Below are 72,089 nucleotides of genomic sequence, written 5' to 3' on the forward strand. Positions count from 1 at the left end.
GAATTTTACAAGTTTAAAATCCAAGCCTATACTAATATAATATTACAAGATTGATATACATATATACATATATATATATATATATATATATATATATATATATATATATATATATATATATATATATATATATATATAAAATTAAAATGCTAGTCTTACCGTTAGTAGGCCTCATTCACGAAGCCGGTCTATAAGGTGGGTATAAGGTTGTTGCCTATAAAATGGCGCTTAATGGGTGTACACTCACACCCACTGCTTGCTTGATCGTGGAGGGTCGTTAGCCGAACGGGTAGGGTAGGGCAACCTCATCTCTTCATTAAAAGTATAATATGAAATACAAAGTAACTACACGTTTTTCAAATTTCCCAATCTTAGTTACTTTAGAAAAAGTGAATTGATGCAATCCCATGAAATTACACTTTGCACCCTTGCTAAGAAGTTAGTGGAGCGTGTGTGGTTTACCGGAACACTAATTGGTTCTAAGCAAAGGTGGCAAAGGGTGATTCATTGTTTATCATAGTTCGATGGAGCATGTATGGTTTACCCGCACATCGAATAGGTGATCGTTACAATGAAGGCACCATGTGAATTTGCATGGTAATTCACACCCACTTTGTGATCCTCGGTATCCCAGTCACAAACGAGAGGGGCATATCGAGATTTAAACATGTCATTGAAAAGTTTCAATGAATCTCATCTAAACCTAGGAATTCTCAATACATTTAGAACTTAAAGTTATGTTTTTGTGGTGGAGAATTAGTGAATCGTCATTCACTTACCTTCAAATTGTTTGCATGTTAGATTACGACATCCCTTTTCTAATATGTAAATATTGTTGTTGGATCCTAGCCCTAATTTTTCTTATTGGGTGATAATTAGAGATTCATATTCTAATCTATCTTTGTCCTTTCTATTTGTAGATGTCGAACGCAAACAATGTTGCTGCTAGTTCATTCACATTGATGAGCCTTTGTGAAAAGGTGACTTTCGATGGGAAGAAATTTAACGAATGGATAAGATACATTCGCACAATTGCTCGCTATGAGGACAAGGAGTATGTCCTCGATGAGAAGCTCGAGAAAATCAACCCAAAAATCGCTACTCCGGCTGAAATGACCGCTTTTGAAACTCATGAGCGTGATGCAACGAAGGTACATTGCATCATGATAGCCACCATGAATTCCGAATTCCAAAAGTCCTATGATGACATGTATCTGTACGAAATGCACCAAGACTTGTTGGAGAGATACCACCAGAACGCGAGGCAAGAGCGTTACGATATTTTCACTAACATGATTTCCGCTAAAATGGGTCATGGAGAATCTCTTACCGTCCACCTGCAAAAGATGCAAAGGTATGTCGACCATCTTCGCAAGTTGAATGTTTACTTTGGGGAAGACTTGGCGATCGACATGGTGCTTCACTCTTTGCCTCCGTGCTACAATCAATTTAGGATGACCTACCACATGAACAAGGAAGAGGTCACCCTAAGCAAGCTCCAATGTCTCCTTAGGGTTGCTGAAAGCAACCTAAAGGACAAGTCTGTTGCACCCATTCCCAATCCACCCGCTGCTCCTGTTTTGGCAATTGGGCAAGGAAGAGGCAAAAAGAGGAAGGCTCCGTCTAAGAGCCACCGCAAAGGAAAGTCCCGAGATGGTTCCTCTTCTAGTGGGACAAAAAGTTGATCCTGCTAAACCCTGTCATAACCCTAAGGAGGCAGAGTGCCATCATTGCCATAAAATAGGGCATTGGAAGTGAAGCTGTCCAGACTACCTGCAAGCCATAAGGGAAGGAAAGATCAAGCCATCTTTCGCATGTATTTATACAATTAAATCTAATGATTCATCTCATGCTATTTCTTGGGTCCTTGATACCGGTTGTGGTTACCATATTTGTTCTGATTTGCAGGGACTAAGAAGAAATAGGGATGTGGAGCATGGAAGAATAAATCTAATCATGGGGAATAGAAGATCGTCGCCTGTGACCAAGATTGGAGTGTATTCTTTAATGCTTAGGAATGGTTTATCTTTAGATTTGAACAATTGTTGCTATTCGCCAGAAATGGCTAGAAACATCATTTGATTTCATGGTTTGTTTAAACAAGGTTTTAGATTTTCTTTTAATAATGAGAATGGTTCTATTCTTGCTTATCTAAATGGTGTCTTATATTTTGAAGCTATACCATATAATGGAATTTATGAAACAGTTATGATTGTAGATAACTTAGGAAATGATGTTTTATGCATGGATTCTTCCAATGGTATGGATAGAGCATCCTTGTGGCATTGTCGTCTTGGACATGTCAACAAGTAGCGCATAGCCCAACTCCAAAAGGATGGAGTGTTGGAGTCATTCGAACTTAGGGAAGATGACACATGCGAGTCTTGTTTGCTTGGAAAGATGAATAAGTCACCCTTCACAAGTACATGTGAAAGGGGTGAGGGTCTATTGGACCTAATACATACCGATGTATGTGGACCGTTTAGATCAACCACGAAGGATGGAAACCGCTTCTATGTGACTTTTACCGATGACTATAGTAGATATGGGTATATCTACTTAATCAAGCAAAAGTCAGAAACATTTGAAAAGTTCAAAGAGTTCAAGAATGAAGTGGAGAATCAATTGGGCAGGAAAATCAAGATGCTTCGATCCGATCAAGGAGGAGAGTACCTAAGTCTTGAATTCCACGACTATCTCAAGGAGTGTGGAATAATTTCACAATTGATGCCACCTAGGACACCGTAGTTGAATGGTGTGGCAGAAAGGCGTAATCGAACCTTGTTAGACATGGTTCGCTCTATGATGAGTCGTGCTTCACTACCTATCTCTTTTTGGGGATATGCCTTAGATATTGCTGCCCATATCCTTAACTGAGTCCCTACTAAGAAGGTTGCCAAAACACCTCACGAGATGTGGACAGGGAAAGCTCCCTCGTTGGCACATATCAAGGTTTGGGGTTGCAAGGCTTTCGTAAGACGAGATACTCACGACAAGCTCGAACCTCGTAGTGAGCGATGTATTTTCATCGGCTACCCACAGAAATCCTTTGGATATATCTTCTATAGACCGAAGGACAATGTTGTCTTTGTTGCGAGGCGAGGAGTTTTTAGAGAGCGAGAAGTCATAAGCCAAGGAGACAGTGGGAGGCAAATCGAGCTTGAAGAGATTCAAGAGTCGATAGATGAAGGAACCTCTACCGCTGGCACTCAACCCGAGGAGAAACTCTGGTTGAACCAATTGACGAGTCCTTACCTCTTATACGTTCCGAAAGAGTTAAAGTTCAACCCCAGTTTTATGGTTTTCATATTACTACCGAAGGGGACACGTATATTAGTGATGGTACACTAATAAATCTAGATGAACCTAATAGCTATAAGGAATCCATGGCAGGCCCGGAGTTTGCGAAATGGAAAGAGGCAATGGACAGCGAGATCCAGTCCATGTATGACAACCAAGTATGGAATTTGGTTGATAATGTACTGGGACGTAAGACCGTTGGGTGCAAATGGATCTTCAAGAAGAAGACCGACGTGGATGGAAACGTACACACATATAAGGCGCGGTTGGTTGCGAAGGGCTTTACTCAAACTCCCGGAGTTGACTATGATGAGACCTTCTCACCAGTTGCGAAGATTAAGTCTATTAGAGTGATGCTAGCTATTGCCGCATTTCATGATTATGAGATTTGGCAAATGGATGTCAAAACTGCTTTCCTTAATGGGAAGTTGGGTGAGGATGTTTACATGGCTTAGCCAGAGGGTTTTGTCGATCCAAAGCATCCGAATAGAATGTGTAAGCTTGAGAAGTCCATTTATGGACTTAAGCAAGCGTCTCGCAGATGGAATCTTTGCTTTGATGAGAAAGTCAAAGAGTTTGGATTTGTACGAAGCGAAGATGAATCATGTGTATATGTCAAAGCCAGTGGGAGTATAGTAAGCTTCCTCGTTCTGTATGTCGATGACATACTACTCATAGGAAAGGACGTCCTGACTCTACAGGAAGTTAAGTCCTGGCTCGGGAAATGTTTCGCTATGAAGGACCTCGGAGAGGCTTCCTATATTTTAGGAATAAGGATAGTGAGAGAAAGAAGTAAGAGACTAATAGGACTTAGTCAGAACACTTACTTAGATAAGGTACTAAATCGTTTTAGTATGGAAAACTCGAAGAAGGGAGAATTACCGATATAAAGTAATGCCAAGTTGAGTAAGACTCAAAGTCCGAGTACCGAAGCTGAAATAGCAGAAATGAGCCGAGTACCATACGCTTCCACAGTTGGCTCAATCATGTATGCTATGACTTGTACTCGCCCTGATGTAGCCTTTGCTTTGAGCATTGTTAGTAGATATCAAGGAAACCCTGGCAGAGCCCATTGGATTGCAGTTAAGAATATCCTTAAGTACCTTTGGAGGATGAAGGAATGGTTCTTAGTCCTCGGAGAGAGTGATGACTTGAAGGTGTGAGGGTATAGTGACGCCAGCTTTCAAACCGACAGAGACAACTACCGTTCGCAGTCGGGCTGGGTCTTTACCCTGAATGGAGGAGCAGTGACTTGGAAAAGTTCCAAGTAGGAAACCATAGCTGATTCAACGTGCGAATTAGAGTACATTGCAGCGAGCGAAGCGTCGAAGGAGGCAATATGGTTAAAGAACTTCATCGGTGATCTTGGAGTTGTACCTGCCATAAAGGAGCCCATGGAGATTTTCTGTGATAATGAAGGTGCGGTTTCCTTAACTAAGGAACCAAGGTAGATCTCGACATATCGACAGGAAATATCACTTTAGTAGACATCGTGTAGAAGAAGGACAACTTGTAGTGAAGAGGATATCATCAGAAGATAACCCAGCAAATCCGCTTACGAATGGACTGAGTAGGGTTAAGCACTTGCAGCATGCTAGGAATATTGGGCTGAAGGATGATATTAGTATAGATTAGATAGTAGTAGAAACGTGTAATAGATAAATGTAATTAACATTTGATGATTAAATAAAAAATATTATTTATGAGTAATGTTACTATCTTATGTTAATTGTTTAACTATTGTTTCATTTTGCATGTTTTGACTTCCAGAATAATTGAGTTTATTAAGAATAATCGAATTATTCAAATTATCCACAATCGTTCATATATTGGAAGTAGGTATGAATGAAGATTGTCATGAATTGGTGTGTAGATTGTCTAAATGGTATTAGACATAGCAAAAGTTTGCTGCAACGTTCATGAGTACTTATGAACTAGTTTTGAGTATTGGAACAAACCCGCACTTGCTGGAATCACCTTATGGAATATGATAAAAAAAAAGGTGATCGCAAGACGATAATATCATATGGTCTTAAAACCTAGATATGTGGTTTGTTATTTTTTAATTGGTTGTACATTGATAATGCGAAACCGCATCAGTAACCTGATGTTATAAAACGCATTATTGTGTATAGTTGATTAATGAATAAGTAAATGCAGATAAGTCGATGTTTATCTAATACTTTTATCCTAAGAGGGTAAAAGCGATATCTCGGCCGCTCGATGATTTGATTTGACTTATGTGTCGGGCCCGGTCAGAACTGAATTGATGTATTCGATTGAGTTCTATGTTGAATAAATTGGAGATCGAGAAACCAAATGCTAGACAAATTAATTCCATAGAATTGTCAGCATGATATCTAAACAGAGGACTATACGATACCTTATCTAAAGGACAAGATTGATTAGATCAGAGTTTGACAGCGTCTTTGAGAGCTACGATTGCTAATCGGAATATACTTGTATATATAGTTACTAGACTTATCCAAGTGAGAGACTGTTGGAATAGTGTCTAAGGCTACAACTATATTTGGTAAGCATTTGACCTGGTTGTGCATGGTCCTTTTGGGTTGCCTTCACCATAGCAACTTGACAGGATGATTTGTAATGAGAGAAGAAATATTATTAATATATTATGAGAATAATATAAGGAATAATAATATTGTTATTTGATTAATATAAGTCATAAATTAATTTGGAATTAATTTGGTGACTTAAAGAGATTAATTGAATAAAGGGGTATAAACTGTCAATTGTATGATAGTTTGACTTTGGGCTACAAATCCCTTAAGGATAGGGGGGGGGGGGGGACGGATTCTAAGGCTTTGGATAGGCTTAGATTTTGTCCAAGGGCTTATCTATTAGGGTATTGGATTGTTTAGGGCCTAAGTTATCCAATTAGGGTTTAAGGGTGAAACCCTAGGAGCCTTACAAGTATAAATAGACCCCAAGGGCTAAGGAGTTTCGTGACTTATGCTTTGAGAAGAATCCCTGGCTGATTTGATCCCCTCTCCTCTCTCCTAAATCATCTTCTTGCTAGTTGGTGTTTGTAAGCCATTAGAGGAGTGACAATTATGACTCTAAAGCCTCAAGGACAAGAAGATCAAGCAAGTGATTCAAGGTAAACTTCTATTCTCTGATTTCATATTGTTATTATAGTCTATTAGCCATTAGAAGTCTTGGATTCAATGTATGTTCAATTAGAGAAACCTAGATCGAAGCATTAGGGTTGCATGTGCATATAGGAATGTTCATATGGCTAAAACCCATCAAGTTTAATAAAGAAAAGTTTAATATAAAGTTGTATTTTGTGAAGTAATTGTTTGGAAAGATAATAGGGAATACAATAGATCCATGTAAAAATTGGGGAAGTGAATGAAATTTTCCAAGATGCTTTGGTTCAAGAGCACAGAGCTATTATTGGTAAGAAAGCTTTCTCATTTTACTTGTTAAATTTTCATATTTTTATACATTTATGGTGTATAACACGCCAATGATTAGTTTTTAGATGATATTGGGTCCAACATTGAGAATTCTCATCATGCCACTGAACAAGCAAAATCCCATCTTGCAAAAGCATAAAAGACTTAAAGTTCAAACTCTTCCATGGTAAAATTATATTATGTTATTACTTAATTTTTTTTTCATGTTCTTACAATGCTTATTAATTTTCATTCTTTCATGCAGACTTGGTTGCTTCTGGTGATTCTTGGAATTGTGTTTCTGATAGTGATCATAGTCAGAGGCGAATTTAAGTAGAAGGTTTGAAGATTAGTTAAAAAATTTATAGATATATTTTTGGGAACTACCTTGGAGATTTTTCAGGAACTACCTTGTGTTTGTGTTGAACACGTGAATAGAAATTATTAAAGGCTAATAAACAAAGAAAATATTATAAAGTAACAGAAAACAAATACCAATCATCAATTAATTAGTCAACAAAAAATCTATAAGTAAATTAGTTAAATATTCTTAAAAACAACCACTCTACTGAATAATCCGAAAACAACTACTCACTAGAAAAAATCATCATCACCAAGAGAAAATATTGGCACCGCCTTCGGAGTCTTCACCTATCACCACACTTCTTCCTCTCCTTCTTCGCTTGTTGTCTCTCTTCTGCCATTCGCTAAACTCAGTCTGCAACTCCAACAACCAAGTAGCAACCTCCCTTGTGGTCGGTGTGCTCCTCCCTCCTCCGTGCCAGGAGTCGTCGATCTATAAGTTATATTTGCCTTCTCTCGCTCTTTATGTATCGCTTTCTTTCTCTTGGTTGGACAATAGAAATGGGTTAATGGGTTTTGATAGATAAATTGAAATGTTGGAACTGTAGTCTAGCCTGTATTGAAATATAAAATCTATGGCCATGAAATACTAAAAGGCTGCAAAAGCTAAAATGAGTACTAATGAATTATGTTTGTTAGTAAGAAGTTCTAATAATTTTACATGAGTTATTAAGTATAGTATTTCCCTTTTCATATATTTTCAATTCTTAAGCCTCCGGTTCATAAAAACAAATTGTAGATTTTAATGTCATATATTTAAAAGAAAGTTGTTTCAGGAATTACTATTAATGATACAATAATTCAAAGATTTTAATGTATAAGACCGTGGGAATGATTGTAATAATTTTAATAAAACTATTAGATATCAATGATACATGTTTAAATATTTTATGATATAGAACCCGACTCGACCCAAGTATTATTGACTGTTTATTTTTATTGGTTGCATTAATTAGGAACCATGTGGTTTTCTATTCTAGACTCATGACTGGTCATAGTTCTTGCAGGTTGATCGTCAACATTTAACCATATAAATAAAAATCAAATTTTTTTAAGTGATCAATAACAGCCATCAAGAAACCTTTTTTTGAGCATGTGCGTTTCTGTAAGGACAAGTGGTTGATTCTTCTTGTTTCCTCATGTCATGCATGAATAGTGTTTGTTTGCTTTTGTAAACTTGGTTTTCTGTTTCTTTATGAAGTATATTCTAATCTTTGGCTTTGTGTTACTTTTAATTACTTTTGTTGCAAGTGTGAAATATTACAATAAAAAAATCAAATACATTGTTCATCACAGTAAAAAGACCATTATGTCCTTTTACACCTTCATTGCTACCATTTTTCATACCATTCAAATTCCTAAAAAAAGACCAAAATACCCTTTTATATTTTTTCTACACATATATTTACTAGATGGAACCAATTACTTTTTCACCATATCCTTAACTTTACTAGATGGAACCAATTACTTTTTCACCATATCCTTAGCTGAGCAGGCATGAATAAGCATTTATACCTTAAGCAAAGGGGCAAAATCTCCTTGTATGCTGATGAGATCTATCACAAGAAAGTGAAGGTTTGTGTCGATTGGATACACTTCAAGTATAAATAACAAAAGAAACAAATACGAAATAGAAAATAAATAACACTAGGGGCACGTTTGTTTCACATAATGTTTTTGGAAGGAATGGAATCTGTCAAAGGAATTGGAATCTGGAGGAATTTGAATCTGAATGTACTAGAAACTTAAATGTGTTTGGTTGACATGAAATGGAACCTGTTTTCTGTTTGGTTTGTTGATTCCCCAACGGCATTGGAAAACAAATTATGTATTATAACAAAAATACCCTTTAATGTTTTTTTGTAGCTTATCATATTTTTAATAAACATGAAGAATTTCTATATAATTAAAAAAATGAAATAAAACCATTAAACATATAAATATAAATCAACAAATGTCATTCATTATTCTCAATCTCAAATTTAAAAAAAAAAAAACAAAAAAAAAAAAAAAAAAACAAAGGTAACCACACACTATCTAAAATAATGTCTAAATACCTAGTTCATAATCATATCACTCTTCCAACATAAACCTCACAAAGTTCTCCCAATCTTCTCCTTCCAAATTCCAAAAACTTAACACGGTTTCAGGGTCACGCATTATTTTCCTACTTGCTTTGAACCTATCAAAGGCACTTAATGACTGCATTTTTGAAATTTCTGGAATCACCATTGAAGCTTTTTTTTTGTACTTCTGTTTCTCCTAGTATTGCTTGGTTCATGCTATTTGCTACTTTTTCAAGTTTTTCTCCAAGGACGTTAGCTGCAATAGTTATTCTCTTAATAACAGCATCAACTCTTTTCCTCTTCTTTGGGCATGTGTTTGGAGATTCTTCATTTTCTGTGGTTTGTTCTTCAAAAACATCTTCTATTTGTTTTGATTGTTCTTCATTGTTTGCATCTTCTTCCATTTGGGCAAAATCCTTGACTTTATTCCCTTGAGCTCTATCCTTTCCAAAAATGATACATAAATCCTCGTAATGAGGAAATATCTTATTTCTCCATTTTCCTGCCTGTTTATGAACCTATTTTGTATCATAAAACGTTAGCACATAAAAATATAATATAAATAGTTGAGAAGTAACAAAATATATAAAAGTTCTAATATTGTACCTGTATGTAAGAATCCCAAACCGATGGTTCAGCTGTTACAGAATGAGTGGAGCTGTCATAACCAAAACCACTTGTGTTCGTACCATTTACCATATCATAAACAACTTGCCAATCTTTTTTCATGGTTTTGATCCTTGACTCAATGTGGGGTTTACCTAATATATATATATATATATATATATATATATATATATATATATATATATATATATATATATATATATATATATAACAAATATAACCAGTAAAAGTAAATTAAAGCTCATTATTGAAAATAAAAAATGTAGCACAAATTCATAGTAATTGATAAACATAACAAAAATAGAAATGATCATTGTGTAGTATTCCAAGAATCAAAAATATTTTGCGCTAAGTTGTTTGTGAATGTGGTCCACTCGGTTGATACACCAATAGAAGTGATATTATCATAATCTCCACCACTGACATCTCCGGTTCCCTCGTCTAGTTCAAAGTGGTTCTCAAATGGATCAGTTGTCATTTCCTGCCTTATATAATTATGAAGAAGACAACATGCCATTATGATCTTATTTTTTAGATCAATAGGATAATATGAGTTGTCCCTTAAAATTCCCCATCTTGCCTTTAAAATACCAAAACATCTTTCTATAACATTTCTTGCAGATGAATGCCTCATGTTGAATAATTCTTTAGGTGTAGTTGGTTGGTGTCCTGCACGCCAATCATTCAAATGATATCATTGACCTCTATATGGGTCTAAGAAACCTTCACCATTTGTATAACCAACATCTACCAAATAATAACCTATATATGTAGTATAGTTAGCAGAATTAATAACTAATACATATCTAAAATAGCAATTATTATACGTACACGGCCTTGGGACCTTCAATCCATGTGGCCTAAGTAAGGCATCTTGAAGCACTCTACCATCCGTAGCTGAGCCCTCCCATCCCGGAAAAACATAGATAAATTGCATATCTTGTGAACACACCCCTAGGACATTTGTGGCAATATCATTTTTTCTTGTCCTGTACTTAGGCTTATCTTTAAGTGGCACTAAGCACTTTATGTGTGTTCCATCTAAAGCTCCTAAACAGTTCTACATAATATAAGAAAAGAAATGGTCATATGTCATATCAAGCAATTTATGCAGTACTCAAGATTTTTTATGAGTCTAATATATACCTTGAACCACTTCCATCTTTGATCTGTAGAGTTTTCTGTAACAGGTTCGGGTTTCTTAAGCAAATGTGGATGCAACCTTATCTCCGCATTGCAAACTCGTGAAACAATTATGCTAATTGTTTCTCCAGAATGCTGGAAACGACCTATCATGACTCGATTCTTCACATTATGTGCAATAATGTGAAGAAATATGGCCACTTGTTCATCAATATCCATACGTCTACTTGTTCTTAACCCACCTAATGTATGAAGCATGTCACACAACTTTGTGAAACATCTTCGGGTCATCCTGAGATTTGATATGCACGTAGTGTCACTTTTGTAAGTGTATTTGTGCATTATTGATTGCCGATCCACATCCGACGATATGTTTTTTATACATGGTTTACCTCCTCTGTATATTTGTAGTAGCTTGCACACCGTGATAAAAAAACCATGCAATACTAGTCATAACTACATTCCAAAATGTAACGACTAATTGACTTATCTTTTTTCTATGTTTGCTTCTAGTTAGACTAAGCCGTGCCATTTCCTGCTCATCTCCCAAAAAAGGAAAATTTTACGATTTAAAGACATAATAGCTGACATTGTTGTGGATTTTAATCGTCAACAAATTTGAGTTTTAGTAGAAATTTTTTTGGATTTTTGTCTCATATTTTCCAAGAAAACAAACATAATGGAAAAAGGATTGTAAACAAAAAATGATACAGGAAAAAAACACCACACAAGCAAAAACACAAACACTTGGTGTGCATACTTCTACCATCAACTAGTACATATTACCAACAGTAAATTTCAACCACAAAATTAACAATAGATTTACTTGCAGGATTAATTGCAGTTACAACACATAAAAGAACACATAGTTGAATTGTAGTAGGATGTCAACAATATAATCAAAGCATTTTTATTGATGTGGCACAACAAATACCCAAAGAAAAAAAAAACAGCCAATGCGTTTACCAAACTATCACAAATTGAATAATATATATATATATATATATATATATATATATATATATATATATATATATAAGTTATTATGACAAAGAGTAGAATGTAACAGAGTCAAAGTCTCACCATAATTCATTAGCTAATTAAGAAATTAATTATTTTATGTTAACCAAAGATGAAGCAAAAACGTGGTGAAGCGCTATTATTTGAAGAACGGTAGATGATGAATTCAGCATTTTTGCTTTACAATGAAAAGGATGAAACAAAGAATAGAAAGAACAACTAACTAACCTAAGCCAACAAAGGTATCAGAGGCGCACAACAAAAACGATCGGCAATGGAATTGTATTGTAGAAACGATCGAGGTATGTAGATATATTGAAATACGATAATCAAGGAAAAGATAATGACAATCGGTTGTTTTTTTTATTTCGCAAGCGTATAAATAATAGGAGGATATAGAATTGAATATAGATTCTTTATATGTTGGGAAAGAATTAGAAATCAATCAACTTCAGAATTAAAATATGATTATGAAAATCCAATTCCATTCAATTGGTAAGCCAAACACGATGACTACGAGATTCTAGTTTCCATTTCCTTCACTTTCCTTAGGAATCCCACAAAACAAATGCGCCCTAGAAGTTCTCTAAATTGTCTTTCACCAAGAAAGACAGTTTTTTGTATTCACCGAGAAAACAAAGGGCTGTCACAAAGATGGTCACCAAGATGAACTTCACCACACTAGGGTTTTTTCCTAATGTTGTGTATATACTAAACTAAGCTAGTATATCCCATGATACAAGGGATTGTATCTAATCTATTCTAAGATCATATCCTTATCACTAAGATTACGAATCTGAGATCTATTATATGTATATTTGTACAATTACCTAATATACAAAGTATTATCCTAATATACAAAAGATTACAATAACCGACTAATGATACGCTGATGCTAACGAACACTAGTCGTTCGCGCTGATGTTGATGTAGGCGCTGGCGCTGGTTGATCTGCGTATAGAGAGTCTGATTCATTTTGACTAATCAGATCATAAAGTGTGGCCTTATAATCTCCCCCTATCTGATGATGTCAAAACTATTCTTCAATCAGAATCTTCAGCTCAAGTTCTTCAACTTGTACTCCCCCTCAACTTGAAAATCTTCACAACATCTTGTATATGACTCATTCTCTTGAAAACCGATCTCAATCATTGAGGAATCCTTTACTTGAATCAGTTTGACTCACTATAAATGAAATAGAAAGTTAAGAACAGGTGAAATTAACTTCCTTTTATGAAATTCTCCCCCCTTTTGACCTCAATAGCTTGTAAATAGACTTAAGGAGAGTCATCAACTACTTCAGTAGAATCTTCAATAACAACCAGTCTTTTGATTGTATTAACATCATCTTCAATTTTATCAAGTCGTTGCCCCAATGATTCAATCAGATTGAGTAGAGTTTCAAGCTGGGATAGTACTTGTGCTTTAAAGTTTGAACTGGACTCCCCCTAAGATGTAGCGACATTTTGGGGAATGAAGACGTCATCTTGTTGGGGAGTTTGAGGTTATGCTACATATCCCAGGTGGATAGCTCTACATCTAGATTATGCTAGGACGGATTATAGCAATAAATGTGGAAAATCTATCTCATGAATCATAACTTTGATTGACGGTTAAGTGCTGATACACTTTCCAATAACACCTATGAAATACTTCCAACCAGCAAGAAATTGTTGACGAAGAGTGAATTTGGCAGGATCACGTTTTCCTTCATGAAGGAAGTCATACTTGAGATGAGGTAAAACTGATTTGCATTTGACTTCAGAGGGAGTTCTTTCATAGCTTTCCAAGAGAGGAAGACGTAGAAACTAACGAATGGTGTTTGCTAAAATGTGAACCCTTGATTTACCATTTTTTGATAGTTCCTGATATAGTTTGAGAATTGTTATCAAAAGTGCATGAGTAGTAAAACTCACAAATTTGCTTTGGGAAGAAACATTCCGGAACATCGCTAAGAGCGTATCAAAGTGGACAAATCTTTAGGTATAACACAAATTTTTCAATGCCGGAATTTTGATGTTGAGTAGGAATGGCATCATCAAAGGCAACATTGTTTGCTTGAATCACAATGTGAGTGTCTGATGAGTTTGGAGCTTTGATGACTTGAGATGATGGGATGTATGTGAACTGGACCGGAGCTATTTCTTTTGAAGAACAAGAATTTTGATAAAGATTGAAGCTTCTTAGGATGATCTAGAAAAATTCTTTGATTGCTAACGAGTAAGCCATGATCCATAGATAAGTATTTCACAACGACTACATTTTTTGAAGATGACCGTTGTAAAGCTACCATTACGAGTAAAGTGTTTCAGTGTCAAATCATGTTATTGCATCAGTAAGGCAAGTCATCAGCAGTATAGAGTATCAGCGGAAGAAATAAATCAGCATCAGTATGAGTATAAGCAAGACAGAGTAACAAGTGGGATGATGTCTCCTGATAGCATGGGATTAAAATACCATTCATTGACATAGTATTGTGAGATTTCATCAACATGTGGTCTCATACACTAACTAATTAACCACTTTTATTAGAAGAAGAAGCGCAAGAGTGGTATGATGCGTGTAATACATTCTGGTATGAAATGTACACATCGACAAAGAGGTTCGAAGTTTTATCAGTGTTTGTTTGATAAGATGAATCATTAACTTCTTAATAGAAGAGTTGTTGGGAAAGAATGAGTAGGTATGTGTAGTATATCACGGACAATGATATATCCATCGACACAGAGTTTTTGAATTCTCATCAACGTCTGGCTTCATACGCCGAATCATAAAATTCTAAAGAAGAATATGGTAAGAATGATTTGATGCGTGTGATAAGATGTGGTATTTTAGCTTAACCATCAACATAGTTTTTTCAAGCTCTCGTCAGCGTATGGTACATTACGCTAAATCATAAACTTTATAGAAGAATATTAGGGTGATAAGGGGTTGGTGTGTGTGATAATCTACAGTACATAGACTAACCATCAGCACAGAGTTTCAAACTTTTATCAGTGTGTGGCTTCTTACAGTGAATATTTAAGTTCTTTAAAGAAGAAAATAAGGGAAGAATAGATTATTTCAGTCACGCTAAGGTGAATCAGCATGAATCATAAATGGAGTTACCCATCAACAGGAAGTGTGTTAACTTCTACATCATAGGGTTGAGTTGCAGTCTAGAATCAGAAAAGATTCTCCATCAATTCCTTACAATAAAGAAATAAGAGAGAAGAGAATAAAACAAACAAGTTAGTCAAACAATGAACTATTTTTTAGACGATATCTTTGCAACTTTATTAGGAAACGAGATAAAGGCTTGATCCATCAAATATTTTGGATTAAATGGTCATAAAAGCTTTTCCTTTCTATGAGATATCTGTCCATCAACATTTGCTATAAAAAATACATAGGACCAAATCATATTAAACAAGAACCACAATTCATAGTAAACAAAGAGTGAGAATGCCTTTAACCGTTGAGATATTGCAGATGGATTCCAAGCTTCATGTTCACCAAGAAAAAGAGAAGATCAAGAACCAATCTTTGTAACCAATGAGTTAGAAGGATCCAATCTTTATAACCTTCGAGTTACAATGGTCAACAAGATAGTACTCAAAGGTTTCATTGTTTGAAATCCATGAGAGAAACAAAGAGGGACACTGTTTTGCTGAGAAGGCCTTTAAGTTTCATTCAAATCATTCATCCAATTTAATCATCAAGGGTGGTTCTTTTGGATGCTGTTTGACATCACAGTTGATGGGACTAAGTTTTCTTCACGGAGAGAAACAATGAATATTATGATTAATGAAGATCAGCGCCAAGCAAGGATGGTCAACGTCAAGCAGAAGATGGAAGTTCCTGAGTTTAGCAAACAAGTAGAGAAGAAAATCTTTCAAATAGAAGATGTTAGAAGAAAAATATCAGATGTAAATTCCTTTGGTAGAGAACCCAAAAGAAGTTATTCAAGAATTTTATACCCAAAAAAATAGAAAAATATGTTTAAAAGCACAGAAATAAGGTAGATAGATGCATATTGTAGAATTGTTGAACATAAATAAAATTAAAGCATGTAAGTGATAGTTTTTTTGAAAACAGTAAGCCTAATTGATGAACTTGATTCCATGATTTTTCCTTTATCACCATCGGAGAAAGCCTTGAACCGCACTTTCATTGTCACTTCCAAAATCGACATGTTTTTCTTTCTTTATGAAGTTATCAAGAAGACTTTTATGGTACGTCATTAGTCCAACATACTCGTTGTCAACACACCCAACATGCCCTTGAAACTAAAGTACTTGGTTAATATGCACGGACCTATCTTGCAATGGGTTCTTTTAAGAAGAAATGTTACAACAAAAATCAGGGAGACAATTTAATGAATTCTCCCTTTTAATCCACTTATTATTGCGAATCACAATGTTATTAGCACGAACATAATCCTTATCAAAAGTGCACTCACTAACTTTATGAGATATAACATCACAATGACAATAAGCTTTGATTCCAAGATTCTTTCTTTTAACATTTGACTTTTGCTTCTTATCATAAGCATCAGAAAAACTTTGATAATTAGATTTGAGAGTTTTTGATTTTGAACTGGAACTAGGAGTGTCATCGATGATGTGCTCGGATAAAGTTTTGTCATGAGGCTTGGACGAGATGTTACAAGGAATAGACTGCTTTGAGGGATCATTATACTCAATATTGCTAACGGAGCATTAAGAAAACATGCTAAGAATCTCATGCACAGAATGAACTTCACCATTAGATATAGGAAATTTTAGCAAAATGTCAGTGGAAGGAGAAACGTACTTACGATGAGCCGGTTGATGAGAAGGATATCAGTGTTAGAAAATTTTTGGAGACAATTTAGAGGGTGCTATCTCTTCAATAAAAAGAAATGAGACTAAACAAACTTTCTATTACATTGATTGTCTTAAGAAAGATTTTAAGAGTAGATTTGTAAGTACCTGATTTATAAATAAAACGTTAATACTTTAATCAATACTCATTGTATCACTGACGCTAACAGTATCACTAAATGTGTCTCTAAACTATCTGCTCAAATAATAACAATTATGTAATTGAAAATGTGAGAACAAATCTTAATCACATATCTCATTTGATCTGAATACTTCAAAATAAAATGGCATAATTACAAACACTTTTATTTTAAAAATTTTGTTTTAAAACCAGATAAACTAATAAGCAACTTTTAGAGAAAAGTAGAGCAAGCAATCTAAAGACCCACTAATATTAAAGCATCGTCCATCAAGCATTCCACTCCACATTGTTTTCAAAACAATCCACCAGACTTGTAAGCATCATCCATCTAGCATTCCACTCCATATTATAGGACCCGGTAAAAGGAAAACAAACAAATGACCATAACTTTAATTATAATTAACTTGCTGAAAGTAACATCATGATATTAGAAATTGTTGTCATCAGCCTTTAATAAAATCTGCACTTCACTCTCAAAAAACTAGGATTCTGTCAAAGTTTCTGCAAACATCAAAAATACATTTAGAACACAAGCTTCAAACATCTATGAAAACTCTTAATAGAAAACACACAATACCTGTGGCAGACGGACCTGCTTCTTCCTCTTCATCTTCATCTTCATCATCATCATCATCATGGACATAGACATCATCTGTAATATGTCTAAAGCAAGTGATCACAAAACACCTAACTTTGGTCAAGGATATCAAATAATAATACAATATAAACCTAGATTCTAAGTTAGTAAAACAGTAGCATGTTTAGGATATGGATAATCCTTATAAGATTTTCTTGTTATGCCTCCAAGTAAGCAAACACTCCCATTGGTTAAAGTATATGTAATCGTAAAGTCTTCCTCAAGCATCCAATCAAGTAGTTGTTGTGGTCCCGTCCTAGGTTTAAGGGTTGCTAGTTTACGCCTTTTGTTTTTGCCATGGACGTGCACAATAACCTCAGCTACTTCCTCCTTAATTTCTCCGATTGTAGCCTGATTACAAACAACTTTAGTTAGTTGTATTGGTAGTTGTAAATACAGCAAATAAATAGCATATCCCACTGTTTCTAAGACATAAAGATCGGCCTCCAAGCTTTACTTCTAACCGTTGAGCTCCTTTCACTTCAACACCTGAATCAAAACAATATGGAATATTATGAGTTTTCAACCAGGCAACAATCACCACCATATTTGAAACCATAGTCACATGGAACGCGGTACGATCCGGTACGGGAACATGGATCGGGAACGTGGTTCGCTAGCTTGGACGTATCAGGTACGAGGGGGGTAGGTTCATTTCGGTACGCCCGGTACGTCCTGATACGGTGTATCATAGTATCCGGTACGGTGTACCATAGAGAAAATTAATTGTCTGTAAGCATAGAGAAAATTAATTGTCTGTAAATGTGTATACTATAATCAATTAATAGTTTAATACTCTAATAATGGAATCGTTGATTCTGTAATGCCGACTGAAATATCAAAATTCAAATAAATGGCTTAAATTAATGTATTGAAATCGTATATTGGTGTATGGATTTCTCAATGTGAATCGACGTCCCGTATAAAAAAGATATACACGATCAATTGATGGAAATTAGGAGATTTTGTTGCCAAATACTCAGTCGATCGTTCCATGGCTTCAATCGGCGATCCCATGGCTTCAATCGACGATCCCCAACGTCAATCGGCGATCTACATCGCCGTTCCGATATCCAAAAAAAAGCGAATTTCGGGAAGGTGGGTTCAATTTTGAAATCGCTCAATCAATCGATCCAGGTCGCGTTCCCCATGCGTTTGGAGCGAAATCGTACCCCGATCCAGCACGCACGAACTGGAACGAGGATCGTGTCTAGTCAGGCGATTTATGTGACTATGTTTGAAACATATTGCTGCAAAGAGTACCACTCCTAAATGCAATCTCATAAATCCGATTTCAAACAAGGCAGGCTTTAGTAACATGCAGATGCAGGAGGCAGATACATAAATACACAAACAGCAAAAACATGTAATTCATATACATGTAACACACACCTCAAAAACAAATTCTAACAGTCTTCCTTACTAACATGGAAAAGAGACAACACAACTTTAAATCTAGACCAATACTTTCACATCCTCTTTCCTAATAACAAACACAAACTGGGATAAAATCAACACGGGATCAAACACATACCAGAACAACCTCCCCAAACACAAATTCCTTCCGGTTAATTTCCATCACACACAAAAAATAAAAAAAAAATAACATACATACGAAGCCTCTACTATCCACATGAAACATAAACAAACAAAGCTTGTGAACGAAACCACAACAAAACGATGAATATCATCAAGATTGCATCATCATCAAAACCAAAAGAAGGTCAAAAAAAAAACAAATATTTCATTGAATGAGCGTGTAGATATTCGAAAACAAATGAAAGAGAGATGATTCGTTACCCCAAAACTTCATTGTTTCAGAGGAGCAGTAGTTAGGATTTTGACGAAAACGGAGAAAATTAGAGTGACCGAGAGAGAGAAAAACATTTGTTCCCTTTGTTTGTTTGTTGATAAATACAGAAATCGGGTCAGGCCGGTTTGTGTTATTAGAAATGTCTCAATAATTTAGCAATGTAGTCTTAAATAATCTTAATATATATATATATATATATATATATATATATATATATATATATATATATATATATATATATATATATATATATATATATATAGTTAGGTTATTTTGTGTTCACTATCTATTGTGTGTCCGTATGACCGATTCTGGATCAATCATTTTAGTTATTTTAAGAAAGTAATTAATGCATATTACATGTTGAAGATATAATAAGTATTAATTAAATCTTCAGCATTTAATATGCATTAATTACTTTCTTAAAATAACTAAAATAATTGGTTCAGAATCAATAATACGGGCACACAATAGATAGTGAAAACATTTATTTATATATATCCCATTAATTAAGAAATGATATAAATTTTGTACTTCACGATTCTAATTTAAATTTTTATATGCTTGGTTCAAACATTATGGATTAACAACCCATAACTAAAAATAAACCATAAACGAAATCAGGAAAGGTTCAAATGTGGTACGCACCATTAGATGTATTGACCTGGTTCCATCCAAAAGCCCAATTTTCATATGGATTCCCTCCACCTCGCAGCTGCTTCTGTCTATGAAAATAACCTTTGCTGACACCATGATTTTTTCAATGTTTTAAAAACCGGTTTGAACCGGTCGGTCGAACCGGTTGGACTGGGAACTGGGGTAGGGAGCGGTTCAACTATCACCGGTTTTACATCGATTTTTGAACCGGATTAAACCGACCGGTTTTTAGAAAAACCCAGGTCAAAAATAAACCGTTGGAACCGGTTAAACCAAATAAAAACACATGAAAAAGAACCATTTACATAATAAATTTTGGTGTTTTTTTTTCAAATCTTTTGAGTTTTATCTAAATAAAAACATATGGTAAATGTTATAATTTTTTTTTGATGTGTTTGTATTTATCTAAAACTATGTTTCGTTTCGGTATTATACTTTATTTTCTTTTTAACATATATGGATTGATGTAAAACATTAAAACTTATGGTTATATGTTATTTTAATGTATTTGGATCCATCTACAACTTATTTTATGTGTGTTTTTTATGTTTGAACCTGTAGACATCAAATTCATGATTTATATATGTATGTGTAGGAAAATAGAAAAAAAAAACATGAAAAATATATAAATCGGTTGAACCGGGATACGATCACCATACCGGTTCAACTAAAAAACAGGTTTTTAAAACATTAGATTTTTTCGACTACCATGCATGCCTCCACGTCCACTATTCCTTCAACCGCTATGTCCCCCACAATAACCCCCTGGAGTATTCAGTTGAAGATTTGAGGAATCAGATATGAGGGCATGAGGATATGAAGCATGACCAGAGTGGGTTAAGGAGGACTACCGAGTTTCTTCTTGAAGAAGTTGTTGTTCTTACTGAATAAGCATACACTGCATGTCCCAAAACGAAGGTAAGGGATCACGATGGCGAATTGTGGTTGCAAAAACTCCGAGTTTTAGAGACAGCCCATTCAAAGTGTAAGCAACAAGGTTAGGTTCCAAAACCTTGGCATTCATATTATCAATAAGATCAACGAGCAATATTCAGTGACAATATAAGCGCCAATAGTGATATTCTTGTGTTCATTGTCCACTTGAATTACCTTATTTGCTTTGGTGGTTCGAAACTTTTTTTCAAAATTTTGCCAAACATCATATGCAGTTGTTTGTTTCAAGAGTTCCATATGTTGGTATTTTGCAGCAGTGATAAAGACTTTACACCAAAATAAGGCACAGGGACAGGAAAGTAAACTTCACAGGGGACAGAGTATAGTAATGACAGGGAAGGGTAAATCCGCTATATATGCAGGTTTTATGATCAAAACAGGGAACAAAGTAGCAACAGGGCAAAAGATTGAATCTTTATTTACTTGAAAAGCAAAACAAACAAAAATGGGGACAACACCCATCAACGTACACCATGCCCATTTAAACTAGACTATTGCAGAAAAATAAGGAACTGACTCCATACTATCAGCTAAAGACCAGGAACACTTAGCCCATACTGGCATTGACTTATTCCATACTAATACTACTTAATAAAACAGAAATAAAAACGTGCAAAGACCAAAATGACCACAACTCTGAATTACTTCAACACTTTCCCCCTTAATTCAGAGCTTGCTACCTGCTTCACTACAATCAAGTTGCGCATCTCCTCAAGTTTCACATTTGCCATTGCTTTTGTGAGTATGTCTGCCTTTTGATTCTTACAACATACATGGGTTACCTTTATTTCACCGTTCTCCACACTCTCTCTTATGAAGTGAAATCTTATGTTTGTGTGCTTGCTCCGCCCGTGAAACACCGTGTTCCTCGTGAGATCAATAGCTGACTTATTATCAACAAATAGTGTTGCTGGTTCTACTTTTTCTCCTGTTATCTCAATAAGCAAGCGACGCAGCCAAATACCTTGACAAGTTGCTGAGGTGGCAGCCATGAACTCTGCCTCACATGAAGACACTGCCACACATATTTGTTTTTGAGAAGACCATGTAACCACATTGTGACATCCCCAAAATCACGTCTAGAAAAGATTGTTTTTAATTTATGCTTTTAAAATAATTTCAGAGTAAATCCATTGATTTAAAAGAGTTGCGGAATTTGTTCCCAAAACAAAATATGATAAAATAAATTTTATCAAAGCATTTCATCAAGAGATGCATTTTCATTATATAACAATATTCGGGATGTCATGTTCCGATAAACAGACCAAAAGCATAAACAACAAAAGATAGACCATACAACAGTTACATATAACAACTGGTCTAATATCAAAAGATCTCGATAAGTCATCCAACTTATGCTCTCGCACCACTACCTGTAATACAACAAAACTGAGTGGGTCAGGCTTGGGAGCCCGGTGAGCATATAGGGTTTTCAACCCACAATAAATAATTATATTTAATTTCACCAACCAACAATAACTCGATTACCCATTCCCGTTATCCTCACTTTACGTCCCTAAAACAACATCTATCTCAAGGGACCTAATCTAGGAATTCCATCAGGACGGACATTACTGCAAAGGGGTTTCCTCAACAGTAGATGTCCTAAAGGAAACTGTAAAGGGGATAGAGTACACCGGTGACACATCGTTCACAACACCTACAGGTTATGAGCCTGCTAGCGTTCCACAGGACTATCTCACTACTAGAAAAATAGTCTTTTACGACGCTCATTGCGCGTCGTAAAAGGCTCAGACGACGCGCAAATGCGCGTCAAGGAAGGCCCTGTCATAAAGAGAGACGATGCGCATTTACGACGCTCATTTATGACGCACAATTACGACGCGCGTTTACGACACGCAATGCGTATCAAGGAAGACCCTGTCATAAAGGAATACGACACGCATTCACGTGTCGTAACCTTACGACACGCGTGTTAATGACACGCAATGCGTATCAAGAAAGTCCCTGTCAAGAAAGGTCATGTCATAAATGAAGACGACACACATTTTTGCGTATCGTAATTTTAAATTTTTTTTAAAAAAAATTATTTATAGATTTACTGATTTTCAAATTAAATTTGCATTTCATGTCTCATAATACAAAAAATACAATACATTGCACAAAAGTTAATGTCATACAAATAATCATTCCAATATTAGACAAATGTTATACATCAAATAATCATTCCAATAGTAGACAAATGTAACATTTCAATATTTTTTTTATATAATTAACTAAATTATTAGCCAAATTTCCTAAACTACCAACATATTTTTCTATGAAGAGCGTTAACACTATTCTTTTCCATCAAAACATGCATAATTAAATTAATGTTTAATCAGCTGCAGGTCAATAAGGTAGGCTTAAGAAAAAGATTTTCATAATAGTTAGATTTTACTTCCCACTATTGTTAATGACATTGAAAGAAGCAGCCCAACAAACACCCCCTCAGAAGGATTACTACCACATAACCGTTGATATTTGATACATTATTACTAAATGAAACCAAAAACAAAGTTAAAAAGTAAACAAAATCAGAAGGTTTTAGTCAAACTTACAGAGGCTGTAATTCCAAATATTACTAAATGACATTGATTGAACCACCTGCAAATTTACCATTTTGTCCCTATGAGATTCACTACTGAACACATTCTACAGTTTGTAAACTATAATATATATATATATATATATATATATATATATATATATATATATATATAATCATTGTGAAAAGCAAGAAACTAGAAGTGGAATGTGATTGCATACCATCAAAACCAACATTTTTACATGCCCATTTTCCCCAGTTTCTATTCACGAAACCCTAATCCATGATTGCTTGCTGGTTACAAAAGCCAACAAGTAGTACAACAAGTAGTAAGGTAGGCCTGCAACCAACCCATCCACATTTTTTTCACATAAAATAGCTACCTCATTCCATAATTACTAATATATATATATATATATATATATATATATATATATATATATATATATATATATATATATACACTTCAATTTTTTATGTCAAGTGATAAGAAATAAGATATGTTAAAAACGAAGTGCCTAGTTCATTTATGAACCATAGAAGACCATTTACAACTGGGGGAAGAGAAGCATCAGGAAACAATTCCTAACTAACTAGATAATAATAATTATCTAATAACTCTACAATAAATTTAGAATTTTAACTTACATGAACTGATTGCATCTGTAGTAAATCCGCCCTGTTCGAAGTGTAAATAATATGCCCTTCTGTAAGCTGAACAGATTCTATCTACAATACTGATGTTGATGCCACATCATCTTGAACACCAGGAATTACATATGATCCTTCACATCTACATCCATGAAAAGAATATCATCTTCATTAGACAGGTTGAGAAGAGAATCTGGTAGAATTTGGTCTCCCCACTTTGTTGAATACTTGACCCATTTTTTGCTTTAGCATCTGCAAACATATGAAAGTCTACAATAAAACATACTACATTGTACATACTTATATGTAAAATTGTCAGCAATTGCAAACTCGTACTTTATCTCTAAAAAATTTTGAATGTATTATTCCCATCAGATGTTGAAAATTGCTTAAAATTTGACATCAGGACATGAAACTAGTGAAGCCTTTTCTAAATCACAACATTGAAAACGTTGCAAATCTAGCCAAAACTTATACATAAGATGTTTTAAGCTATCAAATTACCTTTTAGAACCAACCACGCCTACCAAATTTAACCTTCCAAACCAAAGGTGAGTCATGGAATCCTTTACCCTATATTGACACAATGTTCATATCTGTTCCTGCCTCTTTCCTATTTGCAACACCCTAATAAAGCATGCAAACTAATTTTAAATTTGATATAATCATAAATAAGTAGTAACAAAGTTTAAAGTTTCACTATATTGACACACCTACAGTAGAAGCTTGAGGACTTCATCAATGTTTTTAACATTATATTCTATAAGATTCCTTCCTTTTAATCCTCTCTCACCTATAAAATAAAGAGATGATCATGTTGGGCAAGAAAAACTGACATTTATATTGGCACCATACTGTAACAGCATTGCCTTAGCAAGGTTTAAAGAAGAATTACACTAAAGGAATTAATATTCTAGTAAGATCAAAGGAGAAGACATACTCAGCTTTCGATATTAGACATGTAACAATTAAAAAATGCATCTACTTTGAGACATGTAACACTTAAAAAATCATGCAAGTACTTTAAAACCAGATATTAATTTTCCCATTATACCCTTTTGTTCATTAAAAAAAATATATGAAGAAGCAATCCCAAATCAAAAAAAATATTGGTTTTCCCATTATACCCTTTCCTAATTTATCTGGTTGTTGAGTAAGAATTGAAGTTGATAAAGTTATAGAATACTTCACTTCTGTGTAACTTGACCAAGCTATAGGACATAATGAAGAAAAAATGAAATAAATTTCCCTAAATTAGACGTTTATTTCAGTCTAAGTATTTAACACGATGAAATGAACTTTTCTCAATTTAGACTAATTAAGTTGTGGACATGTTTGCTTTTACATTATTATTAAAAAAAATTATTTAAAAGTGCTACACTATTAAAAGTAAAATAGTCATTTAAAAATAGATATTTAGATTTAACTGTTCATGGACTAAAATAGTCATTTTAACAATTAAGATATGTAATATAATTTATAAATTACTTGTATTGTATTGATAAGATTACATTACATTTATTAACTCAGGTGCTACTATGATAAGCAGAAATACCTGGACTTGCATTTGCAGAAATTTGATATACTCAATTGCATCACCTAGAATACTTGCTTTCTCTCTCTGTAGTTGATGTAAGTTTAGTTCCTAAACGGAAAGGGGAAAAGAAAAACAAAGACCCCAAAAAACAACAGAAATAAATTTTGTCATCACCTTGTTGCAGTTGGGAACAAGTGTCCAGAGGGTTCTTATTCTTTCACTTATTTTATTCCTTCCCCTCTGCACAGAAGTGACAAAAAATGTCATCAGCTCACGCGGTCACCCTTTTAAAGCACCATTGTTCTTGTGCCACGAAATTGTCACCATCACGTGGAATTTTGTTAATTGGAAAATGATTTATTAAAAAATACAAAAAACTAGGAGTATTTGCAAGATTTGAAAATACAATCCATTCCAATGCCTGGTTTTAATCAAACCATTTGTTTGTTTAGAAGAAACATTTATTTTATATTATCAACTCTTCAAGCATATATAATTGAAAGAAAATCGGAACTAGTAACCTAGGTGTTCCAAAGCTAATGGTAATTGACTTTTATTACTTATTTTCCAATTCAAAATTAAGTTTAACAAATCCTTCTACATGGGCTTATGACATGGTTGACTTGGCTTTTTCTTTCAGTCCATTTAGCTTCCAAGCTGTTATGATCCGGTGGACATATGTGATTTGTGTGATATGGGCATCTTTCTGTATTAGCATTAGTGGCAAGCTTCATGGCTTCTTCAAATTGAACAGGGGCCTACAACAACACATGTTAGAGATTGTAGGTAGATGGTCGCATGGCTAAACACATATTATATTATGTATATGATGAAAAATAAGACATGGTATAAGTCTGATGGAGATGACAAGGATGTCAAATCCTAGGGTCCCACCATGTAGAAAATTTAAGTTTGTATTTATAATGTTGGATATGACTTTTTAAACATATGATAGGACTTGGAATGGAAAACTATTCCAAGCAGGTTTAGAAAGTTAGACTTGTATTTATGTTGACTAGAAACCAATTAAGAACTTCACCTCAGGGCTCGAATGTTTCTCTCTTAGGCGATGCACATGTTGACAAATGAGCTTGTAACCCATCCCAAAATTCAGTTGTTTTACCACTTCTATTAATCTAAAAACATCCCCTACAAATAACATGAACAATGTTTATCAACTAAAAAGAGATCACAAATAAAGAATAAGTTGTACAACATGGCTGCATAATGTAGGAGAGTATCATTTCACGGAACACAGTAGAGAAGGGACCTGGACATGATGATAAAAAAAAAAATTAATCAAGACTATGAGTAAATTAACCTAATCACTGCATATAACCTACAAAATTACAAACCCTAGAAGTTTATCTAGATTAATTTGGGGAAGTTGCATAGAAACTGAAACATACATAAGCCCTAGAAATCTATTAACACGTAAAGTACCTGATTGATGTCAAAAAGAAACTCCCAAAAGAGCTCGGCGATAGCTAATCATTGCGGTCCAAAGAAGCAGGATCTGCAATACGTGTTTTCAACTAAAATATGAGAAATCACAAGCTACAGAGAGATATTCAGAACTCGATAGAAAGATGGACGAGGGTATATGGAAATTGGATGTATCCACAATTTAGAAATTAAGAGAGAGACAGAATAAATGATTCTTGAGAGTTACTGGCTTACCGCTTTGCCTCGTCTCCATCTTGATTCTTTCTTGAGAGTTGAGTTTTAACGCTTCGTTATTCTAGGCACCCGATTACAGATCCGTAATTTCAATTCTCGCGTCATTGCCAAATGATTGAAGTTTTGCCTCGAACCTTGCAGTTGTCATGAGGGAATAAAAGCCCTAGTTGTTGGATGTGAGACTGAAGAATAAAAGCGTACGTGAGGGAGGTGTTTTTGAAACTCTTGACCAAAAGCACGATTATATGTAAGTGGGAAATAAAAGCCCTAATTTTTGGACGCCATTTTGTGATCTTCAGGAATGAAGGCAAGTTTTTAAGAAAAAAATTATAGAATTATTATATGAGGTGTGGAGGTGTATAGTAGAGATGGTATCGCGATTAGGGTTTGTAGAGAGAAGGGAAGAAGAGAACGAAGGGAAATCTTGAAGCGGGTATTTAAAAATTTTAGAAACGCGCGTTTTGAGTAAAAATCAAAAAGCGACATTCAAAGAGGGCGCACATTTTAGATAAAGTGCCCTCCGTGTTTTTAATTTTTTTTACATGAGACACTAAATTAAGGGCGCGAAATAATGTGTGACCTAAATCTTTAATTTTTTTGAAGAGATTACACTTTTTTAATGTCACTCTCTTTTGCGTAACATAAATCAATGAGCGTCGTGGTTTGTGCGTCGTAAAAGGGTCTTTTCTTGTAGTGTCTAGAAAGAGTCTGTGGTCGTTATTCATACTCCGCTGAAAAACTAGATCAACAACAACAACATTAAGGCCTCTCATATGTTTATCACACATCAACTATCTACCCATGTTCTACCCAACATATTAGTTGATAAAAATATATATTTTTATACATAGTTTAAAACCTATATAGCATTCTGTAACGCCTGCAGATCCGGGCTAGCCAATTTAGAGACAATGAGCGTCAGAAATGAGTTTTTAATGCAATATTATTTAGAATAAATAATCTTAACTAAGTTTTAGAATATGTCTCAAGGGTTCCATACATATAAAGAACGCCGAAATCCGAGTTATAATGAAGAAGTTATGGCCCGTCGAAGTTTTACAGCAAAACCGGCATGACACCGGGAAGCGTAAAAAGTGAATTTACGATAGCAAACTTTTTAGCCTTAGTAGTCTAAACCAAAGTCGTATAGTATGTTAAAACGAGAAAATCCATAAAAAGAACGCCCAAATCTGACTTCGTATGAGGAAGTTATGATTTTTCAAAGTTTCGGCTTAGTAGTGTACAGCCCGAAACTCAAATTTTAGTTCAAGCAGTTTTTGGCTTACGTGACCTAAATGAGAGTTGAATATCTCATTAATAGGAACTCAACAGTAAAAATACATACGAAAACGGAGTCCGTATGAAGGAGTTACAAATTCTTCGCGGTCATTTAGCAGTCTAATCTCCTCGTACTGTTAAATTTAAGATTGGTCGAGAGTTAGTGGACGGAGTCTAAATGAAAGTTGTATATCTTGTTTTTACCTATGCGTGGAAAAAAAGAACGTCGAAAACGGAGCTCGTATGTGAAAGTTACGGGGTTTAATAGTCGGCAGGGTGCTGCTGTAAAAGGGGTGACGTGGCTGAATATGGGCCAAGGCTTTCTCCCCAAGAAAAGCCATCAGGTGATGACATGTGGCACCGACTCGGCGAGTCCATCAGGATTTCACCCTATAAATAGAGGTGTCGGGTTCCATTATTTTCTCACCCCTCAACTCTCTTCTTTCTCTCTCTAAACTCTCTTTCTAAGCTCCCTAACCCCCCCCCCCCCCCCTAAAAGCCTAGGTAAACCCCCTAGCACCAGAAGGAAGCCCCGAGGCTCCCGGAGTCCCGAGAAAAAGGGTCTTTTGGATCGGAAACGCTGCTACAGCGAAGCCCAGTTTTGCAAAAAAAACCCGCTGTAAGTGAGCTACGCCTATGCTATTTTTACTATAGCTTCTAATTAATTATAGTAACATTATTAGGACCTTAAAATAATTATTTGGGCTATTATTATGAGTTATATAGTTTTTTTAATGCTTATATAATAATAATAATAACAGGTAGACTATTAAATTAGTCTCGGTAAATACTGAACTAAACCTTAGTGGTAATGATACTAGGTTTTGTCGAGGGAAATTGTTTTAAGAGTAACGAAGTGTTGTCCAAGTACCGAGTGAACACCATATCAGGTAAGTGCATAGTCCCTTTCATGAACATGAATTTAATACAAGTATTGATTGAAGTATTAATTATATGTTTATGTGCGAGTTAATTGATGTTGCCTTAAATACGTGTTAAAGAACATACCTGATTATATATGATGATTTAGGATAAAGAGTAAACCTAAAGTAATTATGAGGAATATTTGGTAGTATTTTCTTACGGGTACAAGTGAGTTATACTCAGAGAATAGAGCTTTAGTATATGTCATTTATCTGGGAGCACATATTAGACACGGTCATTGTCCCTAGTCCGATAGTATGGATTGGACATAGTCAATTGTCGTTAATCTGGGGGTACGGATTAAGACATAGTCAGTTGTCCTTAGTCTAGGAGTATGGATTAAGACATAGTCATTCGTCCCTAGCCCGAGAGTATGGATTAGGCATAATCATTCGTTATTAATCCGAGAGTATGGATTAGTCATTCGTCCCTAGTCCGAGAGTATGGATTAGGCATAATCGTTCGTCATTAAATCGAAAGTATGGATTAGTCATTCGTACCTAGTCCGAGAGTATGGATTAGGCATAACTATTCATCATTAATTTGAGAGTATGGATAGTCTCGTTGTGAGGATCGACGGGGTGGGATAAGAGTTGCTTATATATATATATGGTGAAATTGTATATTTTGTGAGTTCTAAATTATATATATGATAAAACATTGTGGTATTGAAATCCCTATGTACTCACCAGGTTTCCCAACCTGACTCACTCAGTTTATTTATATCACAGGTGTTGATATAAAGTCACATTACACTAAGAGATTAAAGAGATATAAATCACTAGTGATAATGAATGTAAGTTCTGTTTATGCTTATGTTTCTGTATTGACGATGACATCCCAAATGTTTTAAAAAAATACTTTTCTTCGGAAATGCTTTGATAATGTACTTATCATGTTTTTATGGGAATAAATTCCGCAACATCTTTCTTAAAAATAGATACTCTGATTTTTACAAAGTATAAACAAAATCAGTCTTTTCTGGCCATGAAAATGGGGATGTCACACATTCTCATTCAATACATATTCCAAACAACAGATGAGACACATACACATAACACATATTTCATAGAGAATAAATCATATCTGTGAGATAGAAGAAAGTGAATATACATTCACTCATATAACAACAAAATATACACATAACACGTATTTCGTATAAAATACTTCAAAATTATGCGTTAGAGGAAAGTAACTACACACCCACTTGATCAAAAGATGATCAGACAGTACTACGACTTGTAGAAGTAGTATTCTTCGGTAGATCTGGAAGATCTTCACAAAAATTGGCTTCTCACGGGCAGAGCTTCAGCTCGGGAATCTCAGTTCTTGGGATCTTCGGGGCTTCAGGACTTGCTTCGGGGCTCAGGAATGATACCGGGGCTTCGGGGTATAAGTTGCACGCAAAACGATTCAAAACGGGAGAGAGAGAAGAGAAATTGAGCAAAAGGATCGACTGCCCTCGCATGCCTTTTATAGAGGCTGAAGCCTCGCATTAAGCTGGGCGTAATGCTCAGTACGCGGGGTGTACGCTTCAGATTCGTCATCGCTTACGTCATCGGAGCACTTGAGTGCGAGGCAGTGCATGCATCGGGGTACGCTGGGCGTAGTTCGGATCAGATCGGTGACTCCTTCGGATATCCATCCGAATTAAAGATTAAATAATAAATATTAATTATTTAAAAAAATCAGAAATTCATATCTTCTTCATGCGAACTCCGTTTTCGACGTTCTTTATATCTATGCATAGGTGATACTACGCTCTACAACTTTCGTTTAGACTCCGTCGGCTAATTTTGACTTTATTTTTATTATTTATTTTTAGTAGGCCGGGACAGAAAACTTCCGTTATAAATTCATAACTTCTTCATCTTACGTCCGTTTTCGTCTATCTTTTCACCATTGCACTACTATCAACGAGATCCTCAATTCTCATTTAGATTGTTTCAACCAACAATCACTTGGTCTCGAATTCGAGTTTCGGGCTGCATACTGCTAAGCTGAAACTTATAAAAATCATAACTTCCTCATACGAAGTCAGATTTGGGCATTATTTTTATGCATGCTCTCGGTTTAACGAATTCTACAACATTCGTTTAGATCACTAAGGATAAATATCGCTCTAACGTAAATTCACTTTTTACGTCATTCAACGTCGTGCCGGTTCTGTCGCGAAACTTCGACAGGTCATAACTTCTTCGTTATAACTCGGATCTCGGCATTCTTTATATATTCGGAAACCTCGTTTCAACTACTACAACATTATCCATAGACATCGGCTTTATATAATATTTCATTTTGACGATTATTTTTATTCTTAATTAAATTAAGACATACAATTAAGCACAAAACACATAATACTCAAATAATACACTTCTATTATTTCAAAACGGGTTACAAATGTTAACCTAGACTATTATATCAACATTAATGATAAGCCCAGAAACACAGGCATTACACAGATTCCCATTCACATAGAATGTCATCCCACCGGTGCTTCTTCTATCATTGATATCCATTCCCAAATCACTATCGGAGTACCCGGAGATTGTAGCCTTTCCCTTTCCTCTAGTATAGACTAAACCATAGTCTAAAGTGCCTCTCACATATCTAAGTATGCCCTTTACAGCTTGAAGGTGTTTTGTGGTTGGCCTTTCCATGAAACGGCTTACCACCCCAACAACAAAGGATATGTCGGGACGAGTATGAGTTAGATACCTCAGTCCCCCTACAATGCTCCTATATTCTATGGGATTTACATGTTCTCCTCCTTCATCTTTAGTCAGCTTCAACTTATGCTCCATTGGACTTTTTGTGGGGTTACACTCTAACATTTTGTCTTAGCAAGGATAGTTTTGGCATATGCTTCTTGCTTCAGGGTTATTCCAACTCCACTTTGATTCAATTAAATTCCCAAATAGTAAGTGAGAAAACCAAGATCACTTATATCAAACTTGTTACTCATCTCTAGTTTGAACCTTGTCACGTCCTCTTGATTGCTTCTAGTCACCAGAAGATCATCCACATACACATTGATGATCAAAGTGTGGCCTTCTATCTTTCTTGTATAAACAGAGTGTTCTTGCAAGCATCTAACACATCCCAAACTTTTCAGATACTTATCCAAACAAGCACTCAAAGCTTTGGGTGCTTGTATTAGCCCATTGAGAGCTTATGTTGGTTTATACACCATCTCTTCTTTCCCCTTATTTTCGAAACCCTCGGGTTGGGTTACATAAACTTCTTCTTCTAAATTCCCATTCAGGAATGCTGACTTTATGTGAAGATGATGCACTCTCCATCTGTTAGAACCTGAAAGAGCTAGTATTGTGAGTACCATTTCAATTCTTGCAACAGGGGCAAAAACTTCCTCGTAGTTAATTCCCTGTTTTTGAACGTAGCCCTTTGCTACGATTCTAGCCTTGTGCTTCACGATCTTCCCTGTTGGATCTCGTTTCACCTTAAATGCCCATTTCAGACCTATTGGCTTTCGGTTCTTGGGAAGGTCAACTAAACTCGAAGTATTATTTTTTTCAATTGACGCCAATTCAACATTCATAGCATTGACCCAAGCTTTACTTTTCTTTGCTTATGCATATGAGGCAGGTTCTTCATCACTTTGAATCATCATCAATTATGTCGGGAGTTCAATTTCTTCAGTTTCGTTGTATAAGTGTGTGAGTAATCGATAGCGCTTTAGAACACCCCCACTTTTCGAACTCGAAGCGGTAATAGCAGAGTTGACTTGCGATACATGTGAGGTTGGCGTAATTGGGGAATTGGGTGTTGACGGTGCGTTTAAATACATACCAGGTGGGCTCATTTGAGAATCCAGTTGTAAGTTAATGGGCTGAGATTCATCTTCAGCCCAGTCCACATCAACTTGGGGTATTTCTTGACCCATTTGAGTTTGAGGTGTAGATCTGACTTCCCTTTCATTGACCTAGTGAAAATCGAATCCTTCCACAGTAAAGCTTATCACCGGTGTCAGCTTTATCTTCTACGTTGTTTCCTATCTCCACTTTTGATTTTCTTCAAATACGATATCCCTGATCACAAACATCATACCTGTTTCTGGATCCAATAATCGATATGCCTTTGAACCCTTTTCAATTCCGAGATGTACAACCCTTTTGCTTCTCTCGTCTAATTTCTTCAAATGGTTCTTGGTTATTTGCATGTGTGCGACACATCCGAACACCCTGAGATGTCCAATTTGCGGTTTTCTCCCAGTCCACATCTCATATGGTGTTGAATCCTTCAAGGCTTTGGTGTTGACCCTGTTCAGGACGTATACAGCGTGGTTCACAACTTCACCCCATAGTATATCGGGCACATTCATTGACATCAAGCAGCTTCTAATGATCTCTAAAACCATCAGATTCCGTCTCTCCATAACCCATTCTATTGTGGGGAGTATGGAGATGTATAATGACGTTTCAGACCCGTTTCACTACAGTATGAAGTGAATTCGTTTGAAAGAAATTCACTTCCTCTATCCGTTCTTAGAACTTTGACCATCTCCCCTGTTTCAATCTCTACCCTTGCTCTAAAATTCTTGAAAACTTGGTAAGCTTCATCTTTTGTTTTCATGAGATACACCTACATTACTCTGCTATAATCATCAACGAGAAGCATAAAGTACCTGTTTCCAGTGGGTGTCAGAGGTGAAACTGGTCCGCATAGGTCTCCATGAATAAGTTCAAGTTTTTTTTAGCCTATAACTTGTGTATGATGGATATGGACTTCTTGTTTGCTTCCCCATCAAACACCCTTCACATGGTTATGCTGGAATGGTTATTTTTGGCATTCCTTCAACTAATTCTCTGTCTGACATCATCTTTAGTGAGGAGTAATTCAAGTGGCCCATTCTTGCATGCCATAGTCTTTGAATCATCAATCTCAGCCATCAATCCGACTTCGGTCCGATGCAGGGGGCAAGGCCTCGGTTCGGTCCGGAAACTGACTGGGACCTTGTCCCCTGCATCGGACCGAAGTCCAGAAACTGACTGGGACCTTGTCCCCTGCATCGGACCGAAGTCCGGAACTAACTCAACATAGCATAGCATAAACATATCAACTAGCATAAACACATATACTGCATACTGCACCGGGCCGTAGCCCGGAACACATAACACATAAATCCTGTCTGAGCCACAAAGGCATCAAACATACTAACTACTACATCGGACCGAAGTCCGGAAACTACTCCTAATTAAACGGGCTGGCATTGTGGCCTTAGACCCGTTCCTACTAGAAAGAAACTCAACTGCACTGCTGGAGTTTTTGCTGATAGCCTTCTGACTGCTATCAGACACTCTCGAACTGCTGCTCCAAAAACTCCTCGATCCACTAATACCAAATATGACACTTAGTCCCAAATTGCCCTTCAACAGTCAAACTAAGTCAACTCTAGTCAAGTCAAAGCCCTGGTCAAAGTCAACCCTCCAGACTGACTCTACTCGCCGAGTCAGCCCGTTGACTCGTCGAGTCCTTATATTCTGAAACTCTCATAATGAGACTCAACTCGCCGAGTCACCCCAAGACTCGTCGAGTTCAACGATCTCTAAGTCCCATCCTGCTCAACTCACCGAGTCACCTCCTGACTCACTGATTCGAGGCTTAACTAGAAAAGGTTTGAGGTTCTGCGACCAGACTCGCCGAGTCCAAGGAAATCTTCAACAGACTCGCTAAGTGTTCTTCCAACTCGTCGAGTTCCTGCCTATCTTCATCCAACTCGCCGAGTCCACCCATGTGACCCGTCGAGTTCCTTTGCGACTCTAAGTCTGATATCTAGCCCGACTCGTCGAGTCATCTCCCAGACTCGCCGAGTCCTTTCGTGTATTCTCATAATCTCGAGTCATAGAGCTACTTCTTTGCTCCAAACAATATATTTGGGTTCCTAGAGTCCATTAGCAACATAAAGTTGCTACCTTTACGAGCTTCTTGTCTCATAATACCAAAACCAAGCTAGAAAGGGGCTTAACTCTTGGGGAAAGGCTTTTGCATAACAACTAGAAAGGCTTTCTGCATCAATGATTCATATATAACTCAGATCTGGAGTTTCAACTCCAGATCTAACTCATGCTTCAAGATCTCATCAATATTTCTCTAACCCAAACCCTAAAACTCCATGAAAGTTGAAATAGAAAGGAGAAGGCCAAGGATAACGATTCCTTACCTCTAAAATGACCTCCCATTGAAGTATAATCCAGATTTCTTCTAGTCTCCTTGATCTAGGCTTCTTGATCTTCAAGATTTCCTTCACCAAAACTAGATCTTGCTCCAAAAAGGATTATGGCGGCTAGGGTTGGGTATTCTAGGTGAGAGAGACTGTAAAGGAACCCTAAGGAAGAGAATGAGACGTTTAAATAGTGCACAAAGTCCCGGATTTAGGGTTTTTCTCTTTAGACCAGACTCGCCGAGTCCACTTGCCGGCTCGCTGAGTCGGTCACTTACTTTACACCCGGATCCCGTTCCGACTCGTCGAGTTCCTACCTGGACTCGACGAGTCAACTCTTTTGACTTAGGGTTTTCTTTCCCTTTCTAAACCTTTCTGATTTTGGGTGTTACATTCATGTAGCATCATGTACCCATAAAAATGGGTCTTTTATTCTGATCTCATCTCCACTTTCTGCTAGCTGTCCCAAACTTATTATGTTGCTGCATAAGTCTGGGATATAATAAACCTCTTCAAGTTTACGGTACTCTCCATTTTTACATTGAAAGACAATCTTGCCCTTGCCTTCAATCCTGACTCTAGACTCATTCCCAAACTTAACATATCCTTGAATTATTTTATCCAGCTCTATAAACTTACCCTTGTCCCCGGTCATGTGGTTGTTGGCCCTTGTATCAAGGTACCAGCCTTTTGAGTGGCTTGCAACATCTCCTCTTGTCTTCAATGGTGGGTTTATGTTTCCTTCATTCAGGAAGACTTCACCAATCTCTTCAGTTCCATCAAAGGATGACATGAGTAGTGCTGGTTCATTGTTAATATGGTCTTGAATCAGGTTGTTTACTTGATTTCTTTCACACCTTGGATTCTTGCATTCAGTTGCATAGTGGCCAAGCTCTTGACAGTTGTAACACTGTACACCACTCTTGTCTTGATTACTTGGTTGGCCACGTTTGTCTTCCTTTTGATGGTGTGAGTTGCCTCTTCCACGACCACCGCAACCACCATTGTTTCCACCTCTGTTGCGGCCTCTACCTTTTCCACATGAGCCTCCAAACCCACCACGATTTCCTTCTTGACTGGACTTGGAGTCTTCTTCTTTCTTTTTATTTCTTTCTGACCATTCCTGGTGGGTCAAAAGAAGTTTTCTTTCTTCATTATCATTGTGTCCCTTCATCCTTTCCTCATGAGCTTTTAGCCTTCCTATGACTTCTTCAACCGCCATCTCATCCAAATTACCAAATTGCTCTAGAGTGGAAGCAATCTGAAGGAACTTAGATGGTACAACTCTTAGTAGTTTCTTCACTACATACGATTCTTCTACTGCATCCCCCAAGACTCGCATGGTACTCACAAGGTTGCTTATCTTCACTGCAAACTCATCTACAGCCTCTGATTCCTTCATGGTCAAGGCTTCAAACTCAGCTTTCAAATTCTGAATTATTGCTGTCTTCACTCTATCTGCTCCCAAGAACATGGTCTTTAAGGCCTCCCATGCTTCTTTGGTTGTTATCTTCTTAGCCAATGAAAGCAGTAAATCCTCTGGTATGCCTTGGTAGATAGCTGCTAAGGCCATCTTATCCTTCTTGACTTCTAACACAGTGTTGGATGTCCTAGGTTCCACTGTATCCCACACTCCCTAGGCTTGCATGAAGACCCTCATTTTTATGGCCCATGCAGAGTAGTTGCTTCCTGACAGCATTGAGTAATGAAGAGTGACTATACCATCCTTCTCGCCATTTCCATTATTTCATGTCATCTCTTCACGAGAATGATATTTGGGCATGCACCAGGTTTGCTCTAATACCAAATGTTGGTATTTTGCAGCAATGATAAATACTTTACACCAAATTAAGGCACAGGGAAAGGAAAGTAAACTTCACAGGGGACAGAGTATAGTAATGACAGGGAAGGGTAAATCCAGTATATATGCTGGTTTTATGATCAAAATAGGGAACAGAGTAGCAACATGGCAAAAGATTGAATCTTTATTTAGTTGAAAAGCAAAACAAACAAAAAAGGGGACAACACCCATCAACGTACACCATGCCCATTTAAACTAGACTATTGCAAAAAAATAAGGAACTGACTCCATATTATCAGCTAAAGACCAGGAACACTTAGCCCACATTGGCATTGACTTATTCCATACTAATACTACTTAATAAAACATAAATAAAAATGTGCAAAGACCAAAATGACCACAACTCTTAATTACTTCAACACCATACATCCATCACTCAATGATTACATCTAATTGGGTCCATTCTTTGATTTTATCTTCACAAATATTTCCTGTGGGAGGTTCAAGATGATTACTCACACTGTATCCAATACAATGGATTTAAAAAAGGAGTAAATTACTTAAATAGTCCCTATGTTTTGATCAAAATTACATATTTGGTCCCTAATCTTTTTTTGCACTCCGATCCTCCATGTGGTTCGATTTTATTGCATTTTTCGTCCCTATGGTTTGGTCAAAATTGCATGTTTGGTCCCTACCTTTATGTATGTAAGGGACGAAAAACGCAACAAATCAAACCACATGGACGATTTGAGTGCAAAAATAATATTTGGAACCAAACATGCAATTTTTACCAAACCATATGGATGATTTCAGTAATTTACTCTTAAAAAAGTTCACGTTAAATGTTGTGGTTCATACGATCCAAATCGAGTACCAACAAGATGTATGATAATAATTGTAGAGGAAAGTTTATCAGGAATAGTAAAAGATGATTTAGTAGAAGACAATCCAATGATTGTGAAGAATGAAGGATCAATGAAAGGTGAGGGAGGAGGATAATCAAAGAAGACAACTGACAAAACAGAGGCCGTCGTCTAGGTTTAGAAAAAGAGAAACTTTTGGAGCATTTGTTACCACTCTGATACCATATAATGTAGGTATTTTTCCCATGAAATCACCTTACACATAGGCCGAACTATAATACAAATACATGATTTATAATAATATGCTAACTAATAATATATTTTTAAAGTAGAAAAAAAGTAATTTTGTTTGAAATTTGGCAAAGTGTAGGGCAAAATCGGTAGATGATATCCTTTTTTTTTAAGTTCACATACATACCAAATTGCCCGTGTTATTAAAAAACTAAAAAAAAATCGAAATTTTACCAATAGAATTCTAACGGAATGAAAAATTGTTTGATTTCTGTTGGTAAAGCGTTAGTAAGTTGTAACAGATTACCAACGGAATGGTATTGTGTTGATAAACCGTTAGAAAACCGTCACTAACATGCATATATAACTAATTTTTCTTAATTTGTCGGAAATCCGTCGGTATTCCGTCTCTGTTTTCCGACGGATTTTTCCGTCGCTAAAATTCTGTCGGTAATACCATCTTTTCTAGTAGTGCGACTTTCTGACATTTTCGTTTTTCTTAAAGTTTTAAAGTTTTGATAACGAAGATTTTAAGATCATCTCATATATTTTTTGTTTTTCGTTCTTATTTTATTAATCTATTTTTATTGTTTATTTTATAAACTCGTGGTTTCTACATGCCTTTAACATAATATATATATATATATATATATATATATATATATATATATATATATATATATATATATATATATATATATATATATATATATATATATATATATAGAACTAGGTTGTTTAAGTATTCTAACTAATTATTGTGCGGATATCGTATGTTATGCGAATTAGTAAGAGAATAAGTTGTTTAGCAATGCGAATACGTTAAACATTACAAGAAAATCGTCATTTCATGCATTCTCGCTAATTATTATTTACTTTTGTTTTCTCACATCGTTTTTTACTTATTTTCATTCTGACCCAATAAACATTCTAACAAAAATGAGAATAATAACAATAAGTGTATAATAACTTTATAGACGATTTTATTAATGAGCATGTATGTTAATGATAATAGTTAGATAAGATTGAATGTATTAACGTTGTTAAACAACTTATTCTCTTAGTAATTCTCATAACATATGATATCCGCACAATAATTAGTTAGAATATAATAACCTAAGCATATATATATATATATATATATATATATATATATATATATATATATATATATATATATATATATATATATATATATATATATATATATAAACAATTACAAAAAAAATTAAAAAAATGTAATCAACTTGCCGACACCTTTGAAATGGAGATTTATGATTCTTTTAAATAAATCTACTCATTTTTAAACGCGCAAAAATGCCAGAAAGAAATTTTTGTCTGAGGGAAGAAATATATATGTTTGGTCCTGAGTATACTGATTATTTCTGTTTTACATTGCTCATTTTGGTAATGTAATGTAATAATTCATTCATCATTATATGAATTTTTTTATCGAAGGCAAAAAATAAAGGGGACAGTAATTTCTTATGAGTCTAATTTTGTACATATCTAAGACATCACGAGTACACGACCATGAAGAATTGATGTGGACTAGAGGCACACTATAGCAAATATTGCGTCGCTAGGTCACCAATTGAAATTTTTTTTGTGAGCATAGCCAATAACAATGATCATTCAGGTACCACACCAAAAGAAAATTTTATGAAGAAAATTTAGCTTCAAAAATCAATAAATAAATAGAAATATGCATTTTATTTCTTACATTTAAACCTTTTTATTATTGATTTCAATCAAGCCTACATAGATTTTGCTAAACTTACTCCAACCCATGCGAGTGGGGCGGGTTTTTTTTACTAGTTTATATAAAAACACTAGCATTGGATATTACTCACTGAGCGCTGAGATAAATCGATGCAGTCTTATTTCTTAATATATGGCATAAGTAGCTAGCAACATCGTCCAGAATAATATATCCCATTGATTGATGTCAGAGGTTTTGATAGAGCTCTGGAGAAAGCCGAGGAGTCATGATCACTTCAAGTGGCCTTACTTTAGGCAAGGCAATGCCCAAGCCCTCGCTCATATCCACAGGCTTCCCCATTGGTGTCGACAAATCAAACCCCTGAAGCAACCGAGCAAGTGTCAAGTGAACTACTTGGAAAGTAAATGTGATTGCAGGGCACATTCTCCTTCCAGTGCTGAAAGGAATGTATTCAAAGTTCTGACCCTGGTAATTTAAGTCCGAGTGTTCCTCAAGAAACCTCTCTGGTCGAAACTCATGAGGATCCGACCAAATTTCTGGGTCACGATGTAGCTTCCATAAGTTAACAATCAGACGAGTCCCTTTGGAGATATGATAACCCCCAATATAGCAGTCTTCAATGGCCTCATGAGGTCCTGCCAAGGGACCTGGTGGGTACATTCGGAGAGTTTCCTTCACTATGCCTTGTAGATACCTTAGGTTTTTTATATCTGATTCTTCCACCCATTTCTGTTTTCCTACATTCATATCAAGCTCCTTCTGGGCAGCTTTTAGGATGTGAGGGTTGTTCAGTAGTAAAGAGAGTGCCCACGTAAGTGTCAAAGCAGTGCTTTCTGAACCCGTTAGCATGAGAACCTGTAGAAATAATTTAACCTTTATATATATAACAGGTAAAAAATAGCATTTGCTTTCAAGAGACGATTAAATGTAGAAATCGAGAGAGCAAAAGTATGTTGCTAACCATTGTTGTAGCCTTGATGATGGTTTCACGCCCGTGGCCATACATTTCAGCATCTTTTGACAGGGTTGAGAGCATCACATCCATGAAATCGGCTTCTTTTTCACCATCATACTCTTTTCTCTTCTCAACATGTTCGTCAAGCCACTTTCCGATAACTTCATCAACCTCTTTTGCCACTTGCTTCATAGCTTTCACATACCCTCCAATATCCATCCATTCCAGATATGGAAAGAAATCAGACACAATAAAAACGCCACTAAGATACAGCCCTTTCTTTATGGCTTCATGTACATGTAAGTCTTCATTGTTACCTTCACTGCCACCCGTGTTAGAAAATCTTTTCCCGGCTAAGATTTTTATAGTTATATTGAACGTAATGTTCTCAAACCACTTGCTCATGTCCACTACGGATGCTTTGTTTGCTTTCTTTGAAGACAACAAGGAGAGCTCGTTAATGAAGCTCTTCACTTCTGAGCTACGAACATTCTTGAACTTTTCAAGACGATTACTTGTAAATAGTTCAGAAGTGACCAACTTTCGGATCTCTCGCCAATATGGTCCATATGTTGCCAGCGCAAAACCAGCTTTATTATAAACCATGTGTCGGCTGATTGCCATGTTGGGCCTAGCTGCGAAATTCCGGTCATTGGTGGTAAAACATTCTTTGACCATCTGCCAACTGCTCACAACAATTGCTTGACGACCACCAAGCCGTAGAGTGTAAACGGGTCCGTATTCATCAGCAATTTTTCCAAGTACCCGTGCTAGGGGAGCTTGGCCTCGTAGGAAATGAAGATGGCCTACTAAAGGCAATGCCCCTGATGGTTCTGGAGCTACTAGTTTGATACCTTTTTTTGTGTTGTTTCTTATGCTTCTTTTGTAATGACATACTAGAAGCAAAAGCAAAAGCCCTAGAACGGGTAAAAATTGAGTAAAAGCTTCCATGATGATATGGTTTTGTATTTTGTTTTCTTACTTTGGAAGCATAACCAGCACTTCATATTTATAGTGAATGACATTCTAGATGGATACAGAAATTTAAGGATAGTTGATGACGTCATCACAATTTGAACACCCACAAATATGCATCTTTTAGCTTATTATAACGCGACCTAGCTATCACTTCATTTCGTAATGGTAGGTGTCACCTCATCATCACATCTAACTTCTAAACCAATGAGATGCCCATCATTATATTCCTCTTATTTTTTATTTTTTAAATAATATATATATATATATATATATATATATATATATATATATATATATATATATATATATATATATATTATAGAGAGAGGTAGAAAAAGTGAGAGAGATAACCACTATATCCCTTTTTTTTTATTGGATGTGGTGATCATTGGTATGCATGAACCACTACCCACTACTAAATATCGGATGGTGTTGATGGTTAATGGTCGTTGCCGCATCAACATGGGTATATATGAAGGTCTAAGGCCACATTTGTTTTACGATCGAATTGGATGGGACATGTTTTTATCAAGTTGAATTAACTGAGCCATATGAGATTGAACAATTCAACTTTTATGACTACTTTTGTTGTTGGTAATGAATGTTATTCACTACTTTTTCGTAGATAGGAGATCTGGCGCGAGGATTTGTCCTTCCATCTTTTTGAGTGGACCTATTAACATCATTTTCAATCGAATCCCTTGTCATGTCTTATGCTAAATTAAATAACACACAAGACCTAAATGATTTTAATCTCTTGTTATTCATCTAGTTTGATATTAACTTTCAGTAAAAAAAAATGGAAGAGCTTTAATTGAAAGAGTTTATATGGTATAGATTTTTTTACAAAACAACAGATGATCATTATTCAATCGCCAAGCTTTGTTTCAATTTAAATCTCCAAAGCTTGATTATGAAGTTTGTTTGTGACCATATATATGGATTCTTAAACATTTGTTTGTATTCCCTAACCTTATGCTTACATTGTTAGGGTCGAAGTGCTTATTTCATACACGGTGCACATTTTAAACGTGTAAATAATGATAGGATAGAGGCAAAATCATGATGTCCTATCGCATATGTTCTTAGTCCTCGATGTCACGTCCTTCCTAATTAAAGACACTTCACAACCACATACATCCCCCATACAAACGATAACAAAGATTTGGAAGTACTCTAGATTAAGTCTACAAAGATGTTAAAATCTAAGTGTAAATATATTATTAGATTAGAAAGTATTACATAAGTATTTGATATATCCTGGATTTGGTATTTATGTTTTTGAAATGGGCAAGGATTCAACTTTGTAATCAACTTTATATATTTGCCGATTGAATAATGAGAAAGTGTACTCAACTATATTCTAAATATCATATATTGTATCATAACGTAAGGTTAACTACTCAGCCACCGAGAATCACCTTTGGCGACCTTCCACTACTGCTCGTCGCTATTGATCAAAATGTTGCGGCTAAAAATAAATGGCGCCGCTTATAACATTGTCGCTGGTAATACCTATTGTTGCGGGTAATAATTTGTGTCGCCGTTAACGTTCTTTTTCATTTTTTTTTAAATCAACCATTTTTTGGTGCTGAAAAACTGATACGTAACGACATTAAAGTCAAAAAACACGAAAACATTAAATGCAGAAAAAAAAAATTACATCACGACATCCAATTAAGTACCAAAGTGTTATAATTCCATACAAAAACAAAATAAACAACAAAAGTATTATAAAGTTATGTCATAACAAGTCTAACAAAACACAAATTAATCTGACGAACCATCATCTTCGCTCCCCTTGTTTCCTCCCTGATCATCACTTGGTGGTTTCCCCGAATGAAAAAATACATAAAGTTTCTCCCTGCATGTTGGGTCAATAAGCAATGCACGGAGATTTTTCCAACTACATAATAAATAACAAAATATATAAACTTATAAGTTAAACTATCAACATAAACAACAACTATCAAAGTACATTTCCACTTCTTACACTTGAATACAAGAAATACTAAAAGTAGATTGCTATTTCTTGCACTTGGGACATAAATAGAATTACCAAATCAACATGTGTTTATTGATACCAAAGTGCATTGCTATTTCTTGCACTTGAGACACAGAAATCAATTACAAAAGTTTTTAACAAATAATCATCACAAACCAAAATTACCAACTCAACATGCATTTATTAATCATTATATATATATATATATATATATATATATATATATATATATATATATATATATATATATATATATATATATATATGAAATTAAATAGTCATGTTTTACTTACCTTGGTAGTGACTGTGGTAGTAGCTGTGATGGATGTGTAATTGGCGGAATGGTAGAAGGGGCGGATTGGTAGAAGGTTTTCATCCAATTCTTCTAATATGGCTATGCTGAGAACCTAATATTTTCTCAAAACAAACGCTTTCTTCAGCGGGTCTTAGATCTCATTATCCATTTAACCCTTGACTTTGTTCTAAGAGCTCGTACACTAACTGGTTATGTGTTTCCCAAAATTGATTAATAATTAAGTACAAATAAAAGTGTAACATCCCAAAAATACGAGCCAAAAATTTCATTTTTAAAAACATATACTTAGCAAAACATTCAAAATAAAACGTTCACCGGTCATAACATTCTATAAAGATATCGCATGTCTGGAAAAACATTTTCATAAAACATAATAATGTTAGAGTACAAATCCCCAGGAAGATCTCATAGTGCGGAATACAGAGCATGTGTGTGATGGGCCGCTACTGTGCCGGCTCTTTCCCCTTCGAAGAAGAGGTACCTGAAACCAAAACTGAAAACTGTAAGCACGAAGCTTAGTGAGTTCCCCCAACATACCACATACCATACAATCACATAACATACATATATTGTCAGGCATATCTGGGTGCCCGACCTGCCCCTTCGGTCCTCTCGACCGGATACTGTCTAGGATATCTGGGAGCTGGCCTCCCCTTCGGTCCTCTCGACCGAATATTGACCAGTATATATGGGAGCTTGCCCCCCCTTCGGTCCTCTCGACCGGATACTGACTAGCATATCTGGGTGCTGGTCTCCCCTTCGGTCCTCTCGACCGGATACTGGGGACTATTTCATCCCCCTACTACTACCACATAACACATATAGCTCATAATCTATCTAGCATGGCTGGGCATGACCGCCCCTTCGGCCCTATCGACCGGTATACTGGGGACTATCTCCCCCTACTGTCACTAGCACATATCATCATATCATATTAGCACATTAGCATATCACAGGTAGTAGCAATCCTAGATGAATATCACAGAGACAAACATCTATCATACAATCCTACTGGTGGGCCGGCATTGTGGCCGTAGACCCACCGCTACTGGAAGGTAACTCACCTCAAAGTAGCTGCTGATCTGCATGGGAACTGACTGTCTTCTACTGCTGCCGCTCTGGAAATCCTCCGGCTATAATTCCCATAAAACCCTTAGTCAAATACTGCTAACTGACCTCAGGGTAAAATGATCATTTACCCCTAACCACCCAAGAGTCAAAGTCAAAGTCAACTGCCAGTTGGCCCGACTCACCGAGTTGACTTGCCAACTCACCGAGTCCCTATCCCTTTGTCTGACCATAAACCCGTCTCTACTCGTCGAGTTAAGCAGTGACTCGACGAGTTCTCCTTCTAAACTAAAGGCTAAGTCCTTCATCCTACTCGCCGAGTTGTATGAACAACTCGCCGAGTTCATCTTCATCCGAAGAACACTCTATGCTGAGACTTGCCGAGCTGTATGAACAACTTGCCGAGTCTGTTCTTAAGGAAAGAAGGTTGCCTTGAACTCGCCGAGTCATGGCATCGACTCGCTGATATGTGCATAATTAGTTCATATTAAGTATAGATTTTTATTCAATTATTAGCTAAATTATTGCATTTTATGGACAAAAGGTACTTAAAAGTGTTTGAATTATATTTTCAGTCCAAAAATGAAGCTCAGAAGCAGAAGGAAGCAGGAGAAGCGGTAGAGAGATCAAGAATGGAATAAAGAAGAAAAACACTAAAAAAAGCCCCTACTCGGCTTGTCAGATTGACTACTCAACGAGTCTAATCGAAGAATCGAGAAGATAATGACTCGGGATTCCAGAGAGTTATCACATTACGGGGAATGTGAGAGGGACTCGACGAGTCACCACCTGACTCGACGAGTCGGTTCGTATATTTATAGATAACTCCACAGATCGATAGAGGGGAGTTCTGGAACGATTCATAAGAGTTTAGCTGCGATTGAGAAGGCGGAAAAACCCTAGAAGACGACGAAGGAATCTAGAATTCAATCCCGGAGAGTAATTGAGGCAAAATTTCATCATTCCACTTATTCTTTTATTTTATCATTATGGTTAAGCAATTTGACTTTGTTTGCTGTTATTTACTTCAATTATGAGCTAAAAACCTTTAGACTTCTATTTGGGGATACAAAGTTGACAATATGGTTTGATTGATTGGTAGGATTAATTCTAAGTTGGTGAATTTTTGTTATTTTAGCTTGCTAAAGAACCTTGTGTGTGAATAATAATTAATTTTCTGTTAATAGGAAGATAATTGATTAGCATGAACATCTATTGATTATTAACCTCGTATGCTATGTGATCACTATGCTATATGTCTAGGATTAATGAATATGAAACTAGAATTAATAAGAAAATTGAGTAAATCCATGGGCAAGATTGTAAGATGACCATTAAACAAGAAGTTAATTAAAATAATAAATTAGTTAACTATTGCAAGTCTAACTTAACCCGAATAATTAATCTAGTGAATTTAATTAAATTAGACAATTGGCCACTGTTTAAGTTAGTTTATTTGCTAAGGATTAGGGTAATGAATACGAATCTAATCACTTGAATCAATAACCAACGAAAGAATTAATTCATTGCACCATTACCTTGAAATCAACCATAGAGTCAACCAAGTTGAACTAAACAGAAGTTCCTTTCCAATTATTGAATCTAGTTAAGTCTTTATTTTCTAGTTCTTAAATTAATAATAGTTAGTAAGTTTCTAGTCTTGTAAAACTAGAGAAAACCCCTACTTATTAATTAACTTAGATAAAATTAGTTTTTAATTTCAATTTACCATTCCCTGTGATCGATACCCTGCTTATTTAGCTATACCACAATTGATAGGTTCACTGCCTTTTGTGTGTTATTTGATAATTAAAAGTAGGTTAAAACTAAGTGAGTTTTCACACATCAAGTTTTTGGCGCCGTTGCCGGGGAACAGTTCTAAAATTAATATTAAATTCTAGTTTAATCGATCCTTTGTATGGGATTTATCTTACACAAAGTTATTTACAAAGTAATTCAGTAAGTAGAATTAGTTCAATAAAATTCTGTTTTTAAAATAACTAGAAATTTTTTTCAGTTTTTGCCTTGAACTCACCGAGTGCATTCGAGTAGACTCGGCGAGTCCGACGCTTTTTCAGCTTTATTTTATTATTTCGTTTTTGTTCTTTTTACGCGCTTTGTTTTTTTTGTTTACAGTTGTTTCATGACCCGAGGATCTGATACACCTCTAGTCCCTCCTTTGGAAGACCCGGAATCCGCACTAAGAAGGAGCAAAGGAAAAGCCGTTGGAGAAACCACATCTTCAAAGAACTCACCATTCAAAAACTTAAAGTCCGTTTTCAGCAAGAAGAAGAGCAGTAAATCAGGAGCATCCAGTGCCTCATTGACAGTTGAAGAACCAATTCAAGAAGATATCGAGTACGAGACCGAGGAAGAAGAAGAGCATACTTACGAGCACGAAACTGATTCCGAAGAAGAGTTAGCTATCACAATGGCTAACATTGATGAAGTCCCCATGGGGGAATGGAAGAAAAGGATGCGTGATGACACCGGGCCGAGACTTGTGCAACCCGCAATTCCCGCATCCGCTACTTTCGAACTAAAAGGCCATATTCTCGCCCAACTCAAGGAGATTCCTTTTTACGGGAAGGATCACGAAGACGCTTACAAGCACTTGGATGAAGTGAATGATGTGGCCAATTACTTCAACGTACCGAATGTTCCACACGAGATCCAGCTTCTTCGCATGCTTCCTGTCACATTTAAAGGAGCTGCAAAAGATTGGTTAAAGTCACTTCCTCCGGGATCGGTCACCACATGGGCCAAGATGAAAGAAGAGTTCATAGACCATTTCTGCCCGCCCTCCAAGATAGCCAAGCTAAAGAAAGGCATTGCCAACTTCGAGCAACAACCCAGAGAATCTCTTTATGAAGCTTGGGAAAGGTACAAGAGCCTACTTAGAAATTGCCCACACCATGACCTTAATAGCCAACAAGAGGTCTCCATCTTCTATGATGGAGTCAATGTCACCACAAGGCAATTGCTTGATTCTTAAGGCCCGCTCACAAAGAAGGCGCCCCCGGTAATTAAAGAATTAATTGAAGAATTCTCTAAGCACTCTAGAGAATACCACAATCCGAGAAACGAAGTAAGTCGAGGGGTAGTGAATGCGGCAAATGATAGCATGGCGGCGGTGATAGCTAAGCTTGATAGTCTAGATCGAAGAATGACAAAAATGGATCAAACAATCCATGCTATTAGGGTAGGATGCCAAAATTGTAGAGGGCCCCATCTCACAAAGGATTGTGATTTGGATGAGAATGGAAATAAGAAAGCTCACGTCTTCTATTCAAGTGGCGATCGATATGATGAGAATTGGCGGAAACCTAAGAAGGAATGGCTACCATACGAAGAGTATAAGAAGGCAAAGGATGAGAAATACAAGCAGAAGGAGAGGGGACTATACCAAAAGGAAGAACCGGTAGAAAAGAAAGCCGATTTTGAAGAATTATTCACTAGATTCATAGCCGCGTCCGGAAAAAGACACAGTGATCACGATGCTGCCATACACGAGACTAGAAACATGTTAAGGAATCAGCAAGCATCAATTCTCAATATTGAGAAACAGTTGGGGCAGCTTGCGCATCAAATGAATGATAGAAGACCGGGTCAACTTCCAAGTAACACTGAACCCAATCCAAGAATGGAGAATGTAAGTGTAATAACCTCCAGCAGTGAAGAAATATTTACAGAAGCACTGAGAATCTCCAAGAAGAAGGCAGAAAAGGTAGAAGAATCGGACCCAGCAAAACCCGATCCAACTCGCCGAGTCACTCCATTGGACTCGACGAGTCCATGCGTAAATGATAAAACTGTCAGTTCTTTGAAGCCTTATAATCCTCCTCTGCCATACCCAATCAAAGCTATGCCTGCAGAAAAAGTAGAAGCATACAGAACCTTCATGAAGCATGTTAACGCTTTACAAGTTAATGTGCCATTTGTGGAAACAATGCTCCAAACACCTAAGTACTTCAACTTGCTTAAGGGCCATTTTGCTGCTAGGAAAGATTTGGCTGAAGTCGCGGAAATATTGATGAGTGAGCTACTTGAAAAGAAGGGTGATCCGGGAAATATTGTGATTCCATGCCAATTTGGTAATGAAGTTTTCACCCGAGCATTAGCTGATTCGGGGGCAACCATCAATCTGATGCCTTTTTCATTCTTTAAGAAGTTGAATTTACCAGAACCAAGGCCGGTAAATATGAAGATCCATTTGGCGGACAAGACTATAATTCATCCACAAGGCGTTTGTGAGGATCTCCTTATAAAAGTTGACAAGTTTATTTTTCTAGTAGACTTCGTGGTAGTTGATATGGAAGAAGACCCCGAAAATCCAATTATTTTGGGGAGATCATTCTTGAACACCGCGTGTGCTTTAATTGATATATGTGAGTCTACATTGACATTAAGGGTGGGTGATGAGTCACACCCCATGACTCACTACTTCAACCCGCAACACGAAAAGGGGGAAAACTCGGGGACTCGCGACTCGACTCACCGAGTCGGCCGCATGCAAAAACTATATACTCGATTTTGCTAAAATCCAGCTCATGCCATTCATAGATATGGGCTTCTAGGGCCTGATCAACACGTAAAGTTTCCAACTTTACGTGTAAATAAGCACCGATGTGGGTTTTAGGGCTCAAAATGCACCAAAAGAGTATATCTAGGGCCTTCATGCAATATGGCTCCATAAAGGCAGTAGATCCAAGCTCCTAGAGCTCAATCATGCCTAGATCTAGAGGCTAAATACCTTATTACCAACCCTAATACACAAACAAGCTTGGGGAAAAGCTCAAGAAGGACTTTTGTAAGTCCCTAATCTGCCCGTGTATCAGTCAGATCCGTTTGATGGTGCGGAATCCCAATCAAACGGATGATGTTAGATAAAATAGAAGAGAATTAAGATTAATCTCAGTGTATTAATGAATAGAATGATGATCCAGATACAAGAGATTCACACACCCACACTAACACAATAGTTCTTCTGTCTCTCTGGCCGTAAACTCTCTAGGGTTCATCTATCTCTACTCCTCACCCTAACACCTATATTTATACTTGGATAATATGGGCCGGATAACATGGGCTGTAAATGGGTTTACAACCGTAAGGTGTTTACGGCCGTAAACTCAACCGTAAACTCCAAAAATATTACAGAAAAATATAATTGCCCAGAAAAGCAAAGTATAAACCATATTTTGACCCAACAATCTCCCCCTTGGTTTATAACTTTCTTTTCTTAATGACCCAACAAGCTCCCCCTAAAAAGTAGCTGGCTTTTCTTGTCAGTCTTCATCGAGAGCTTGGCTTCAGCATTAATCTTCAAATTCTTCACAACTTCAAGATGAACTTGATGAATCTTTAATGAATGAGTTCATCTTGAGCAGTTGGGATTTTCTTCAGAATTTGACATTGAACGCACATTGGGTGAGGAAGCTTCTTGTACTGATTCTTGAAAGATGACGCTTTCAGCTTGAGAATCTTCAGAGAGAACATCAGAGAGAACAAATCTTCTGGATCACTTCAGCAAGTTTAATATAGCAACAGACTGATTGAGGAGGCTTCAATGCAATCCGTCACATAATCTTCAATTTCGGCTTCACCTTGCTTCTGGGGTTGAAAAATTGAATGTTGAAAGAATAATCTTCATTTCTTGCTCCTTGGAATGAGAATTCTTCGATGCTCATGGACGAAGCTTTTGGCTCAAAAATCTTCAACACAAACTCCATGAGTTTCATCTTCACCTGAAATCACTTTTCAAGACAAAACAAAACTAAAAGAAAACTTAGAACAAAAAGTAAAACAGAAATAACACTATTTTTTGGATTTTTTTTTAATTTTCTGATTTTTGTTTGGTTTTTAAAATTTTTAAATCTCCCCTAATATTTAAATTAGAAGAAACTATGAACAAATTTAACAAAAATAAAATGATATCTAACTTTAAGAATGGTTTGGGATCAAAGTTTTTAGACAATCTTTATCCACTTGTCGGTACCTTTCATATTCACATCTTTGTCTGGTCGATCGTCGGTATTGTGGTCCACTTAAACACGAAAAATTATGACAGATTTAGGACATACTATTCGTTACAAGACAGGGTGAACTTAAAATCCTAAAATTTACATCTGATCCTAATTTCTTAAATAGTATATCTTAAGGACCATTCATCTGACGACGACCAAGGATATTGTTGTCCACCTAAATTGAGCAGCGAGATCTATAGACAATCTATATGAGTTCAATTTTAAGTGTACTGGAATGTGTTTCCCGTTTCCTGATGTGCCACAGCCATCAAGAACTTCCAGAGTACTCCTTACATTGGGTGAGCAGACAACCATTCAGAGAGAGAATAGATTCAGAATTCTATTACTTATTACTTCAGAGGGATTGAGAGGAAGAAGGTTGCATATGCTGTGTACCAGGTCGGATTAGAAGTCACGCAAAGGAGACAACATATGGCTAACAGATAAGAGGAGTTTCATATATATAACTTGCATAGAAATAGAGTTGCATATGTTGTGTACCAGGTCGGATTGGAAGTCACGTAAAGGAGACAACATATGACTAACAGACAAAAAGAAAGAAAATGATATTCTACAGACCTAATTTATCGGAATTTACTAGTCGCCCCATCCAACCGGAATTAAGGACAGAATCCACACATCGAGGAAAAGTTAATCCACGGTTCTAGATACGGGTTATTTAATGTGACTAGTAGATTGCCATGTATATCTCCCTGCTCAACCTATCCGAGCGTCGTGACATCAGGTTAAACGGATCTAACTAGGTCAAAGTTTGTTAAGTCCTTAAATTCATTAGGTTCAACTCTCCCTAGTCAAGTCCATTTAAAATCTTTCGTGCCTACCAGCGCATCTAACACAAAGCGTAGATGATTCAACTTAGGTACGTTACGCCGATTCAGATTGCCCGTTATCACTTGCTAATTTCATTTCCCAAAACATCTCTTGCAAGCACATTCCATTACAGACCTATTTTTGATTTTCTGATTTTCTAATGTTTTTGGATTTTTTTAAATTTTTAAATTTTTGTTTTGTTTTTATTTCTCCCCCTAAATTTGTGCATAGGAGAGAAACGAAAATAAATTCGCAAATTTAAACTATCCTAAAACAAAAATTAGTCTTTAAAGCGAATCAGCTTAAGAAAAACTCAGGAGTATAGAGAAGAAAACGCAAACCGTAATTCACCGTTTGAATCTGCATTCAGAAGGTCTGAGAACAGCAAGCATAATCTCAGAACAGATCCGAAAATTCTTCATATCATTAAGCACTAACCCCATGAGTGATCCCTTCCTTTCTTCCCTTCCCGCAAAGGACACATACTCTCAAATAATGTTCTAAGTGTTGTACAGTTGAGAGATGTCCCCAATCATATGCCAGGAGCAACCACTACCAACAAACCAAAGTCTAATGATATGCCTCCATAGCTGCTCCGATACAGAGCAGGATCAATTAGTCTTTGGAACCCAATCCATTTTGAAACTGGGTCGACCTTTGTCATCAACACACGGTACTTTCTCCCATGACATATCCTGCTTATCACAAATAGAAGACGATGAAATATTAGAATCATTAGAAGATTTGGGAGTTTTCACCTTAGGTACCCATCTATATTCGGGTTTAACCCATTTCTTTTTCGATCCGATGGGTGCCTCGACACTTGATTTGGAACTTGAAGCTGGCTGCCGAGATGACTTTAACCTAACCGGTCTTGGCTTCACAGGAGCATCTCTTGGACTAGACTTCTAGGTCAACATTTCCTTCTTTCCCTGGACTCGGATGCTTGACCTTGGGAGTAGGATGCTTGGCTTTGGGAGTTGGATGCCTGGCCTTGTGCGCATTCCAGTCATCATGGTCTGAACGTGACCTTGATGGGTTTCTTTTGGAGTATCTCCCTCTTGGTGCATTCTGCCAGCCTTATGCATAGTAAGGAACATATGCACGATTTGGATAGCTTCTGGCAATGTGTCCAGGTGTTCCACAGTGAAAACAAGTCCTTTTCTTCACTGGGAAATTATTTATTCCTGCCCCTGGTGGCGTATCCTTGCCTTGTCTCTTATTTTTCCTACACGCACAGTTGCAACAGGCACTCTGTTTAGCTTGAAATGGTGGTCTGTATTTACCAACGGCAGGTTGATTAGAAGCAACAGATTTAGATTTCAAGGAGTCATCGGTTTGTTCAATAGTGTTCTCCTTGTTCTCATCTTCTGCTACTTTACCTGCACATGAAGTAGCAACATTAGTACCTTCAAAATTAATAACTCCTCTTGACACAAATCCAGCTTGTTTGCCATATGGAAGATGTGGCTCCCTGTCAGTTTCGTCCTGTGTCATAGGGATGGATGTGTAGTTATGATTATAAGGAGGAGGAACACTATCATACCCTAGACCCTTGTTTTGATTTTCGTTGAATTTTAATTGGGTTTCATATAAGGACTCGACTGTCTGACTTGACGTAGTATAATTTTTGAAACTGGCATCTGTTTTTCCACACTTAATTTTTAAAGCGTCAAGTTCTTTAGTTACAGCAACAAGTTGTCTCTTAATATAATCATAATTTTCACACTTGTTGCTATACTCTTCCTGAAGCTTCCTAAAGTCCTTGGTTTTTGCTTCTAATTCAGCCTTCAGGGGTTTCTGTCCTTTCCTGAGTTGATATCTTTCATATCTCAGGTCCTCAACTTCTCTTTTAAATAAATCAATTTGTTCCCGAAGAAATTTAATCGTGGCTTCACAAGCTGGTGTACATGTAACTTTAGTGACCGGAAGGTTTTCAGAACTCATTGTTTCTCTACACTTCAAAGCATCAAGTTCTTGAATTACATCAGCAAGACTAAGATGATTGAGATCTTTTGTCTTCTTGATGATGGCCACGTTCATATCCCACGATTTCGGAAGTGAATTCAATAGCTTTTTGTTTATCTCAGATTTGGTCAAAAAGATCCCAGCTATATTCATCTCAGTAGTGAGTGTAGTAAATCGCTGCAACTGAGTTTCGAGGTTTCTCCAGGGATATAATCGAAAATGTTGAAATTTTGTCTTAACATATCCTGACGACTCTCTTTCATGTTTTCAACTCCCTCGTAGGCCTTAAAATCAATTAAAAAGCACAACTAAAAACCAAAATCAAACTTAAAAGTCAAACCCTTTGATTATAAACCTCAAAAGTCAACCTTAAAAGTCAAATTTAAAAAGTTAAACTCAAAAGTCAAACTTAAAAAGTCAAACTTAAAAGTCAAATTTAAAAAGTTAAACTCAAAAGTCAAACTTAAAAGTCAAATTTAAAAAGTTAAACTCAAAAGTCAAACTTGAAAAGTCAAACTTGAAAAGTCAAACTTTAAAGTCAAACCGAAAAGCTAAATTTGAAAATTTAAAAGTTAAATGAAAAAGTCAAAGTTTAAAGTCAAAGATCAAACTTGGAAGTCAAAGTCAAAATTTAAGGTCAAAAGTTAAAAAATAAAAGTCAAAAATTAAAATATAATTTTATTTATTAATTTTAATTTAATTTATTTTTATTTATTTATTATTAATTTTATTATTATTTATATTATTATTATTATTTGGATGAAAAAAGAATTTAAAATTAAAATGAATTGAATTTTGGGCTGAAAGTGTAAAAATTGTGAAATTAGGAACGAAAGGAACATGTTATTTTTTAATTTTCGAAGAGAAGAAACAAAAGACTTGGTAGCCGAGTTAGTAAGGCGCTTCTGTTCTTGATCTCGAGGTCGTGGGTTCGATCCCCAGGACCACCGCTTCTGCTTCTTATTTTTTATAAGCGAGGCTGCTGAGTGCGAGGTGCGAACCGGAAACGTTGCTGAGCAGTAAACTCCGAGCCGTAAACGTGCGAGGCCTCGGACCGTAACATCTGACCGCGAACTCCTCGGACCGCAAACACTTCGGAAACCCTAGCTGCTGGCCGCCACCCCCTCGCTGATTACGACCAAAAACACCAATTTTTGTCCTTTTTTGCTCCAAAACTCGATCAAAACCTTTTTTTATGAAAAACACGAAGAACAAACCCCCCTTATTTTTGCGAGATCTATCCAAAAACGCAAAAATATTTTGAAAATAAGTTCAAATAATGTCCCAAATCTGACAAAGTTGACTGATACAACTTGGCTCTGATACCAATTGTAAGTCCCTAATCTGCCCGTGTATCAGTCATATCCGTTTGATGGTGCGGAATCCCAATCAAACGGGTGATGTCAGATAAAATAGAAGAGAAGAAGAAGAGAAATAAGATGAATCTCAATGTATTAATGAATAGAATGATGATCCGGATACAAGAGATTCACACACACACACTAACACAATAGTTCTTCTGTCTCTCTGGCCGTACACTCTCTAGGGTTCATCTATCTCTACTCCTCACCCTAACACCTATATTTATACTTGGAGAATATGGGCCGGATAACATGGGCCGTAAATGGGTTTACAGCCGTAAGGTGTTTACGGCCGTAAGGTGTTTACGGCCATAAACTCAACCGTGAACTCCAAAAATATTACCGAAAAATATAATTGCCCAGAAAAGCAAAGTATAAACCATATTTTGACCCAACAACTTTCATGGAGCTACAAGGGACAATAAGCATGAAAACAGAGGGAATCTGAGTTATACCTCAAGGAAATCACTGAGATAACACAAGGATGCCTGGCCTCCTTCTTCTCTTCTTGATCTATTCTCTTTCCCCCTCCAAATCTTCAAGAAAACACACCAAAAATGATTCAATCTCACAAGGAACAAGGCTTAAACGAAGTAGAGAGCTCTGAGGGTGAAGGGGGCGAGCTTGGGGGCGGATAAGAGGGTTTAAATAGGGTGCAAACCCTTGAAATTTAGGGTTTATCAGACAGCCGGGACTCAACCGAGTCCAGAATGTGGACTCGCCGCGTCGCCAACTTAAATGTGCTCCCAAACCCGTCTCCACTCGGCGATTCGGGCCTACAACTCGCCGAGTCCAAGGCTAAAAAAATGAAAATACTTAGATAGATTTTACGTACCAGGAACCAGGTGCTACAAATCTCCCCCACTTATTTTAGACTTCGTCCTCGAACTCTGCTACTCGATCCTGAAACAGCTCGGGGTAATGCTCCATCATTTCTTCCACCGGCTCCCAAGTCCATTCCGAACCCTTTCGGTGCTGCCATTGCACCTTTACTAATTCCACCCTCTTGTTCCTCAGATCCTTCGACTTCCGGTCGAGGATTGCGACTGGGTGCTCAATGTAATTCAGGCTGTCATCAACCTGTATATCCTCTAGCGGCACCACCGCTGAATCATCCACTAGGCATTTCCGCAGCTGGGAGACATGGAAGGTGAAACGACCCAAAAATACGACCCAAAAATTTTTGTTTTTAATATAATCAAAACTGTAATCAGAGCATCATATAATAAAACCATACGTGATGTATTCCAAAACATAATAAAATACTGTGCGGAAAAACTGTATCATACTACATCAGATCAAAACATCTAAATCAATCCCAGGCTAAAGCTGAGGCGGTGGTGTGTGCGATGCCATCATCCCGAGCTCTTCCCTTTGCTTGCGGAAGTACCTGAAACCAAAACTGAAACCGTAAGCACGAAGCTTAGTGAGCTCCCCCAAAATACCACATACCATACAATAGCATATAACACATATTGGGCCTTGCCCACTGCATCGGGCCGAAGCCCGGAAACTGCATCGGACCAAAATCCGGAACTGACTGGGACCTTGTCCCCTGCATCGGACCCAAGTCCGGAACTAACTGCATCGGACCGAAGTCCGGAACTAACTGCATCAGACCGAAGTCCGGAACTAACTGCATCGGACCGAAGTCCGGAACTAACTGGGACCTTGTCCCCTGCATCGGACCGGAGTCCGGAACTAACTGACTGAACATATCATGACATATCAACTAGCATGAACACATATACTGCATACTACATCGAGCCGTAGCCCGGAACACATAACACGTAACACATAAAACATAGCACATAAATCCTGTCTGAGCCACGAAGGCATCAAACATTCTAGCTGCTACATCGGACCGAAGTCCGGAAACTACTGCTAACTGGACGGGCCGGCATTGTGGCCTTAGACCCGTCCCTACTTGAAGGAAACTCACCTCGTAAACTGGCGGCTGAGTGTGTGTCTCTGAAAGCTACCGGCTGCTGCTCCTGAATCTCCTCGGCTACAAGCCCATGAACACACTCAATCAAATACTAAACACTGCACTTGGGGTAAAATGACTCTTTTACCCTTGGTCAAAGTCAACTTACTTTTGGGGCTGACTCGCCGAGTTGGGCCACCCAACTCGCCGAGTCCTACTCTCACTTCTCAGTTCTACATGCTGCTACTCGTCGAGTGTGGCATCGACTCGACGAGTACCCTCTTGATCCAAGAACTCAGACAATCTTCATCCGACTCGCCGAGCCGTATGAACAAAATCGACGAGTTGTTCATGATCCTAAGAAGATTGCTTTGGACTCGCCGAGTTGTATGAACAACTCGCCGAGTCCCTTCATCACTGAGTCTACCCTCAACTCGCTGAGTCCACTCTCTAACTCACTGGATTCACTCGACACTGGTCAAAATGAAGGACTCGGGAACTCGCGACCCAACTCGCCGAGTCGTTCTTCCCGACTCGCCGAGTTGCCGCCATGCAACTGATTTTTACTCGATTTTGTTTGAATCCAACGCATACAATAGATAGATCTGAGTCCAATAAGCTGATTTACCACGTAAAGTTTCCAACTTTACGTGCACAACCTCATGAATAAGGGAAATAAGGCTAAAAGATGCATAAAATGGGTAGATCTATGATTATTATGCAAAGTAACTCCAAAAAGACAGAAGATATGGGCTCTACAACACCCCAACATTCAGATCCAAAGGTATTTCGACTTATTAAGACATTCATGCAAACATAAGGCTTGGAACAAACATCAATTAGCTCTTAGAAGAGCTCCAATGGAAGTTTAGGGCATATAACAAGAGGGAACTCCGAAAATACCTCAAATAACTCAGATTTGCCCTTGGATCTTTACACTCCAACTCTTCTCCTTGCTTCTTTCTTCTTCTCCTTCTTCACACCTTCACAAAATGGCACAAAACACTTAGCTCACACAAGGGAGGATTAGGGTTCTTTCTTACAGTGTTCACAGGGTGAGGGAGGCGAGAATGGGGCTATAAGGTGGTTTAAATAGTGGGCAACCCGGGGATTTAGGGTTTCACCCAGACGGATGGACTCGCCGAGTCCAGAATATGGACTCGCCGAGTCCCCGGCTCACGCGTGCTCGCAGCCGCGACCCTACTCGGCGAGTCAGGCTATGAACTCGCCGAGTTCCTCCTGCAAAACTCACAACAAAGCCCAATAAATTAACATACCGGGAACGGGTCGTTACAATTCTCCCCCACTTGACTCAGACTTCGTCCTCGAAGTCTGCTACGGCTGGATCTGCGAATAACTCTGGGTAGTGCTCTCTCATCTCCTCCTCAGCCTCCCACGTCCACTCAGACCCCTTCCGGTGCTGCCACTGCACCTTTACTAACTGAATTTCCTTGTTCCTCAAGGTCTTGGTCTTCCGGTCCAGAATCGCGACCGGTCTCTCAATGTAATTCAGGCTACTATCAACCTGAATATCCTCTAGGGGAACGACTGCTGATTCATCCACCAAACACTTCCTCAACTGAGACACATGGAAAGTGTTGTGGATCTGACTAAGCTCTTCAGGAAGATCTAACCGATAAGCAACCCGACCCACCCGGGCCAAAACCCTGAAAGGACCAATAAATCTGGGGCCCAACTTGCCCCTCTTCCGGAACCTGATGACACCCTTCCAAGGTGAGACCTTCAGAAGGACCATATCTCCCACCTGGAACTCCAAGTCCGAACGCCTCCTATCGGCGTAGCTCTTTTGCCGACTCTGAGCAGTTTGTAGTCTACTACGGACCTGCTGGATCAACTCAGTCGTCTTGAGCACCACCTCTGTGCTCCCAATGACTCGCTGACCGACCTCGCCCCAACAAATCGGGGTCCTACACTTCCTCCCATACAGCATCTCAAAGGGAGGTCGGTCAATGCTCGCATGGTAACTGTTGTTATACGAGAATTCCGCTAACGGAAGATACGTATCCCAACTGCCACCGAAATCTAGGACACATGCCCTGAGCATATCCTCTAGAGTCTGAATCGTCCTCTCGCTCTGCCCGTCGGTCTGAGGGTGGAAAGCGGTGCTGAAATGGAGACGAGTACCCATCTCGTCGTGGAACCGCTTCCAAAATCTGGATGTGAAACGGACATCTCGGTCAGACACCACTGATACCGGCACTCCATGACGTGCCACGATCTCACGCACATAGATATCGGCTAACTTCTCCGCCGATATACTCTCCTGGATCGGGATAAAATGGGCACTCTTCGTCAACCGATCCACTACTACCCATATCGAGTCCACTCCACGTGCGGTCCGGGGAAGCTTGGTGACAAAATCCATGGTAATGTCCTCCCATTTCCACACGGGAATGTCTAACGGCTGCATCCTGCCGTGAGGTCTCTGGTGCTCCGCCTTGACCTTCCGGCAGGTCAGGCATCTCTCGACGTACCAGGCGACGTCCCGCTTCATGCAGGGCCACCAATAATCGGGTCGAAGATCCCGGTACATCTTTGTCGCTCCTGGGTGGATAGAAAATCGAGACTTATGAGCCTCGTCCATCAATACCTGCCGTACCCCACCCCAGTACGGTACCCATACCCTACCATGAAGCGTCAACAAACCCCGACTGTCGTACTCAAATGAAGCTACTCGGCCTACTATCCTTTCACACTTCTGCCTCTCCTCCTTGAGGCCCTCCATCTGAGCCTCCTTGATCCGCTCCAACAGTGGAGTGATCACTGTCATCCTCATACACAGATCCCTGATAGGGGCCGCCGTCACCTTGCGGCTTAGGGCGTCGGCCACCACGTTGGCCTTCCCTGGATGATAAAGGATCTCACAGTCATAGTCCTTCAGCACGTCCAACCACCTCCTTTGCCTCATATTCAAACTCGGCTGATCCATAAGATACCTCAAACTCTTATGATCCGTGTATATAGTACAACGGACCCCATAAAGGTAATGTCTCCAAATCTTGAGGGCAAACACAACTGCCCCCAGCTCCAAATCATGGGTAGGATAATTAGCCTCGTGAGGCTTCAACTGTCTCGAGGCATAAGCTATCACATGGCCTCGCTGCATCAGAACTGCTCCCAAACCTGTGATTGAGGCATCACAATAGACTACAAAATCCTCTACTCCCTCGGGCAAGGTAAGGATCGGAGCCTCGCACAATCTCTGCCTGAGGGTCTCGAATGTTGTCTGCTGCTCCGGACCCCAACGAAATACCACTGATTTCTTGGTCAGTCGGGTGAGCGGCACTGCTATCTTGGAGAAATCCTGAATAAATCTCCGATAATACCCTGCCAGCCCTAGGAAGCTCCGAATCTCAGATGGAGACTTCGGGACCTCCCACTGCATCACGGCCTCTATCTTGGCCGGATCTACCAGAATACCCTTCTGGTTGACGAGGTGACCAAGGAACTGCACCTCGCGCAACCAGAACTCACATTTGGAGAACTTTGCGAAAAGTCTCTCCCTCCTCAAAACCTCTAGCACCTCCCGCAGGTGCTCCTCGTGCTGCTCCTGCGTCTTGGAATACACCAAGATGTCATCTATGAACACTATCACTGACCGATCCAGCATCGGCCTACACACGCGGTTCATGAGATCCATGAACGCGGCTGGGGCATTGGTGAGCCCAAATGGCATCACCACAAACTCGTAATGACCATACCTGGTCCTGAAAGCAGTCTTCTGCACATCCTCGTCTCTAACCCGCATCTGATGATATCCGGAGCGTAGATCTATCTTGGAGAACCAAGACGCTCCCTGAAGCTGATCAAACAAATCATCTATCCTCGGGAGTGGGTAACGGTTCTTCACCGTTACCTTATTCAGCTCCCGATAATCAATACACATACGATGCGACCCATCCTTCTTTCTCACAAACAGGATTGGCGCTCCCCAAGGCGAACTGCTTGGCCGAATGAAACCCTTGTCTAACAGCTCCTGCAGTTGTGTAGACAACTCCTGCATCTCAGGGGGAGCTAGTCGATACGGTGCCTTGGCTATCGGAGCCGCACCAGGGACGAGGTCGATCCGGAACTCGACCTGTCTCTCAGGAGGTATCCCCGGCAAATCCTCAGGAAACACATCCGGGTAGTCTCGAACGATAGGAACATCATCCACAGTCGACTTGCCCTTCTCCCGGGCATCCAAAACGTAGGCTACAAAACCGGCGCAACCCTGCTGAACATAGCGCCTCGCCCTTGCGGCGGAACAAAAGGTCGGTCCTCGCTGTGGCCTCTCGCCCTGAATCAGCAACTCTCCCCCACTGGGAGTGCGAACCCTCACTAACTGAAGCTCGCAATCAATCACCGCCCCATTGGGGCTTAGCCAATCCATACCCACAATAACCTTATTCCCTCGCAGGGGAATAGGTACCAAATCCACTGAAAACTGCTCATCAAATAACTGAAGAGAACACCCTCTGTGCACTCTGCCGACCCTCACAGTCCTATCATCCGCTATCTCAACCTCTAATGGACAATCCAGCTCCCCTGGAGCTCTACTGAACCTCTTGCTAAGCGCAAGAGATACGAATGATCGGGTAGCCCCCGAATCGAATAATACCAAAGCAGAAATGCCGTTCACAGAGAACGACCCTGAATAAAACATACAACCATAAGCAACATTTAATCAATAATAATAAAGAGATAAAAGGGAAGATACATACCCGTCACCACATCAGGAGTCGCTCGCGCCTCCTCTGCTGTCATCTGAAACGCCCTACTCTTCGCCACTGGCGCATCAGCTCGCCTGCCGGCCATCTGTAATCCTCAAGGTAGCAGGGGCAGGTGCAGCCACCTTCCCTGCTGAAGCTAAACTCGGACACTGGGACTTTTTATGTCCCCTCTGATTGCACTGAAAGCAAATCAGATCTGATGCTGCGACGGCAGTAGCAGGGGCCGTACAATCCCTACTCAAATGCCCAATCCGACCGCACTTGTAGCAGCCGGAACTCCCTGCCTTGCACGCTCCCTCGTGCAATCTCCCACACTTGCCACATCGACCGTGGCTCTGCTGACTCCTAGATCTGTGATCCGAAACCTTGGGCTTTTTGCCCGAACTGCCTGAACCCGAAACCGCCTCTGGTTTCCTCTTCTTCTCCATCTCAAGATCAATCTCCCTCTCCCGAGCTCTAGCAATCATATCTTCCAGCGTTTTACAGCTGGACCGGCTCACAAACTGGCGGATATCGCTCCGCAACATCTCATGATAACGGGCCTTCTTCATTTCCTCATCAGCTACATACTGAGGAACGAGAAGAGCCCTCTCCCTGAACTTGGCGGTGATCTCCGCCACTGTCTCTGTAGTCTGGGTGAGGTCCTGAAACTCCCTTGCTAGCTGTTGCACCTCAATGACTGGTGCAAACTCCGCCCTGAACCTGGTAGAGAAATCAGCCCAGGTCATGGCGTCCAATGCTGCATCATCCCCAATGGCATGCCCGACCTCCTCCCACCAATCTCGTGCCCTGTCCTTCAAAAGACAGGACGCCAATCTGACCTTGTCCCCCTCGGGACATCTGCTAGTACGGAAAGCGTTGGCCACATCTGCCAACCATCTGGTGCTCGCTATGGGGTCCCGCGCCCCATGATAGTCCGGGGCTCCACATGCCCTGAACTCCCTGAAGGTAAGGGTGCGCGACCCCATCATGGCCGCCACCTCGGCACGGAAGGTGCCCAGTCTCTCATCCATCAGCTCTAGAATCCCCTCCTTGATCGAACCGAAGATCACAGGAGTCTGCTCTATAATGATGCGCGTAATCTCCGAAGAAAGAAACTCTCGGGTCTGCTCATCCATGCGCTCATCCCCCGAGCCTGAACCTGATCCCTCCCCGGCACCTCCGCTGCCGGCTGCTGGTCTCGAACGCAAAACCACCATTCTGAAACACATCACAATCACATCAGAAAACAGAAATATCTTGAGGGATCATTGATACTACAACTAGCTTCCTGGTCTTGTCTCAGCCTTTCTTGATTCGAGTACGGATCCTCTGCTTCCAGTAGTACGGGCCCATACTACCTTCCACATCTATCCGTACTTTCTTCAAGAACTGCCCTGACTCCACCAAGTCACTTCTACTACTACTGATCTCTGCTACTCTCATCCTAGGCTTGCCCCAGGGAAACCTCAGACTTAGCTCAACTAGTCCTCAGCTGCTGCAGGTCTCCTTATAATGCTAATTAACCATCACCTGAACACCATCACATGTGACGAAGATCAGATAGTCCTTCAAGTAAAAGACCCGTCCCTATAACGGTTGGACTCAAACAAGAGCTGCGCAATAGGGTCAGTTCCAGCACTCTGAGATTATTCAACCCTGATCACATGTGGTGTATCGTGTTCACCTAATGGCTAACTTCCATCACTCAGAATTCCCACAAAGCACGAAGCAGGCAGCATTCGGATAAAGGAAACATACTCAGGCAAAACTATTCTCAAAATGAGAAACTGATCTAGCATACAGTGCTAAGCTCATACTATCAGGCATAACCTAAACAGGCTATCCTACTGCTGTCTACTCAATACTAGCATGCAATACTCATAAAGCTGTAACACATAAGGCAGGCACATAAGGCATCCTCCTAGATCCTTAGTCCTATACTAGCATGCTATTCAACTGAAACTGAAACTGAACAAATAACTTGTATGGATAATTTGGGAGTACTTACTTGAGCTCGGCTGATCGCATGCACCACACCCTTATCTTGTTTAAAAATTTCTTTCTTTCTAAGTGCTTTCAAAATTCTTTTAGAAAACATTTTACTTTTAGAAATCTTTTTATTTCCCCTTAGTTTGAGTTCAGATACACCCGGAAGTGTATCCGAATCCCTCAAACCAGGGCTCTGATACCAACTTGAAACGACCCAAAAATACGACCCAAAAATTTTTGTTTTTAATATAATCAAAACTGTAATCAGAGCATCATATAATAAAACCATACGTGATGTATTCCAAAACATAATAAAATACTGTGCGGAAAAACTGTATCATACTACATCAGATCAAAACATCTAAATCAATCCCAGGCTAAAGCTGAGGCGGTGGTGTGTGCGATGCCATCATCCCGAGCTCTTCCCTTTGCTTGCGGAAGTACCTGAAACCAAAACTGAAACCGTAAGCACGAAGCTTAGTGAGCTCCCCCAAAATACCACATACCATACAATAGCATATAACACATATTGGGCCTTGCCCACTGCATCGGGCCGAAGCCCGGAAACTGCATCGGACCAAAATCCGGAACTGACTGGGACCTTGTCCCCTGCATCGGACCCAAGTCCGGAACTAACTGCATCGGACCGAAGTCCGGAACTAACTGCATCAGACCGAAGTCTGGAACTAACTGCATCGGACCGAAGTCCGGAACTAACTGGGACCTTGTCCCCTGCATCGGACCGGAGTCCGGAACTAACTGACTGAACATATCATGACATATCAACTAGCATGAACACATATACTGCATACTACATCGAGCCGTAGCCCGGAACACATAACACGTAACACATAAAACATAGCACATAAATCCTGTCTGAGCCACGAAGGCATCAAACATTCTAGCTGCTACATCGGACCGAAGTCCGGAAACTACTGCTAACTGGACGGGCCGGCATTGTGGCCTTAGACCCGTCCCTACTTGAAGGAAACTCACCTCGTAAACTGGCGGCTGAGTGTGTGTCTCTGAAAGCTACCGGCTGCTGCTCCTGAATCTCCTCGGCTACAAGCCCATGAACACACTCAATCAAATACTAAACACTGCACTTGGGGTAAAATGACTCTTTTACCCTTGGTCAAAGTCAACTTACTTTTGGGGCTGACTCGCCGAGTTGGGCCACCCAACTCGCCGAGTCCTACTCTCACTTCTCAGTTCTACATGCTGCTACTCGTCGAGTGTGGCATCGACTCGACGAGTACCCTCTTGATCCAAGAACTCAGACAATCTTCATCCGACTCGCCGAGCCGTATGAACAAACTCGACGAGTTGTTCATGATCCTAAGAAGATTGCTTTGGACTCGCCGAGTTGTATGAACAACTCGCTGAGTCCCTTCATCACTGAGTCTACCCTCAACTCGCTGAGTCCACTCTCTAACTCACTGGATTCACTCGACACTGGTCAAAATGAAGGACTCGGGAACTCGCGACCCAACTCGCCGAGTCGTTCTTCCCGACTCGCCGAGTTGCCGCCATGCAACTGATTTTTACTCGATTTTGTTTGAATCCAACGCATACAATAGATAGATCTGAGTCCAATAAGCTAATTTACCACGTAAAGTTTCCAACTTTACGTGCACAACCTCATGAATAAGGGAAATAAGGCTAAAAGATGCATAAAATGGGTAGATCTATGATTATTATGCAAAGTAACTCCAAAAAGACAGAAGATATGGGCTCTACAACACCCCAACATTCAGATCCAAAGGTATTTCGACTTATTAAGACATTCATGCAAACATAAGGCTTGGAACAAACATCAATTAGCTCTTAGAAGAGCTCCAATGGAAGTTTAGGGCATATAACAAGAGGGAACTCCGAAAATACCTCAAATAACTCAGATTTGCCCTTGGATCTTTGCACTCCAACTCTTCTCCTTGCTTCTTTCTTCTTCTCCTTCTTCACACCTTCACAAAATGGCACAAAACACTTAGCTCACACAAGGGAGGATTAGGGTTCTTTCTTACAGTGTTCACAGGGGGAGGGAGGCGAGAATGGGGCTATAAGGTGGTTTAAATAGTGGGCAACCCGGGGATTTAGGGTTTCACCCAGACGGATGGACTCGCCGAGTCCAGAATATGGACTCGCCGAGTCCCCGGCTCACGCGTGCTCGCAGCCGCGACCCTACTCGGCGAGTCAGGCTATGAACTCGCCGAGTTCCTCCTGCAAAACTCACAACAAAGCCCAATAAATTAACATACCGGGAACGGGTCGTTACAGAAGGTGTTGTGGATCTGACTGAGCTCGGCTGGCAGATCCAACCTATATGCCACCTTGCCCACCCGGGCTATAACCTTGTACGGACCAATGTATCTCGGGCCCAACTTGCCCCGCTTCCTGAATCGAATGACGCCTTTCCTAGGCGACACCTTCAAGAGAACCATATCCCCGACCTGGAACTCCAGGTCTGATCGACGCTTGTCGGCGTAACTTTTCTGCCGACTCTACGCAGTCTGAAGCCTGCTTCGAACCTGCTGGATCCTCTCGGTCGTCTTGAGAACCACCTCGGTGCTCCCCATGACCCTCTAACCAACTTCACCCCAACATATCGGGGTCCTACACCTCCGTCTGTACTACATCTCGAATGGGGGACGGTCAATACTCGCGTGGTAGCTGTTGTTGTACGAGAACTCAGCCAAGGGAAGATAGGTATCCCAACTACCACCGAAGTCTAGCACACATGACCGTAACATATCCTCCAAAGTCTGGATGGTCCGCTCGCTCTGACCATCTGTCTGCGGGTAAAAGGCGGTGCTACAATGGAGACGAGTGCCCAACTCATCATGAAACTTCTTCCAAAACCTGGAAGTGAACCGCACATCTCGGTATGATATCACTGACTGGCACCCCATGTCGCGCCACTATCTCCTTGATATATATATCGGCCAACTTTTCGGCCGAGATACTCTCCTGGATCGGGATAAAATGGGCGCTCTTGGTCAATCGATCCACGATGACCCAAATCGAATCTACTCCTCACGCAGTCCTGGGAAGCTTCGTGATAAAATCCATCGTAATATCTTCCCATTTCCACAACGGGATGTCCAACGGTTGCATCTTTCCGTGCGGTCTCTGATGCTCGGCCTTGACCTTCCTGCAGGTCAAACACCGCTCGACGTACCATGCCACATCCCGCTTCATGCAGGGCCACCAATAGTCTAGATGAAGATCCCTATACATCTTCGTCGCCCCTGTATGAATAGAGAATCGGAATTTGTGCGCCTCCTCCATCAAGATCTGGCGCACGCCTCCGAGATATGGCACCCACACCCTACGGTGTAGTGTCAATAATCCTCGGCTATCATAATCAAAGGAGGTGACTTGACCCACTATTCGCTCGCTCTTCCGATGTTCCTCCTTCATAGCTTCCTGCTGAGCTTCCCGAATCTGCTCTAACAGTGGAGTCACCACCGTCATCCTCATACACACATCCCTGATTGGTGCCGCCTTACGGATAAGCGCATCGGCCACCATGTTGGCCTTCCCCGGGTGGTAGAGGATCTCGGAATCATAATCCTTCACCACGTCCAACCACCGACGCTGCCTCATGTTCAGATTCGGCTGATCCATGAGGTACCTCAAACTCTTGTAGTCCGTGTAAATGGTACATCGAACCTCGTAGAGGTAATGTCGCCAAATCTTGAGGGAGAAGACCACCGCCCCCAACTCTAAATCATGCGTCGGGTAGTTCACCTCGTGAGGCTTCAGCTGCCTCGAGGAATAAGTAATGCCATGACCCCTCTGCGTCAATACCGCGCCTAAACCCGAGATGGTCGCATCACAATATACCAAAAAATCCTCTACGCCCTCGGGCAGGGCTAAGATTGGCGCCTCGCACAATCTCTGTCTCAGAATCTCGAATGCTGCCTGCTGCTCAGGCCCCCCATCGAAAGACCACTGCCTTCCTAGTCAACCGTGTCAGGAGTACGGCTATCTTGGAGAAATCCTAAATGAATCTCTGATAGTAGCCTGCTAATCCTAGGAAACTCCGAATCTCGGATGGAGACTTCGGAACCTCCCATCTCATCACGGCCTCCACCTTGGCCGGGTCTACTGAAATCCTGTTCTGGTTGACGAGGTGCCCAAGAAACTACACCTCACGCAACCAAAACTCACATTTGGAGAACTTGGCGTACAAGCTCTCCCTCCTTAAGGTTTCCAAAACCTCTCTCAGATGCTCCTCGTGCTCCTCCTGTGTCTTGGAATAAACCAAGATGTCATCAATGAAAACTATCACAGACCGATCCAGCATCGGTCTACACATGCGATTCATGAGGTCCATGAACGCGGCAGGAGCATTGGTGAGCCCAAACGGCATCACCAAGAACTCATAATGGCCATAACGCATCCAAAACGCAGTCTTCTGCACGTCCTCCTCTCTGACCCTCATCTGATGATATCCTGAGCGCAAATCGATCTTGGAGAACCAAGATGCTCCCTGCAACTGATCAAAGAGGTCGTCAATTCTCGGGAGTGGGTAACGGTTCTTCACCGTTACCTTATTCAGCTCCCGGTAATCTATACACATCTGATGCGACCCATCCTTCTTCTTCACAAACAGGATCGGGGTTCCCCAGGGTGAACTGCTCGGTCGAATAAATCCCTTGTTTAGCAGCTCCTGCAGCTGCGTAGACAACTCCTGCATCTTGAGAGGAGTCAACTGATAGGGTGCCTTGGCTATCGGAGCCGCACCAGGAACTAGGTCGATCCTGAACTTTACCTGACGCTCCGGAGGTATTCCAGGAAGCTCCTTCGGGAACACATCAGTGTAGTCTCGCACCACTGGAACCTCGCTCACCGTCGCCTTACCCGTCTCCTGGGTATCCAAAACATATACGACATATCCCGCACATCCATGTTGAAGGTAGCGCCTAGCTCTCGCTGCTGAACATAATGTAGGTCCACGTTACGGCCCCTCACCGTGGATCACCAACGCTCCCCCACTTGGGGTCCTGATCCGCACTAACTGCTGTGCGCAATCTATCACCGCCCCATTAGGGGTCAACCAATCTATGCCTATAATCACCTTGTTCCCCCACAAAGGGATAGGAACCAAATCCACCAAATAGCGCTCCTCAAACAACCTTAGGACACAATCCCTGAATACTGCTGACGCTCGCACCGATCGATCATCGGCAATCTCTACCTCTAAAGGGCAATCCAGCATGCCCGAAGACTCAGTAAACCTCTTGCTAGGCGCAAGGGAATCAAATGATCGGGTGGCACCCGAGTCAAACAACACCTGAACAGGAATACCGTTCACATGGAACGATCCTAAAGCATATACACAGAGCACATATCAATATCATAACATCACAAAAATAAAGTAGAGGGAAAGAATCATACCCGTCACTACATCGGGTACGGCGCGTGCCTCCTCTGTCGTCAGCTGAAATGCCTGGCTCCTCACCATTGGAGCCTCTGCCTTGCCCTACCGGCCATATGTAATCCGAAGGGTAGCTGGAGCCGGCGCCTTAACCGGCGCTGATGCTGTCAACTGGGGGCAATTGGCCTTCTTGTTCCCCCTCTGGTTGCAGTGAAACACAGCAACTCCGATATCTGAATCACAGGTGCAGGGGTGGTATAATCTCTGTTGAAGTGCCCTAACTTGCCGTACTTGTAGCAGCCTGACGATCCCAACTTGCACACTTCCTCGTGCGTCTTGCCGCATTTCCTGCAGCGACGCCGCCCCTGTTGGCCTTTCGGCCCCGCATTTGATCCCTTGGGCTTCTTCCCCGAAGCCCCCATAACATGCCCCTCCTGCGCCTTCCTCTTCCGAATGTGCTCCAGATCTATCTCCCTCTCCCTTGCCTTGGCAATCATAGAGTCCAGGATAGGGCAAGCTGAAAAACTGACATGCTCCCGAATATCAGCTCATAGCATGTCATGATAGCGGGTCCTCCTCATATCCTCGTCACCCGCGTACTGAGGCACCATCAACGCCCTCTCCCGGAACTTGGCGGTGATCTCTGCCACAGTCTCCGTCGTCTGTCTCATATCTAGGAACTCCCTGGCCAGCTGCTGAAGCTCGACAGCCGGTGCAAACTCTGCCCTGAACCTGGTCACGAAGTCCGACCAGGTCATAGCCTCGACAGCCGAGGCTCCCAACGAGTCACTAACGGACTCCCAGCAATCCTTAGCTCGATCTCTCAAACATCACGCTGCATATCTCACCTTCGACCCCTCAGGGCAGAAGCTAGTCAACTGTGCAGACTCAATGTCTACAATCCATTGTCTGGCAGCTATGGGGTCCTTCGCCCCGTGAAAATCCGACGCACCACTGCCCCGGAAGTCCTTGAAGGACAGTGTGCGGGATCCTGACTGGAAAGATGCCATGTTGCTCCTGAATGCCCTGAGGCAATCAAACATCATCTCCAATATCCCTTCCTTGATCGACCCGAAGATAATGAGGGTCGACTCAAGGATGCCTCTGGTGATCTCTGATGCGATGAACTCGCGTAGCCCCTCATCTACTGGCTCGGAACCTGATCCCGAACCCGATCCCTCTCCTGTACTGCCAACTACTGGCCTCGAGCGTAGTACTACCATTCTCAAATACAAAAGAAATAACAACTGTTAGCGATACCGATACCTCTGGAGGGATCACACTTACTACAAGTTCCCTGGTCCTATCTTGGCCTTCCTCAGTTCGGGTACGGATCCTCTGCTTTCAGTAGTACGGGCCCATACTACCTTCCACATCTATCCGTACCTTCTCCAAGGACTGCCTTGACTCTACCAGGTCCATTTCACTACCACTGATCACTGCTACTCTTATCCTAGGCTTTTGTAACATCCCCCTCTGGCACGTATCACAATATTGTCCGCTTTGGGCCACTCGGCACGAGGACTTCCCAGGGGGTCACCCATCCTGGTACTACTCCCGCCCGAGCACACTTAACTGCAGAGTTCTTATGGGATCTGCTGCCCTCACGGCTTTAAAACGCGTTGTGTTAGGGAAGGTATCCACACCCCTTATAAGGAATGCTTAGTTCTCCTTCCCAGCCGATGTGGGATCAGATCTAACCCACTTTCACCCCCCATTATAGGGTTCGACGTCCCCGTCGAACACATCGACCCGTGCCCTAGCTCTGATACCATTTCGACTGGGAAGGAGAACTAAGCATTCCTTATAAGGGGTGTGGATACCTTCCCTAACACAACGCGTTTTAAAGCCGTAAGGGCAGCAGATCCCATAAGAACTCTGCAGTTAAGCATGCTCGGGCGGGAGTAGTACCAGGATGGGTGACCCCTGGGAAGTCCTCGTGCCGAGTGGCCCAAAGCGGACAATATTGTGATACGTGCCAGAGGGGGATGTTACAAATGGTATCAGAGCCAGGGCATGGGTCGATGTGTTCGACGGGGACGTTGAACCCTATAATGGGGGGTGAAAGTGGGTTAGATCTGATCCCACATCGGCTGGGAAGGAGAACTAAGCATTCCTTATAAGGGGTGTGGATACCATCTCTAACACAACGCGTTTTAAAG

The 72,089-nt window shown here is 39.4% G+C and overlaps 2 protein-coding genes and 1 long non-coding RNA gene across 3 annotated transcripts; all 3 read right to left on the reverse strand.

Annotated features, from left to right (window-relative positions):
• Positions 1-10,088: 10,088 nt before the first annotated feature.
• On the reverse strand, positions 10,089-11,140 carry LOC111885557 (protein ANTAGONIST OF LIKE HETEROCHROMATIN PROTEIN 1-like). The gene is made up of 4 exons (XM_023881806.1): positions 10,925-11,140; positions 10,610-10,838; positions 10,502-10,540; positions 10,089-10,447 (listed from the first exon to the last, which is right to left on the reverse strand). Exons 1-4 carry the CDS (start codon positions 11,138-11,140, stop codon positions 10,089-10,091), a joined length of 843 nt encoding a protein of 280 aa, XP_023737574.1.
• Positions 11,141-17,014: 5,874 nt separating this feature from the next.
• Positions 17,015-17,605, reverse strand: LOC111885524 (uncharacterized). Its single transcript, XR_006187063.2, has 2 exons — positions 17,505-17,605; positions 17,015-17,428 (listed from the first exon to the last, which is right to left on the reverse strand). It is a non-coding gene; the product is annotated as an uncharacterized LOC111885524 (long non-coding RNA).
• A 22,768-nt stretch (positions 17,606-40,373) lies between these two features.
• Positions 40,374-42,324, reverse strand: LOC111885511 (dimethylnonatriene synthase). The gene is made up of 2 exons (XM_023881755.3): positions 41,370-42,324; positions 40,374-41,263 (listed from the first exon to the last, which is right to left on the reverse strand). Exons 1-2 carry the CDS (start codon positions 42,312-42,314, stop codon positions 40,634-40,636), a joined length of 1,575 nt encoding a protein of 524 aa, XP_023737523.1. The 5' UTR covers positions 42,315-42,324; the 3' UTR covers positions 40,374-40,633.
• Positions 42,325-72,089: the final 29,765 nt, after the last annotated feature.

This window comes from Lactuca sativa, chromosome 9 (assembly GCF_002870075.4).
Source record: "Lactuca sativa cultivar Salinas chromosome 9, Lsat_Salinas_v11, whole genome shotgun sequence".
Classification (NCBI taxonomy): Eukaryota; Viridiplantae; Streptophyta; class Magnoliopsida; order Asterales; family Asteraceae; genus Lactuca; species Lactuca sativa.

What these genes read in the sequence shown, in the direction of transcription:
- LOC111885511 (XM_023881755.3), bottom strand. Translation starts at nt 42,314, where the DNA reads ATGGAAGCTTTTACTCAATTTTTACCCGTTCTAGGGCTTTTGCTTTTG. An exon ending in TCATCAAGGCTACAACAATG is followed by an intron (nt 41,264 to 41,369) that starts GTTAGCAACATA and finishes TTATTTCTACAG; the next exon opens with GTTCTCATGCTAACGGGTTC.
- LOC111885557 (XM_023881806.1), bottom strand. Translation starts at nt 11,140, where the DNA reads ATGGATATTGATGAACAAGTGGCCATATTTCTTCACATTATTGCACAT. An exon ending in AAAGATGGAAGTGGTTCAAG is followed by an intron (nt 10,839 to 10,924) that starts GTATATATTAGA and finishes TATATTATGTAG; the next exon opens with AACTGTTTAGGAGCTTTAGA. An exon ending in TGGTTATACAAATGGTGAAG is followed by an intron (nt 10,448 to 10,501) that starts GTTTCTTAGACC and finishes ATTGGCGTGCAG; the next exon opens with GACACCAACCAACTACACCT.